Raw genomic sequence first — 71716 nt, 5'->3', positions numbered from 1 at the left:
ATCTAAAATCTAATCCTGTTTGATAGATGAAGATTGTTATTGCTTTCTGTGTACAAATAAAATAGCTTCACTATACATTATTCAATCTGTATTAGTCAGTATATCTCATAAATCACAAATTTTAACACTAGATTGATGATACCGGTTGCATTAATTCTGCTCCTATAATCCAGTTTCCAATTAGAAATGATGGACTGATTCCGAACAATTGAAGCAAGTGAGTCGGAAATGATTTATGTACAATACTATGAGCTTTATTACAATGCGTTTGTTTATTTATTTAATATTTAGATCTGGTACAGGTGTAAACAGAAATTATAAGCAATAAATACCCTTAGAACTATTCTTTAATCCCCTGCCTATTGTGATAGAAAATTCACTGAATATGAACCATTTATCATGAACATAACCAATGAAGTTGATAATATTCCCAAACTAATCTTGAGTTTCCACTGCCGAAGCATTTGTCCACAAACATATTACTATCGCGATTATTCACGCGAGTATAAAAGAGATATCAGTATATTTTCGGTGGAATATGTCGATAATAGTATATCAAACCGAATAAACATGATAAAGCCCGCATTAGATGTTCTATAGGGAATAGGATCACTTTACTCGAAGGTCGTATAAATATGGACAAACTGTTTTGTAACTTTTTTAATAAACGACCTTTATTATGGAAAGTTATACCTAATATTATTTATACGCAAATATGCATTTGAAATAAAAAATCTAAAGATAAATAGAAATTCCTAGCTTTTGTATACGTCTCAGTCTAGTATTTATGTAGTTTATTAAATGTTTATTTAATTTGTAATTTGTTTAGTTAATGTATCTAGTTTATTTCTAACAAGCTGTTGCTTGGGTCTTCGTCCGCGCGGATTTTTTTTTAAATGTAGCATATGTTACTCAGTGATAACGTTGCTATTTATTGATGAAAGTATTTTTGAAGTCAGCGCAGTAGTTTTTGAGTTATTTCAATATACACAAAAACTACAAATATTTGCTCTTTATAATATAATATAGTATAGATTAAAAAACATATTTGAATAGGTTATTTTAAATAAATAATATATGGGAACTTTAGTCTTTTCGTCTTTATTTTGGCGGTTGTAGTTTTGATGTAGTTAGTTGTCTTGTCCGGGCGCAGTTCAGTGAGCCAGAAACATCGGCTGAGAGCTTCGCAAACAGCTTCATAATGCTCCCGAGCGCATCTACTGCACCCACTAAATTTACCGCTGGCGAAATTTAATTTAGTGAATTTTATGAAGGGAATTACAAACATCAAACGATCTAAGACAGGGTTCTTTTAAAAAATTTGAAGAGAATTTGTTGATTTCTAAATATTTTTCTATTGAGAATTAAATCCTACTCCATTTTAAATCCTAATTTGTTAATAAGTAGTTTTAATTTACAAAGTAATGTAAAATCATGCTAATATTATAAATGTGAAAGTTTAGACGGATGGATGGATGTTTGTTGCCTAAACGGATGAACGGATTTCGATGGAATTTGGTATAGATGCAAAAATAATTCGGAAGAACACATAGGCTACTCGCTTTTGTTTTTTTTACATTCCACGCGGACAGAGTCGCGGGTGGCGAAAAAGAAAGTCTTTAAAAACTCAAAGTTATTAAAGATTTACTTTTTAGTGTAAAAAGTATTTTAATTTAGGTAATGTAGTTTCTTTTTAAACTCGCAAAAGTATGTAAATTTACAATTTTTTTTTTGAAACTTGTAATGAAGTTGAAACTGCATTTCATTTTCATTAAACTACTAAACCTTTATACATACATCTTTTTCATGACTATATACTTTTTATAATGAAAAAGTAAATCTATAGAAGTTAAATATAGTAGAATAAATCGTATTGGTTACAAAAGAAAAATAAATACAATAGCAACTCCGACCTGCGTTATTGTGAGCGTTGGAAGTAGAAACTACGAGCGCTGATGTGCTCGTTTTATTTCCATTTCCTTAAAATAGGGTAACATTTGTTGAAGTCTCTTTATTTCTGATACATTGTTAAACTAAAAAAATATTTAGAACAAATAGGAAATTAGTAAGATGTAGCAAACATCAATGAAGGATATTCGATAGACAACTAAAATGTACAGTCCTCTCTAGTGTTATTTAGAAAAGAAACAAGATGTAAAACACACGCAGACTCACCTCACAGCGAAAACACACATTACACCACAAAAATGGACGACATTCCGTATCAAATAGCGGAATGTCGTCCAAAAAAAAAAGGATCAGCGATACACTCCACACCTTTTTGATCTAATTAAGTTAAAAAAAATCGCAGAATGGCAGCTTACGACAGTCTACGTAGGAGCTATCAGTATGTGCGTGCAGTTCGTAACATGGCGCACTTGGCCTAAGTTTATCTGTAACCAGAATCAGTATTACAGATAGGGAATCTCGGAAAATGTTTTCTGATATGTTCTAGCTTATTTGCACGCTTACATGTTAGATGATAATGGGCTTATAACACTCGGTCTTTTGTAGAGTTAAATCTGTATTTATCATCTATTCTTTTTCTTTTTTTCTAATGGAGCGTAATCACACACTACTTTGTGGCGTTCGATGTCAGCAATCACAGCATATTTTTAAATGATTATTTCTGTAATAAAAAGCCCTACGTTACGCTTTAGGCTATATGTTTTCGCGCTGTTAAACTTAGGGGCTAAATAAATTGGATAAAAACCCCAATGTGGGAATGGGACCATAAGATACAAGCTGCCAACATCAAGGAAGCAAGGTTGTCATTTTGCATTTGAATTTTGACATTTACAAATGTAAACAATAAAATAAAGTGAATATAATTTCATGCGGATGTGCATTCATGCACGGGAATAAATAGCTATAAATAATAAGCCAGTACAAAACGCAATATTACTAAAATAGGTGAAAGACTTTAGTTTAGTTTTTGTTATGTTTTATGTCTACCCGCATCTACCGTTTTGAGACAGGTAAATTTGAGCGTGACAGCTCTGAAAATATTTCACAACTTAAGTCTACCGCTGTCTACCCGGAGTGATGTCTCAAAATGTTTCGAGGATTTATTCAAATGGAAAAAGAGATTAAGTGTTACTTAGACTGCCCAGGGCAAAAAATATTCCAAGGGACTGCAAAACCTAGAGACGTCCGGAGTTAGAAAAAACGTTAAATTTGTTATAAATGATACGATATAATCTTTCACGCTTTAGCTACTTCCTGTTATTCTTCCTTCTAAAATTACTGTTAAACATTTCTAAATAGTATCGTCCTTATAACGGTATATAAGCAAACATATATGCACATATTTCATAAACTATAGTTAATTTAGAGGAGACGTATGCATTCAATCATTACGAACACATGTCGCAGAGCACGTACTGGTTGTTATACGAATTTGAGATTGTTGAATTGTGTTTAATAAATTCAATACGTCAACTACTTCACTCTATTAGTAACGAATTATTTTTTTTTTTTTTATAATAAAGGGGGGCAAACGAGCGGCGAGAACACCGAAGTGGTCAGCGACGCCCATGGACATCCGCAACACCAGAGGAACTACAGATGCGTTGCCGGCCTTTGAGGAAATGATAGGCTCGCTTCTTGAAGGACCCTAAGTCGTATTGGTTTGGAAATACCGCCGAGGACAGACCGTTCCACAACGCGGCTGTGCGGGGCAGGAAGTTCCGCGAAAACCGCACGGTTGTGGAATGCCAGCCATCGAGATGGTGAGGATGGTATCTAGCGGTCTGTCGTGTCGTCCGATGACGAAACTCGGTGGCAGGAATCGTTCCAAACAACTCCTCGGAACACTCCCCGTGGTAAATGCGGTAAAACATGCAGAGGGAACTGACGTCCCTCCGCAAGGCCAGAGGATCTAGCCGATCGGTAAGAGCTCGGTCGTTGACGATTCGAGTCGCTGTCCGTTGTATGCGGTCAAATGGAAGAAGCTGGTATTGGGGTGCTCCCGCCCAGAGGTGCGAGCAGTACTCCATATGGGGCCGAACTTGCGCCTTATAGAGCTGAAGGCGGTGGCCCGACTGGAAATACTGCTTCGCCCTACTGAGCACACCCAGCTTTTTGGAAGCCAGCTTGGCCTTATCTTCCAGATGACCGCGAAACTGAACGTCACTCGATATGTCAACGCCGAGAATACCGATACTGGCTGAGGCAACCAGGGAAGTGTTCTGAAACCGGAGATTGACGACAAAGGGATCTTTTTTAGCGGTAATGGCGCATACTTGTGTCTTTTTAGGATTGAAATCGACAAGATTTTGTCGACCCCAATCCGAGACTTCACCCAAAAGGGTCTCCAGCTCAGACACAAGTTTGTTCCGGTTCACATCGGCAGATGCCCGAGAAACATTAGCGCGGGCCGTGTACAGTGCGTCACCGGTGCTATCGTCTGCATAACAATGAATGCTACGAATTCGCAGCATGTCATTGATATGCAGAAGAAACAGGGTGGGCGACAGTACACAGCCCTGTGGGACCCCAGCGTTAATTGGTTTAAGGTCAGAGCATGCACCGTCGACAACGACTTTGATGCTCCGACCCTCCAAAAAGCTGGAAATCCAAGCGCAGAGTTTCTCGGGCAACCCGTAGGAAGGCAACTTCGTAAGAAGTGCTTTATGCCACACCCGATCAAAGGCCTTCGCGACGTCCAAACTAACTGCCAGGGCCTCCCCCTTGCCCTCGATTGCATCCGACCATCTATGCGTGAGGTACGCAAGAAGGTCACCAGCTGAGCGACGTTGGCGGAAGCCATACTGACGGTCGCTTAGCAGCTGGTGGTCCTCAAGGTACCTCATGAGCTGGCGATTGATGATCGTTTCCATGACTTTCGAGACCAAGGGGGTAATGGCAATCGGCCTGTAGTTGGACGGATCCGAACTATCGCCTTTCTTCGGGATCGGATGTATTATGGCAGTCTTCCAGGACTTCGGGACAGTGCCGATAAAAGTTTTTAAGTTAGAGCAGGCGCACACTTTTGATAACACTATCGCACAACAGTTGTGCGATTGTTTCGCAGCCAATTCAACTATTTAGTTGCATAACTAATAATTGAATAGTGTGCGCACCTCCATATGAGCACATAGGATTCAAAGAAAGACTAAACAGTTGTGCGATAGTTTAGTTTCAGGTGTGCGCACGCTCTAAGTAAACTTATATGTTTTTCTGAAAAAAGTTTAATATACAAGTCTGCGAATTACTCTAACGTAACATTTTAACACCTCCATCTTAGACGTGATAAAAATTGGGAAAAAAACTTATGATTTTAGTAGAGAAAAAATGCACTAGCTCGATTGGACTACACATACTTTGATGGATTTAACATTAACATACCTTCAATGTATATGTTGGAAAAAACAGACATCTATATTCCCTGCCTACTCCTCTTTGGTTCCAACTTGTGTCCAATGTCTTGTAAATGTTGCCACGGACTAGGACTTATGGGCTTTTTAATCAGTTTTCTTCGATTTACAAGCGAAGTTAAATAAATACCTCTCACGTGCAAAACAAATTGTTTTCAATTTAAAACAGTGATCGGACAAAATAAATTGACTTTTTAGATGTATACTAAGAAATACAAAGTACTAATAGAACTGGAAATAATTTGGAATTCTAAACTTGTAACACATTTCCATAAATCAAATTACTTTCAGCCTGAAAAGGTATATAAAAATTCAGCATTTATCTTATTTCTTTTACTATGCTAAGATTGTAAAGAAAAAAAGATCTTTATTTTTGTATGTATTTAAATAACTCAAAAACTACTGGGCCGATTTCAAAAAATGTTCACAGTTAGAAAGCTGCGTTATTAGCGAGTAACATAGTCCAAGTTTTAATTACTTTTTAATCTTATGCGGGCGGAGTCCAGAGCAACAACTAGTTATAAATATTTGAAATGCGAAAGTTTAGATGTATGGCCGTGTTTGTATCCTAAACGGCTGAAGGGATTTCCATTAAATTTAGCATAGATATAGAGGATAGTCTGGAATAAGACATAGGCTACTCACTTTTTTTTAATACCACGCGGACGGAATCGTGGGCGAAAGCTAGGTTTCTATATAACTTTCTTGTTATTTTTCCATACGTGTCTTTTAGTCATTACTATACCTAAAATTACGTTCACTGAAACCTCAAATTAATTTATTTGGTTAATTTTCGATGAATAAATAATCCCTAAGGACACTAAAAATGTAAACTTTAACAAAGGATTCGCAATATTTCAACATATATATTTTTTTAAAGCTTACTCTAATATAGATTTTATTGTAAGTACTTTTTTACCTACGCAAAACAAGTAAAATATGGAATTATGCAAAAAAAATGGATAAAGCTTTGCTGAAATATTTTTAGGTGTACGTCCGATGTAACGAATATTTTTCCATATTACAGATTAATATATTCTGATACAAAACAGAGGGCTTTGGGTTTGTTTTATGAATAATATTATTAATTACTTTTAGATTAAAATTAGTCGATATGATATTGTAATGCTCATTACCGATCGATTGTAAAATACGTCAGTTTGAAATCTTCAAACACTTTACGAGCAATGATTTAAAAAAAAAAAAACATACTTAAAAAGTCACCCATTCAGTTTGCATATCGTGATTATGATATTCCTAGTAACGAAAACCAAGTGAAAATATAGAAAAAACTCATTTTCATAAGACCTCATCATTATTAAGACCATTTAAATAACCCAATACAAATATCAACAAAAAACCCAAAAAGCTTTTACCACAAACCCCAAAATATTTCAGTAAAATCCATATGATTCAATTACAAAATATTTATTCGACCGAATAAATAGTTTTACGCTTCAATGATATCATCTCTTCTCGTCGTAAACAGCAATTCAATATATTGTTTATCAATTTATTTTATATAGATCAATTCATATACGAATTAAAACCAATTTCGTGCTGAAATGAAAATGAAGGCAGAGAGTGGCAATTAAGCAAAATGCAATCGACTTCGATGTTTGAAGTGGAAATAAACAGCTCGCTTGAGTTTATGCTAGAATTTTACTTGCCATTAGAAAGGCTCTGTGTTTTATGTTCCAATAGACACCGACGCCATATTTTGCTTAAATAAAACTATTTTCTATGTTTTCATTTTATAAAGAAATATTTAAGGAATCACAGTACACGAGTAAAAGTAAATGCTTTTGTGTACGATTCTTTACGTATTAAAAGTCTATTTTTCATGTTTTTATTTAAGATATCTATTAATTTAATTTAATTAAAGATACGTTAATATCATAATCAGTATATGTTAAAAAATTCCAACTTGTAGTACTTTCTAGTTTTGCTTCACTTCTTTAAAAAAATCTCATAATTATATCGAATTATTCCATTCCATATTCCACAGGTACTATGGCTGATTACAAAAACAAATGATCTCTTACACGCTTCGTTGATCGCAATAAGCTTGTGTCTTTCGTCAAAGGGAATACTAAATACTTTTTTTAGAATGAAATTGAAAAGATTTGAAAAGACTGTGATTGCATTTTTTATCTGGCAACATTTACAATTAGAAAAACAGTTTTGTTTACTTTTGTTTGCAGTTACTCCCATTCCGATTCAACAGATAAATTTTGAATAATTTCACCCTGTATCTGCGAAATCAATTTCCTCGCATGTTCTGAAAATTGGAATTGGTTCATAAGGACTATATTCTCTATCAAACTTTCCGCAAATTGGATTAAAACTTGCTCCAACTTCTTCAAAATTCTTGTCATGCATTAACATAAGCGTTAAATTATTTACTTACATTCCTTAATCTAATGTTTCTTTGACATTATTTGTAGACCATTTTGAAGAAGAGAAATGTACAAGAAATTTAATATAATTACTTGTCGATTATAATTTTAGTTATTGATTTATTTTTAATCGAACATCAAACATTTTAGAGTCTTAAAACTTAGTGCCTTATAAAAGAAAAGGTGAGTGTGGATTGCTTAAAATGTTGTAAAGCTTTCGTTCAAAGTTTAAGGTCAAATGGCTTCGGCTTTACAGCATTTGCACCGACAACAGAAAACAGGATAGATTTAGCGCCATCTAGTGATCATTTTTTCATCCTTTAATTATTAAATTCATTTTATGTTGATTATAAAAATTAAACTGTATTCAAAATCAAGGTTCCCAGACTTTTGTTACGAACGGAAACTAATATTAGAACATTGATTTAATCTTGAGGTTTGCGAGTGGAGAGCCCATTGTTCTGTCACAAGCCACAGAGACATGCAAAGATCTTCTGATCTCAAAAGAGCCATCTCGAGTTCTGACGTAACCCTCTAAGGCTTTTAAATGTAGTCTACAAGTATACGAAAGATAATAAAGAAGTCGTTGACATTGTATCTACTTACTGCAGACATATTACACGCGCTGTAAATTACAAGCAAAGAATAAAAATATGTCGTAACCTTTTTTATTAGAATTCTATACAAAAATGTTTGTATATTTTTTTGCAAGAAAATAGCAAATGCGTGGACCCTTTAATTCAAATAAGTGTTAACAAAGACATTATTAGACTTACTTTATATGTATTTAATTCAAGCAGCTCTATTCTTCTCATAAAAGATCTTGTTGGTTGAAGTGCAAAAGAAACAACAACCAAAACTTCAAGCGCCAAAGTTATTTTTACAGCTTCGAAACAAAATGCATTCTTATCTTGCTTTGGGTACACAGTAAAGTAAGTTTGGTCTGGACTTGCACTGATAGTCTTTAAAAATAATTTCTGTAAATTTAACTAAATAATTAAAAACTCTTCATCCTACTTTATTTTGGTTAACTATACGAGTAGGTACCATTTTGTAACGACATACTGTAAAGTTAGTTAAACATTTAAAACACTGGTAAATAAAAAAGTATTGTTTCGACTTTTAATATCTACCTGTCCCTTTAGATTGGAATGTAACTATAATAGTTACATTTTTTTAAAGTTGTATATGTAAGGGTTCTATCTAATACAACATTATTGTTAAGGTACTAAGAAAGGTCAAGGAACAATGGCTTAAAGTATCATAGGTAGAACAAAAGGCGCTCGAGTCTAAATACTTTCAATGAGATGCGCTCATACAGCGTGCCATTGACGCTCGCAAGGTTAAGGCTGCTACTGAAACTTAAGATTACAACAAATTTAAATAGTACAATTTAATTTTAATAGATGTAGAAGATAATTATAATGTTAAATAAAATAAATTCTCACAATACAAAAGAGTTCTAAACTCTTCTCTTTCTATGTGCGTTGTTTCTTCATTCCAGAGAATCGCAACCTCTCTTCCTTATCTTTTCTCATAGTGGAGAAACACCATCTTCACTTTGGGTTTCCAGATGCCTTACCCTTGATCTTGCAAGATCTTGCAAGAAGATTTTCAGAGATCGTCTTGCGACCTAACCAAAACGCACATACTAGCTGAATAAAACAGTTAATTGAAATCTTTGAGAATTGCGTAAATGTTTTCACGTGCGATATATTTCCGTCGACACGTGCAAGACTAAAAGCTCCACAAGCCTCATAAAATGGCTTTGCAGTAAATGTAAGCTTGGTGACATTTCCAAGACTAAAATTAAATATTGAACATATCAACCAGTCTTACTATAACCGTGGGTATCCAGTGATGAAATACATGTACATATATCAAAAATAGACTTTTCTACCTATTGAGGTCGACTTAGGCTGGGTACTGACTGACGTTTGTGACATTGGTATCCAGCGACTCGTTGTTCGTATTTTACCCGTAACACTACATAATGACTATGAATGTTCGCCGTGTAACATGTTATATTACTCATCGTAACGTCAGTTTGTACCCACCTTTATATGACTACGTGTACACTTGTGTCTTTGACATATTTATCCATATAAAAAATACAGGAATGTTAAAGAAAATAGCGTAAAATTGTCAAAATAATATTGGAACAAAGCAAAAGGCTATACCAAACTTCAATGTCGGTTGTAAGAAAATTGCGTTTGTAGATTTGAGGAAAATTCAACAGCGCGATGTAATATTAGAATATTGATTAAATCTTGAAGCTTTGTAACTAAAGTGTCTTTTGTTCCATCACAAGCCTCAGAAGGTTAAAAGAAGGCCCTGAAGCCAAATTGAATTGTATTCACTCAGTTGCTTACACAACAAAAACATTTCTTTGACGAAATATGTATTGAATTTAATCATGTAATTTATGACAGACCTAAGTGAATATGTCATAAAAATAAAACATAAGGAAAAATAATAACCGAATCTAAAATTAATACCACACTTTACTAGGATATCAAGACTAGTATTTATAGCGCCAACTGAAAAAGATAGTCAAATAACTTCTTTAAATTAAAAGCTGGCGATACATTTTAATAAATAGATAAGGCCGATTATAAATATCGTTTCCAGTTTATCGTTATAATTATGAACATATTATTAAGAATAATTCTATGAAGAAATATATAGTATAGGAGACATTAGTGTTCCGTATAACGAGCATTTCCGTAAGCTTCTTGACAATCTCGAATGGAGAATCGAATTTCGCTACATTCTTAATGACGTCCTCGCAACAAAGCCTCTTAGGATTGTTCATTTTTATCGCTAAACATAATAAAGGAACCGGAAAATTTTATTTTATAATAATGTAAAAAGTACGAGAAAATGATAAAATCCAAGCGCCTTTGTCTACGATTTTGGCTGTGTGTACCACCTACTAGTAATATTTATTTCTGTTAAATATAAAATTACTTCTATTTGGATGGATTTTTAGTTTGATGTTCTTGGTCACAATATTAGGCAATCATTTTCTTGCCCTAAAGAAATATGAAAATCTTAAGCAAACAAAAAGAGTGAAAATAATTTTACCGGTAAATTTTCCTCAACATTTATATCGTGAAAAGTGTAATAAAAGTGGTGTAAGTATGTGCCGGCTTCCGCGTTCTTTGAGTCACGACGCCTGACTTTTATTAGAACTTAGAAAACAAAATTGCGAAAGCCTGTTGTGTTGAGAACATTCTGTTTTCAACTGATGATTTTTAATTTGTAGTTAATTCAGTTAGAAATTATTTCTTAAATAAGATTTTAAATACAATGTAAAGGTTTATAAAACAAATAAAAATCCGTATCCGATATAAAGCGTGAATGCGTTAAATAAAACGAAACCCTTTGATTATCTTTAAACTTTTAATTAAAAGCTGGCGGATTTGTAACAATCTCTCTTTTCATGCCGAATGATGAGGAATATTCATCGACTTTTTTGTTCGCTATTTCATATACGAAATTAAAAATGTAACGCGAATGAAACACATTACATGAGGTGGAAAATATTACAATTCTCTTATTAAAGCAAATATTTCTAAATGTCGATAACTTTTCCTAATTATATTCTCTAATTATACGAGTATTCTAATTTAGATGGATGTATGAATGTTTGTAAGAGTTTGTAGCCTAAACGACTAAACAGATTTCGATGAAGTTTGGTATACATGTAGAGGATAGTCTGGAAGAACACATAGGCTACTCACTTTTGTTTCTTTTTATTCCACGAGGATGGAGTCACGGGCGAAAGCTAGTGTATTATAAAGTTAAAAAATTCCTGTTTCTCAGAAACGCGAATCATTTGAAGCTAGTGACATTTTCTAGAGTCGTGGAAAATAAATTAGAATTGCGTCGCGTTTACCACGCAGCTGAGTTATTGTAAATGATTGTTATAATTAACGGGACATTTCCCACCTGCGCCTCTGCTGAATGTACCTCTAACTTTAATGGAAATATTCATTAACGTCGCTTGAAATATACCTCTTATTCACGCTTTTCCTCCAAGATTAGATTTTGCTTAAACGACAACATTAGTTCAAAAGTTAGAGCCATTCGCAACACACGTTTTCTTTCAAGTCCCGTTCTTGTACAATGGTATCCAAATAGATACAATTTAATGTAAAAAAAACCAGTACTTTTTCTTGATAAATGTAGTGGATATTTCTCACTTTATCTCTCATATAAGAGTAGTTAGTTTGATGATATAGTACCTTTAAACCTTCTTTGCTAGACCAAAAAGTACTTTACGTTAAATTTTTAATATGTTGATAATCTGATGGAAATCTAGTAGTCCTTATCATGGTTAATAAAAAAGTATAAAACTCCATACCATGTACTAAAAAATATATACAAATCATCAAAGAAAAACTCAGGATTGAGTACGAATCAAGTTAGTTTGATTCACTGAGCATAAAACCGAGTAGTATTTTTTATACAAATAAAACCGTAGGCACAGAATAAATGGTGAAGGGTTACGATATATTTGATTCTTTACACACAATTTCCGATTTATTATTCGATTTCTATTGAAATAAAAAAGGATATTGCTTTTGGAATTAGATATAAGTGTAAGAAATGTTTTGAAAATGTCTGAAACATTTGATCACTGATAAATGTAGTATCAGAAAAAAAATAAATAATAAAAAGTTGTTTATTTAACTCAGTCAACTTTTGTAAAATTACGCATTGAAACGAAGTCAAAAAGGTCTGTAGTTTTAAATAATCAACCTCATTGAAATAAGAAAATGCAAAAATATGACGTCTATGTGATACTGCATGAAGCGCTCTTTGTTCAACAAAAGTTCCGGGTAATAATTGCGCAGCGTGGTCCACATTCAAACAATTAACATCACCAGAATTCATTTTCGTATTAATTTCCTACTTATGAACGACTGTATAACGCTTCTTTGACAATAAATTCTATGAGGGTAGTTTTGTATACGCTAAAACGAATTATAACACCAAATAAATGTTAAAATTTTTAATGGATATATTCTATGCTTATTTATTAGATAAGTAATTGTTGTGTCCGCAGTTAATTAATATATAAAAGATATTTCCTTACATACAAAGTAAATTCTGAATAATACTCAAGGCCAAAAGTTTCATGTAAATACAGGTTTCCAAAAATTACAAAATTATGAAAATACTAGTTTTCGCCCGCGACTCCGTCCGCGTGGAATTTAAAGAAAATACAAAAGTGAGTAGCCAATGTGTTCTTCCAGACTATCCTCTACATCTATGCGAAATTTCATCAAGATCCGATCAGCCGTTTAACCTACAAACTCTAACAAACATCCATCCATCCATCTAAACTTTCTCATTTATAATATAAGTAAGATAAATTTTCTTAAAACCCATTAACTGAAACTAGAATTGAAAAACAATCGACCTTCAGATGTTCAGATCTATTTTCAATATGACCTACCTTAAATAACTTTCATAACTGTAAATTTTAACTTTGGAAAACCTGAAAGGTAAAAAGGCTCATTAAAAACAAACAATGCTCTCGACGTTTGAAGCAAATAAACAACATCGCGAACTTTAAGCGCTATATTCAATTTAACAAGCACTTGAAAAATAAACTGCAGTTTTATTTAACTGTACGAGAACATTTGCGGCAGGGTTGTGAAATAACTGCTTTAGTTGCAAATATTCTCCTATCTTTATGTCAGATACTTTTGATATATTGTAGCTGGATTTTTATTGAATTCAAAACTAAATATTAAAAATGTTGAAATTTATAATCTATCAAAGTGGAACATTATTTACAACTTCATTTCAATTCAATGTCCAAACAAGATGTATAGTCGGGATTTGCGATTGCTATCACTGGTGATCGAGAGACGTGTTGTACTCTTACTGAGTAGATTTATATTTTATGTCTAAAACAATTTGTGTATATCGTAAAGATTTAGAAATAAAATTATTTTTAACGGAGACATGTGTATTGGTAAAATACGTAGAGAAAAAGACATAGAAAATACGATGACATTGACAATGTGTTCTAATTTCAAATGTAATTTAAATTCTTCCTTTTTTCTAATGGCGTGAGACGTAAAAACAAGTAAAAACTCCTTGAACAATTTGTTAAACATTTTATTTAATATCGAAATTGTTGTAATGTTAGGTAAGGAGGCAAAATATTTATTATTTATTTATTTTCGTAATCAACGTTAAGAACATATTATACTTCAAAGGCCAACTTTAGAGGTTAGAGTTAGATTAAATAGGTAACAAAATAAAAACATTGCTTTCAAGGTATTTCAACCATTGGAAAATAATTTAACTTTAGTTTCCTAAACTAAATGTTATTGACACATTTGTATGTAATTGCAAAACAAGGTATTTAAATATTTCACCATGAAAAGAATCCATTAAAGATATTGAAATATAGAAATGGAACTATACCAGAATTAAAAAGCGAATGTAAAATATTTATAATAACAGCTTATGCAAAATAAAACAGATAAAATGTACGAACAGTTATTTTCTCTTTAGGTTTGTGAACGACGGCAAAACTGGAGGCGTCTCTTGTTTAATTTTCATTACCTTAAAATGAAATGGCGGTATTCATCTCATTTTAAATACTTATATTAATAAATCTTTGGATAATATTTCATTTACATTATGAAAAACCGTTAACTTTTAACTGTTTCAGTGAGTATTATTTTCTTTGCCTCGAACTTAAATTGATTTTTTACATTAGAAAATATTCTTAGTAAACAAATTCATGTCTTTGCGACTAACCTACGTATGATTTTTATCGCCTTGAAGTTAAAAATAAAAAAAAAATCACGAACAATGTTATTGTCACATTGCGGTCGATGTACATCAACTAAATATGAACGTGGAATTCTCTTTGTAGTTAACCGGAAACCGGCAAACGGATACGAGTGTGTACATTCACCACCAATATTGGCGAGCTCTGCATTTCATGTTTGTATTCCCTATATTCGAAATAACTGATGAGAACTGATTAATAGTGATTACTACTTTAATTTACCGGAATTTAAATTATTGTGTTTTCGGTATTGATTTGATATAAAAACAAAAAGTACAATTTATATCCCATAAACGATAAATTAGCATTTTCCTCCCTATTACCTTATTTTAAAGGGAATATAATGATGAAATTTTTGTGTCGTTACAACTTTGTCATCGGATGTAACTACTATAAATTTGTTGTAAATGTTTGCAGCAAGATAGCGCCATGAAAGTCGTAAAGCGTTTAAATAACCTTAAATGTTCTGTAATGAGAAAATAATGAAAGTTTTACAAAATATTTGACGATCCTCCTATATAAGTTCTTATCCAAACCAGACATCAATAATGTAATTAAATAAATATTCACTCTTCGTTTTGTTTATCATTTTATTATCTCCAGTGAGTTACGATTCCTTACAAAATCTGTCTTTTATCACTAATTAAGTCTTCAATTATTAGATCAGAATTCACTTTTTCAGACATCGTTTTCCTTTTGTAACTGCCGGGACCTTTTTCTAGTCGTACTCTTAGGTAGCCATCGATTTTCCCCTTGAAGATGGGGCATGATTCCCCTCTCCCGTTACCAAAAGTGCACCTGTGTGCAAAAGCCATCGTCTGACAATTTAAAAACGGATTGCTCGTTTGCTTCCGTTTTCCCAATGACTTCTAGCAAGAAATCTAGAAGTATAGGACTTAACCTTTTGTCAAACAGCGTCGTTGAATGCATATTTCAAAAGCTTAGCCTTTACCTTTTTTCGCGCTCAGAAAGCACAAACGAAGTATAAAATGTTACCACAGTTAATTCCATGTAGCGGTTCAACTTTATTCACTTATACTTGTGGAAACGGCATTTTTGTGCTGCCTTTAAAGTTAGAACACAATTCACAGAAGGAGTGAAATTATTTGAAGTGCCTTTGGCAGCGCCGCGACTGAGTTGTTACAGTTCTGCACATACTCTGAACTCCACAGTGTGAAGTGTACAATCATTTTTTAAATGTTCTATGCACATTTCTTAAGCAGTTCTGTGTCAGAATAAAAACTGTTTAGTAAGTATTCTCGTGTTAAGATTTGAATAATTTTAAATGACTTCAAAAAAATCGCAATTCAAATGGATTTTTTTTGTATGTACATCAATTATTCTATTATTATTATTGTTTTTGATTAGATTATTATTATTGATTAGTTTTACTTTTTGTGTTTTATGCGGAGTAGCTGTTATTTGGTTTCCAATCCCGTAGTTTTAGACTATTTTAGTTTCAATATATGTGACATAAATAAAACTAGTATTTGTTTTTTTTTAATCTTTTATTTTTTGTAGATGATAATTACTTCATCCAATGAGTACATTTAACATCTTCATACACACATATGTACTTAAATTTGGCCACAGTATTGAGCATGAAAATTCTAAGCAATTACTTAAATGCCACTTATAACTTAACTCTGACTTTAGCTACGTTTGTATTAACATTGTAATGATTTAAATATCTGTAAAATGTAATACACAACATTCACTGTAACAACACCATTAAACCAATAAAAAAGTAAATAAAAAAATATACACAACTGAATAAGCGCACATTTATGTAATAACTCCATTCTGAATACTTTAAATATCCTTTGGTATTGAAAATAAAAACCTGGAATTACCAAATGTCTTAATTATTTAACTCTAATTGACAAAATTTGTCTTACAAAGTATTTATCTAACAGACATATTTACTGGTTTATTTATTACAATACACCTTTAATTGCATCAACGTTCATTATTTCGTCAGAAACGTGTAAAATAGACGAACTAATTTTGTTAACTTAATTCGTTCTCTTGACATAAAATATGTAACTAATCGAAATAATAAAAAAACTCTATATTATTTACCTCATTTGTAATATTTCACGTACATTTATTTCAAAGACATTTCTAGACATTTACTAAAAAAAAAGGCAAGAATTTATTCAGATTTTGTTCTCAATCGTTATGTATTCAAATGAAAAACTTCTGGTCTGAAATAACATTTTACGGTTGAATTGACGTTTGAATTACATCATCATAAATTTAAATTAGATGAAACAATTTAAAACAGTTCCTTTGATAATATTTACATAATGTTTTACTTATAACTAAGAGTAACAAGTATACGAGTACAACAACCAATTCTTACGAATTTTGATTTAGCAATCTACAAACAACGACCAGTTGTAGCGAGCAGTCAAAAGTCAAAAGCAAATGAAAAAAATTGCGCGTTTGCAAAAAGTAATTAAAAACGCACTTCCTAGAAATTAAACAAAAACTGGAATAAAAACGTGCATTTAAAAAGACATAGTTGGAAAAATAGAAACAAAACTTTACCCTAACGATAAATAAATCTTAAAGCATATAATAACTGAGATCAAGAAATGGTAGAAAATACATGTTTTCTTTGGTTTTAATTCTATTTTACAATAATGAAATAACCTAGGTGGGTGGTTTGAGAGGCGTATTGCCTACATGTAGATTCTGCAGCTGGGGTAACAAAATGGCCGCCGTAGCTATGGTTGTCACCAACACGAACACGGCGAGTAATGCTCGGTCGGCGACTACAGCGACCTAATAAAATCACAGTGTTAATAATTAAAAAATTCAATCGATCGTCGTTATGAATCTAATATTTTATGAGGGAAATGTAGTTTACAAGAGATTGTGACTATTGCAGAAACACTTTTGTAAAGACAAAACACGTTTTATATATTAAGGATGTCTCAGCAGTGATTATAGTACATCAGAAATACCAACATAGGCGTGTTAAAAAAAACATTCGACTGGTGGGTGGTGCCTGTCAAAACTTGTAATTAAAATATCTCGGGCTGAATTATTATACATTTTTATTATCTGTCGCCGCGCGAATAGAAGCCGCAGAAAAAAATACTCGCAATACCCAGGTGCTCATTTCGGATTCTTTTCTAAGTTTATACGAAAACAATTTATTCATATACGAATATGTTTTTCCGAGATGCCATATTCTGGTACGAGATTAATCCTTGTGTCGTTTTAGAGGTCAAATCCCTCAGTTCATTGCGGTACTAATCCGGATAAACTGGAATGCCAGATGTAGTGCATAAGTGAAAAGTTTTACCATGACTCGATAGATAAGAACTTTCAACCGCCCCAGTTTATTCAGGCAAAAATTGCACTTAAAGTTACTTTTATTAATCGTAAAAAGTCCATCTAAAAACATTTTATGTTTTTCTTAAAATTGTGTAAAATATTTATTGCTACTCTATACCGATATGTAAGATATATTTTGGTAAGCCAATTTTTGTGTTATGTCTAAAAATAATTGAATAGACTTTGAATAACGCATGCAACTTTTTTTTTACAATTAAGAAAAATGAAATCTAACAGTACTAATTACGTGTACTCAAGAAATGAAGTACCTGTTTCCACTCGAGGTTGGCTCGCTCGAGGCGCTCGTTGGCGGCGACGCGCTGCTCGTGGCGCGCGGCGGCGTCGCGCAGCGTGCAGCAGCAAACGCATCGCGCGCACGCACCAGCGCCACCTGCCGCGCCCCCGCACATCTCGACCCCCAGCGGTGGGCTTGACGGGGAGTTTACTACCGGACCCGTACGACCTTTGCAATTGTAATGATTTGCTTCTTCATATAGTAACAACATGCCAGAACAAAATCATATTTTAAAAGTGTATACATAATCAGTAAATTAAAAAAAAAATGTGTATGTGGTTAAAAATCTTATTAAAAGGGACATAGGGACGGATTTTGATGGGTCGTTATTAGGTGCGTTTACGTTACTTAGATGGTTTATGTTTGGGCGTGGAAAGCGCGGCGAGGCTGATCCCGGGGGTGCGGGCGAACCGTCGCAACCGTGGCAGCCGTGGCAGCCGTGGCAGGCGTGGCAGGTCTCGCAGCGCTCGCAGTGCGCCTCCGACTTGAGCCGCGAGCCCGTGCGCGGGTTCACTTGCACGCACGCCACTGCAGGGGGACTGTCGCCCTGTTACCACAAGCAATTACTTTCAAAAGAATTATTAAAAACTGACGCAAACATCCATTTGCACAATGTTAGGTTCAGTCAACAGGTAGCCCTTCAAGCTACGAATGTGACTGGTAGGAGTAAAGAGATATCTTATCAAATTTGTTGTTTATTGTTGATCAAATTTGTTGGTTTCCATTATGCATTCTGATTAACCTTGGTATCGGTGTCAAAGTTGATGAAGAGCAGGCGCGCGAGGCGCTGCAGCACCAGCTCGCGCAGCGCCGCCGGCACCGGCTGCCCTCTCACTCCTCTACGAACAACAACACACCTTCGCGCAACTGTCTCCCCTTTCAACATTAGCCGTTACTAAATTGCTGAGAACTAAATCACTCGCAAGAATAGTAATAACTCAAAAGACCAATAAGTATCCTTCTATGTCAGTTTTTTGACATTTTGTCACCTATTTAACTTTACTACAACTCGAATTTTGTATCAGTTTATAGAGATTTTCTAAGGATATAGCAATTACAATGGTTATTTATAAAAAGGAGAGCAGGTTAAAGCAACGAATATATATTTGAAACGTATAAAAATAGACTCGCCTGTAAGATATGTTAAGAGTTACCACTGAGAGCGATGCCGAGAATGAAACCAAACACGTACTGACGCCGTAGTAAAGACCTGGAAGTATTTGACCAACATAAAGACAAAAGAAATAACGTTAACACATAAACTTTTACGAAGTCTAAGAAATTACAATTTTTGTGAATCGATAAAGTTTAAAAGGATAGATTTATGTGTATTTTCTCAGATTTTATTAAGCACAATTATAGTGGCTTTATACTTTAACATTCATGAACAACATTCCTAATTTAGAAGTGAACATTATTGTCTAATTAACGTGTTCATGTAATCAATGCAATAATTTCAGGTTTAATTGGAAACCATTGCCCAATTTTCCGAATGAAATTCGTACCGACAATTGAATACCATTTTCAACGAGGCTTCGGTATTTGGAGAATCTTTTCGACGAAATAATTATCCTCGTAATTAAGTCGAATGAATAATGCATACGTAAAATTGTCCAGTCTTTCACTCTTACATAATCTTTTGACTGTGCATAACAATAACATAATTTACGAAGTGGTTCCTACTATCGAGTGAGATACATCAAGTTTCCATTTGTCACGATCAGAGCGAAGGATTGGAACACATCACTAAAGTGTTCCAGTCAGATTGTGACGTAGCTAATGCCTAAATGCTCATCGATCACGTCGCTGAACAGATAAAAAGCTTATTGACTTAAACAAATTGCTATTTACTTTTCAACTAACTCTTTAAAAATTTTTGATAATGAAATGTGTAATAAAATGAGAATTCTTACTTATTAATGGCGTCTTTTCCGTAGGTGGTAATGTATCCCGTATAGTCATGAGGAATACAGTCATTGAAAGCAATGCGCTTATTCCTAAAGTCACTTTCTCTCCGGATTCGGATGGCACATAAAATACTAGAAGGGCTAAAACAATTTACGAGTTAATCAACTAAACAAACATCCAAAACGCACAATTAATCCAATGTCAACGAGCGCGGGGATGTAAAAAAATATATAAAAATATATTTTAATTCCGCACATTTAAAAGCAGTGAAAACTAAATTAATATCTGTCACAAAACGTTTACCACTATTTCTTGGTATTTTATATAACAATTGAAAGATGAAATTACTTACCGATTCCATTTATTAGAAGGCATGGTAATATTAGATTGAATACATAGAACATTGGTCTCCTTCGCAGTTTGATTACATACGTTATGTCCGGGTAAGGCTCGACGCAGCACGAATAGTACTGATCGTGTCTGATCGCTTCAAAGCTCACCAAATCAAATTCACCGTTCGTTTGATAGTTCGTTGTATCGCCTTCGTCAAATTGTTTTATTAAGTCCAACTAAAACAACATGTCTTAAATAAAGTTAAAATTTTATAAAACGTATCAGAACGCAACAGAAACGTTCAGATTTCTATTTAAAATCTTAATAACGTTTTTATTTACACATTAAAAACATACGGAAAACTCATTAAAATTCGTGTAAGTTGTATTTGCTTGTGTGTTTACTCTTGAAATTGCGATTGCTTTATACTTGCAACATTTTTAAATCATATTAAAAAGCTAAAAATTTATATCTAGTCGAGTTTATAAAGCTTCTTTGATTCAAAAGTTTTAATACCGTTTTAATAACTACTGCAAAGCTGTTCTGTATCTTCCTGTCATATTAAAAAAATCAAAATCTAACTTAATCCATAGCTTTTCGTTATGGTAGATATCTTACAAAATCATGTAAGACTGTTGAAAAGTTACGTACGTACGTAATTAGTTACCGTAATAAAATTGACAAGGGTTATTTTGAAAACTAATTTCCATAGTAACGAGAGAAATTCGCGGGCAACGCAAGGGAACGCTTTGAACGGATTTATTATCTGGACAGTGACAGCCGTTGCAACATGCTGGAAACAAATGACGGGGGAACACTTTTTGTTCCGTACGGTTTGCAAATATAGTCAGATATTTTAATATCCATTTTAATTTGTAATATTAAGCGGTAATCTATATTTGCCATAGGATCATCATAGCTTCTACGACGACAAATAAACCCTTACTATCGCATTTATGCTAGGTTTCTGAAGTTTTATTTATATATAATAGGAATCCAACGTAACACATGAAGCAATTATTTTTTTACATGAGTGCCCATTTATTTTATCGTTACCTAGTGATTCAGTGTTAGGTTGACCTAAATTTCAACGATGTAAAACTCAAATTACGTAGTTCGGAAACGCATTTCATGTAGCTATCTAACCAAAAAACTAACGAATGGTAAAATGTAGCTGGGAAAACGGGCATAAGTCTTCTAATAGTTACCTGAAAACCGTCATATGTCCACGAAGCCCATTTCATAGTGCACAGCTGGATATCGAATGGGAACTGCTCAACATTGATGTCACAAACCGAGACGTAAATGCCGTGACTTAGCCATGTCACCTCGCCTGTATGCTTCACTATGACATTAGTGTTGATGACCGCCGATTTATAATTGGGGTCAGCACTGTTAACAAAATATACATTTCCCAGCAGCTAAATAAATATAAAGGAAAACAATATCCTTTTCTAAATGGTTTTTGGCCAAACACACCTTTTTTTACATTTAGTAATTGTTTATTCTTGTTTAAAATATTAGAAATCTGTTCACCTAATAGGAATTATTTCTACAATGTTAACAGGTACTTTCGTAAACTGATTTTCGATTAAATTTTCCTTACTTTATACCATTATATTTAACACGGCGGAAGATAAGTGCTTCATTAATAATAATGGTATTCCGACACCGTGTATTCAATTACGTTATCTGCGATGTTTTCGAATAATTTCAATATGGTATCGAATTTAACGATTTTTTGCATGATTGATTACTTTGGAATTTTAAAAACAATAAACTTTTTCTCTAGAAATTTGTAAAGTCACACTTAATTAAGTGCTTTATTCTCTGTCCTTGTGTTAATTCGATAAATGTGAGTACTCTCCAATTTCTTCTCACAAGAGACCAAATCAAATATATATTAGGAACCAATTAATAAACAGAAAGTTGCTTCAATACTTACTTATTATATAAAATAATATCAGGCCTCCATACTCTTTCGTAAGGTATTCTAATAACACTGATACCATCGAAATCGCTGGTGTTCCATCTCAGATGATAATCCGTCCAGATCTGAGTGATCCAGCAATTAGTGGTGAGAAGTTGATCTTTTTCTTCCTGCACAAGAGTAAAGGTGAAAGAAATTTGTCATCTCCGTCAGCGTGGAAAATAACCGCCATCAATCATCGTTGGACAATGACCTTTGTTAAAATCATGAATGGCGAAGCTAAACCGAAAACAGAATTTATAAAAATATCTGTTAAAACATAACTAGTATAAAAGTCTTTGTAATGTGTTATTTCTTATATTATAATAATGCAAGCTTTCGCCCGATTCCGTCCCTGTAGTACTAAAAAGAAGTAAAGAGTCCATTTCTTCCAGATTATGCTTTATATGTATTTCCGTTCAGCCGTTTACGCTACCAACTCTAACAAACATACATCCATTCATCTAAACCTTTATATTTAAAACATTTTAATAAAAAAATTATCTGAAACTGTTTTATAACTTGATAATAAATTAGGCCCTCGTTATCCCAAAACTAATCCGACGCCGGAGATTTGGACATCCTTTATCTCGTTACAAGTTCACTCTGGACATAATAACATTTGTGTGACATAATCATGACTGTGGACTTCGATTAACGTAATTTATACGAAAACGTATCGCCATCTCTTTGCAGCTTTAACATCTTCAACAATGACTTCTAAAGTAGATTTCAATATGAGTTAAAGATAAAACAACTTATGTAAGTAACAAGTAACAAAAATCATATAACAGAAACATATATAAATCCCTAATTGGAAATAATAGTAGAATTAGAAGAATAATAAAAAGGACCGGATGATCACATCTCGCATGAACGCATCCAATCATAAATCGAGTAATCTATTGTATTTCGTGAAGGTTGCCGAGGCTGAAATCATTATGTTGAGATTTGTGGATTCGTATTGACCAATATAAAAAGGAATTATCATCGATTACTAAGAAAGTATAGTTATTAATATCGACGCAGATACATTGGATGCATACAATTGTATAAATTGTGTGTAAACGTCTCAGGTTTTTTTTTAATGTAATGGATGAAAGTATTATATAGAAATTCGTTATTACAAAATTCTTTGTGACAAGTTGTGAAAGAATCAGTTCGGAAAAGCAATATATATCAGGGAATAAACCAAATAAAGTGTTACAGAATTATGTCTATGGTTAATATGTACATTTTGCCTATTTTTTAGCTAAATAAAAATTTCATAATAAACTATCGCAAGGTCTAACGTATGAGGAAAATCGAGCTTGTTATTTTCATCCAATAAATTGGCTGCAACGAGACACCGTAATAAATCAACTATGCAATTGCGTATTCCTGAGGGTTTTCCAAATCAATTTATATCTTATTATCGAAAATGTTTACTAAAAAAGATCACTTTTATCGTCCGTAACCTTTGATTTGAAAATGACAAGCATGTTACATAACAATATGTTATATTAGCTTAAGTCCGCGACTCCGTCCGCGTGAAATTAAAAAAAAAACAAAAGTGAGTAGCCTATGTGTTCTTCCAGGCTATCCTCTACATCTATACAAATGTCATCGAGATCCGTTCAGTCATTTAGGCTACAAACTCTAACAAACATCCATACATCCATCCAAACTTTCGCATTTATAATATTACTAAGATAGGAAGATAAGATTCGCTATTTCATTGTAACTATTAATGATCAATCCTTCAAAAAACGTTGACAAATTAATACAACAGTAAATCGTCTGTTCTGTATGAGAAATTCTCTCCACCGGCTTGTGAGGTTTAGACTGACATTTGACCTAAGTTCAACCAAAGGTTGGACGGATCGTCCGCTATCCGACATGAAATACCGCGCAGGTGATGTTGATATTTGGTTAGAATATTGCCGGATACGCTTGTCACACCCCTATGTTATTGCTACAACAAACAAGTTCCTAGCTGTTTGCTGTCTCTAAATATTGACCATCAAAATCACTCACTTTGATTTGTCTGAAGCGTAAAAGTATGAGGATATCCTTGAAAATAAAAGGTACTCTTGAAAGAAATGAAAGCACAGTAGATTTACAGCTAGACTAAGACCGAAGAATGTAACTGAGGATGTTTCGTATGACAGTAAATAACTAAACTAAATAAAAGAATGTCAATATATACTGTTTTTCGGTTACTTTTAAGATTCCTATTATATTATACACGAAGTAAAACATACCACATCTATAATGTGGTGCAGCGACACACCAAATGTCACCAGCAAGGGCTGTGAAGAGTTTTCCACTGGCCGCACTGATGCGTCGTATTTCTGCATCAGATGTCGAATCAATTTGTACTCTTCGTCACACCCACATGTACCTGCAAATAGAAAGTAATTTAAATATGACAAAGTAAATAAAGATACCCAGAATAGAGAAACGGTGTAATATTGAAGAGCATTTTTGGAGACATTGTATAGAAAATGCAAATTTTTCTCATCTAACCGTCAAGATCATCATACGGAAAAAATCGACTATTAATGTCTATCTATTGGTTCGTTACCAAATAATAAAGAATTTTCTTTTTACTTAATATTTCATATTCCTACAAATATTCATAACAGTGCGAGTATAACATTATTATGCAAATAAATACTTCATAAAATCCTGGAGGAGATTGTAGGACCGGAATCTTTGTTACAATTCGAAACTTCAAGGTAACGCAAACGTACAGCTAATTAGATATTAATGTAAAAGGGTCAGACCTGGATCTCTGTTTTCGACATCAGTATTATACAATACAAGATTTTCAAAGGCGAAAGATAATTAACCACAGCAAAAGGATCCAAAGGTATGGTCAATTAATTATTTTCTCTTATTCACTATATCGTTTTATTTAATGATTATAAAGCGAAGTATTTGCTTTAGATATTCCATATTTTTTGTTCTCGGTAACACTGAACATAAGCGTTTAGTCTACGAAAGCTTTCTGTGGTATTTCATGATGGAATTCTTATACTCTCCATTGGCGGTGGCATGAAAGGCTTGTTCTAATTTCGATGACAATTTTCTCTCCGCTACACCGATCCCTTATTACGTAGAAAATGTTGAAGACAATGAGTTTACCAAAGGTTAAATAATGAGATAAAAATGTAAATTCTTAATTATGTTTAATGCGGCAAGGAATGGCATCAATATCATTTATTTCGTCTCATATGTAACCATTATCACTTACAATTATATTTGTCGGCTTGTGCTAACACGATATCAGAATTACTACTACTCGAGACCACATGTGGGCGGTCATGGGTAAAGTCGGATGCCAGGCATACATTCACATTACTTCTGTCAGGACATCATCGATCTACCAAGCCCATATCGTTCAAACAATGTTCTCGCAACGATATTTTCAGAATAATCTAAATTCACTCGAAAGTAGCTTGGCGGCGCTCGTGTTCTCTATGACTTAAATTCAAATTGATTTCTTCTTCTCATTGCGACTTATTTATGAATTCGAATAAACTCTATGTACAAAGAAAATATCATCTTCTCTATGGAAATATATCTCTTGGTACTAGCATTGTCGTTTGGGTCTCCATGTAGTTCATTGTCCATTCAACGTGCATGTACAAGATACGTGTATGATATACGTTTATACAGGATAACATTCTATGCAGGACGTTTACGTCGGAACCGATATATTCACTTCGAAATACGGTAGATTTGATCTACAACCAAAACATCTCTTGTACAACTTTGTATACAGATATCAGTATTAAGTAATCACTTCGGATTTATCTTGATAAAGCTTCATTTTGCATGGTTTTATATTGAGGTCAGACTTTAAAACTATACTCAATTTTAAATCCACATAAAACGAAATTGTAAACATTAAACTTCCGAAATGAGGAAGCAATAGTTTGAGTCAGTTAAAAGTGGTCTTAAAACTTAATAAACTTGAGAATGAAGCCAAATAGATATTCAGTCTACTGAATCACTATTATCAGACACTTGATGAAAATCAAATAAATCGTAGCTTTGTGATATCGCCAGTTTATTTTCTCTTGTTCTAATCGATTTAGAAATACCAAAATCGAGATCCGTTTACTTAGTTATGATTTTCAAATCCATTAATATTCCATACGTTAGTATTCATACTAGACTAAGGCGGCCCTGATAATACGGCTTGGCAACACGTGTTTATTTGACTACTCTAACAATTAACACCTCATAAATAAAGTATTAAAACTTTATATAGGCTAAGCTCTCACAAGCCGTATTGTGGTGGGCAACATAATGCCGAAGAGTAGAGTCTAAGTATGAATATGTATTTAAATGTTTCAATTCTGTCTATCCAAAGAATATCAAATATCTGAACAAATTTTATACGTTATAAACATAAACTGTTCCATAAATTAGTTAGAAAATTTGTTAACAAATAATTTCCTCGTATATGATTGTGCCAGAAATCATGTTGGCGAATATTTTCAGTAAGAAACTAATAGAGAAATAATACGAAGTCCCGACATCTCTGCATACTCATAATAAAGGCATTTTGTTATATGTGGTTCATGAAAATTTTTATCTACACGGCTAGAGATGTAATAAAAGAAACACCTAATTCAGGCTCTCATAGTTAAAAGTAGTGTTATTTTTTTTTGTCCAAATGTTACTTCCTGATTTTATTCAATTTAAATAAGTTGTTTAGAATTAAGAAACTTAATTAAATAATTAAACAAATCAATGTATTTCACTTACCTTTCAAATAAAATGATAAAATCATCCAAATGCAACGCCGTAACATAACTGATCTCAACATTTCAATCACTTCACGCAACTTTTATTTAAATTAAGCAACATAACTTTCGGAATTAGAGCAAATTTGAGAATATTCAATCAACATCTTAACTCTTCACAGTTACAACCACATTTGTACTTGTAATCATAATTATTTTATACATAAAATACAAAGTAATTCTCTACACAAACTTTTATTACATCTAAGAAATAAATATCAGAAAAATTTCTCGATGAGGCAGCAAGAAAAAAGATTTACACAATAAAGTTTTTATAACATCCGTAAAATGTGATTAACGACGTGAGTGATATTCGGGGAGCAGACAGCCGTGCGGCGGCCGCGGCGGCTGGCGCACTGATGACATGACGGATCTCTCAACTCCCAGAAAAGATCCCCCGTCGAAGCGCGCTCCTAGAACCTATGCCGCCCTGGTACTATTCAACGAAAACCTGAGATTTTATAAAGTAGAAAAAGCTACCTAAGAATATTTTATGGTGGAAAAAGGTATTAAAATTGTGACGATTTTAGTTTGGACTGTGGATTTTTGCGAATCTATTTGGGCATTTCCTCGTCAAAATCAGCTTTTTGAAAATCGAATTCGGATGTTTTCCAATTAACAACATCCAAATTTGATTTTTACTACGTTTGGAAATGTTTGCAACTTTGAATACTAAACTTTGCTGATGAAAACACCGTGAACGTTGCTTTCTTGTTTCTAGTGAGTGATCACGAAAACACTAGGGAGTCCTCAAAGCGTTTAAGACTTTCATTTGTACGATGATCAGCACGTTGTGGGGTTGGAAATGAGCGGCATTCCCCTGAGGGATTGCTGACTTGCCCTTTCACAAATTAGATCCCATAGATTTACAAATAAGGGTTTGATGCGCGTGGAATAAAATTCACAACATTATTTTAACTTTATAACATCATTTTTAGTCTTATCTCATTTTGTATGTTGTAATACATAGTTCAATTTCAAAGGCTCGGTTAAAAATAACACTTATTCATGTCTTCCAGATAAATTGCCTAACCACGGCTTTAGGTACGTAATTTATCTTAGAACGCGGGGATGCATTCGCTCCCTTTTTATATGTTTCACTATGTCGATTTGATAAATTACTTCGTAATCTTTCAACAGAAGTCTCCGGGTTTGGGTAAATGTCTTTTTTGATTGGTCACAATCATCTCTATCAAGTATTTTTAGGAGAATTCTTTGATCGTCCTTAATTTAAGAATTCAAGCTATTATATGACAATATATTTTTTCCAATTTCATGATCGTCAATTTTACTTGTGAAATGTATGAATACTAACAATATTAATTAAAGAAAATCGTTACGTACAATTGGGAAATTAAATGGCAGGTTAATGAAAATGTCATAAACACGTTAGTTACCCGTATACATCAATACGGTGCGCTAGACCGGGCAAAGAGAAAGGCCGCTGCAAGGCCAGATCGATTCGACCTCCAGTTAACAAAACATTGGCCAGATTAATCTTTGTTAATGAAAATTCTGTAAAATAACTGAAAACAATAACATAAGCACCTTTTACGTATTAGATTAGAAACGAATCCCTGAAAAAATAAGTTTTAAATACATCACTTAATTATTATTAATGTTAGGACTATAGATAACTTACAAGTACTTAAATTCTTAATCTAAATTAATTGCTTAACACATAAATAACTAGCTGTTGATCGGGACTTTACCCGCGTGAAAATAAAAAGCCTATGTTACTCATAGGTAAATTACTAACGGTAAAAGAATTTTTAAAATCGGCCCAGTAGTTTATGAGTTATTTCAATACATACAAAAATACAAATCTTTCCTCTTTATAATATTGGTATGGAAAAGAAAAGATTTGTGTTTCGTTAAAAATAATTCTGGCAAAGCCTATACAAGAATTACTTTGCTGTTCAAAATTTTAATATTACAGAGTTTTAATCGTCAGACACTTAACATATTTTCTAACCTGTAAAATGGTAGAAAGGAGCGTAGTTTTTACATATATAGTGCATTCTAAGTGCTCTATTTTCCGGCTGAGAGTGCGGGGAACGGTAAATCGGTAAGTGGAAAACTTTCCGCCTTCGTGATTTGAGAACTCGACTTGCCTAATTAATCAGGAAACTGCTTTACTAGTTTCAACTGTAGTGCTCATTTTTTGTGCCAACGCAGGAAATATACCTTTTTTATATTATATGGTGGTAAACGAGCTTGTGACCACATGAATACGCCGAGAAAGCGAAGCGATCGCTGTCCATATACATCAGCAATTGCAGACGGGTAGACAACCCTTAATCAACCGAGAAGGAGATGCACATAAAGACGAAAGACACATATTTCCCCTTTCTATGCGACTCCTCCACCGTCAAATCTACGTTACTTTCCCGTCCTTTCCTCAAAAGAAAATGGTGGGAAAGGAAAGGGATTAAAGTATACCTACTGAAAAAATTGACCTTCCTCTTTGCAGATATTTTGAAATAAAAGTGATGTGCGTGTATTTACTACATATTTTTATTCAATTGTGACTTAGTGGGGTGTAAAGATCAAAAGATTTGGACCAATTTTCAAAAGATATAGTTAGTTATTCCTTCTCTAGGAATCTTTGTTGGTAGACGTATTCGACTTTATTGATTTTCCACTTACGTATCCATTACACATTTATTGGTAACATTTCAGAAAGAACAACTGGATTTGCAATTATTTTTGTTGCAAATGAATCTGTATTACTGAAAAAATTATACTTTAGGCCATAATTAGGTAGGAATCGATGTTTCGAGTTAAGCTAGCAGTCAGGAGCAGTCGTTTGAGTGTGAAGTCTATCAATTATAGCACCAGCCCGGGGCTCGGCAATACCTTTACGACTGAATGGCCCCGACAGCCGTTCTTATTGGAAACGCAATATCGCTACAATTTAAATATTGTATTCATATATTATACAATTTCTACAAAATAGATTTAATATTATGCCAAGTCGTTAGTTAATCATCTCATTGTAGCTGTTTAGTGGTTAGATAGAAGATAGAGTTTAAAAAGACACTGACACTATATTTACACGAAGAAATGAAAAAGGACTCTCAGTGCGACAACAACGTTACTATTATTATGTAGATCTACTTAATTGTGAGGTTTTTTTTTTTTATAAAGATATAGTTGAGTCATTGAAATTAATTGATGAAAGATCTTTAAGAATACGCACGGAAATCTAGACAGATTTCGGTGGGAATATAAATATATATTTCGCCCGCGATTCCATCCGCGTGGATTAAAAAAAAACAAAAGTGTGTAGCCTTTGTGTTCTGTCAGACTATCCTCTACATCTATACCAAATATCATCGAAATCAGTTCAGCCGTTTAGACTACACATTATAACAACATCCATCCATCCATCTAAACTTTCACATTTATAATATTAGTATAGTAGTAGTGTGTGCGAATAATAGACATTATAGGCTACATTTATGTTTTGAAATTAACTTAAATTTTAAAATTTAAAAGCTGTATAAGAAAAAAATGACGTTGTAAAGAAACTTGGCAGAGGTATGGTGAATTCAAGTTAGTCGGGTCGTTAGAGCGGAAAACCCCAACTGCTAAACGATTTGCTGCTTCAAAAATATTCAGCCAACATATTGCTCCTAGAGCTAGAATGCACTATTAATGAACATTTGATTTACTACTCGAAGTACAATTCCATACGTTATTGCTATGTGCTCAAAGAGGTTATTATTTACTACAGTTTAGTGTCTGTAGTTTTCTATAAGTTACTTCTAATGACGTTGAAGTCTTTAGTTCAAATAAAAAGTGACTAATCTTTCGATGTTTTACAATAGTTGTATATCAATAACAAAATAATATGCTGTTACGATCAAACCAAAGAACTATGAAAAAAATTAATTCGACGCATTCATAAAACTACAAATTTTTTTGAATGCGATATTTTATAGTTGGATAAATGTTTTTTAGAGTTTGTAGCCTAAATGGCTGAACGGATTTCAATTAAATTTGGTATAGATGTAGAGGATAGTCTGGAAGAACACATAGACTACACTCTTTTCTTTTTTTCATTCTACGCGTACGGAGTCGCGGGGAAAAGCTAACTTATACTAGTATAATAATAATAAGAGAAGCAAATCGTAAATCCGATCTCGATTTCAAAGATTCTCAATTTCAAAGTTGATTAAAGTTTATAAAACTTTGACGATCGATATCCGCGAAATGAGATACTATAGCCGCAGGATTTCACAAGTTTAATCAAATCAATTCGCAGCTTGGTTAACGTTTCAACAACGATAACTAGGTAACTTAAACTTAGATTCAGATTATCCGGTACTATATCACCAGGATGAGACAAAAGCGAACGGAGCCAAGCAATTGTTTCAATTGAAATTTGCAGAATTTCAATATCGCTGGAATATTGGCTGTACCAAATGTTACAGTTATAATTAATTATTCGATTACCAATTGTTACTTAATCTTCGAAGTTATTGTTAAGTTACAGTCATTTCAAAGACCTCATTCGATTATCATGTAAACTTTAAATATTCTTACCTGTTTCATTCTCAGTTTTTTCCATTTCGAGTAAATTTTACTTACAATTTACTCGAAATGGAAGAATACAATTTTATAAATAGATAATTGAATAAAAATGAAATTAGTAAGTGACGCACAGATTTCTATTGAACACGGTGAAATATAACCTACTAGTGCTTTAATTTGTAAAATAACACTTTCTTTAAAATACCACGACTCTAATACAAAGCACTCCATTGACCAGATGAACGATGACACACGATTAAGTCCAGAGCAAATACATTTTCCATGTAAGCAGATAATTCACGCGACGTTAGATAATAAATATTGTTAAATTTAGAATGAAAGTGTTCATTTACTATACGATAAACGTGAACTTGTCTATTAAAGACCTTGTAGCCAGTTATCCAATTAAAAACTTATTATTCCATTAGTGCCCCTTTTGCTATAAATTTGTCCCTTTATTTAATTTATAATAAAGATTAACGTACCCGTTTAAACCCAAATACTAATAATATTAACTTCAATTTTCGTTTTAGTTACTGTCACAGACAGATAACAATGTATATTTTAAGTTATTTATTACATTTCTTTTAGCTGTTGCGCGTTCATCTGCGTGAAATTAAAAATATAATAAAATTATAGCCTATGCTACTCACTGATAACATAGTTTTTTAATGGTGAAAGAATTTTTTATATATAATAACATCCCAAAATACAAATCTTTTCACTTTATAAGATTAGTACAGAACATATAGCAAACATATTTGCGGCATCAGTATTCCAAAACATTGGTATGATAAAAATAGGTTATTTAAAAAGCTACATGCTTATAACGTTTTTCTTTAAATTTTAGCCCACGAGTGCCCGAGGCAAAGAAACTGCGACATCGATAGGGAGGATGTCTGAACGACGCGAGCATGAAAAAGCCATCGTACATCATTGTCTGCTATCTTTTTATCGTTTGCTGTTCCACTTGTGTTAAATGTAATTAGATCTTCGGAAAAATGAAATATTTCCAATAGTTTGAGTATAAGTTTGCTTTTGTTACATTTTCAATTTAAAAATATCTCTACAAAACTCTTCTTGTTTCTTTCTGTTTTCACAGTTATCCTTTATTATTTTTAAATCCATTCAAATTTATAGCCCGCCCATCATCACCAGCTCAGTATACGTCCCAACCGAGGGGCTCGGCGCCTACCCTAATAAGGGGTGACAAGGCTATAGGTAGTCAACCACGCTGCCCAAGTGCGGGTTGGTTGACTTAACACATATCTTTGAATTTCTTCGCCGATATGTACAGGTTGCATCACGATGTTTTCCTTCACCGTAAGAACGTCGGGTAAATTATGTACATATGAAAAATTCGAAAAATCGAAAAATTGGTACATGGCGGGATTTGAACCCAAGACCTGTAGATTTTAAAGGATTAATTTGAATAATATTGTACTTATGAGAACTATTTTTCATTAAAATCCTCTCATTTCTCGGTATACGTTACGATGTAGAGATTAATTTAATTAATCCTCTTAATTGTTTTTTAGGCTTATCGTATTCATAAAGCCGATAAGTCGAGCGATCTCTTTAACAATGTAACGTAACTCCGACGTTAGGGTAATTTATAGAATTAAAATATTAAAATTCAGTCCTTTCCATATGAGTACGCGTTCCAACATCGTTCTGATAAATAAATACATATAACCTACATTACTCACTGATAAAACTTTTGAAAGAGCTTAAAAACTGTGCCTGGTAATAAACCGGAACAAACAATAACTATTATATACTCAGTTATAATAAAAAAAAAAGAAATTAAGTTATATCATTGTATGCGTAAGCTTAGTCTATACTAATATATAGAGGAAAGATTTGTATTTTTGTATGTATTGAATTAATTTTTAATTTTACGCAGACGAAGGCGCGTCAACAGCCAGTAAATCATAAAGCTTGAAGAATATTTACGGTTTTACTGCAAAATTCCTTAGGTCATATAACGTCCGTTTTCGTTTATGTAATAAATTAGGATGCAAATTAAATTGTTGAATTTCGGAGCGAAAATTAAAATTCCACAAATTAAATTCAATAAAATAACACACACCATACGGTATTTCAATTATTACTACGCTCTATAATAAACGCAAAAGCTTTTAAGAGTACGTTACAGCTTTTAGTGAAATACAATTTGTTATAATGACGTTATAGAAAGATCAACATTGTAAAAACAATTTCTCTGATAATTAAAGCTTTTAACAATCTATTACTTTACTTTTGTTGTTACGATATTACAAATAACAATGCAATTTATAAGAAACACTTCAATTCTGCCCTCTTCTCTGCCCACAGATTAGAATTTACAATACAATACCTTACATCGAGATCCGTTCAACTGTTTAGGCCCTTTCTTCTAACAGATATCCATCCATCTAAACTTTTGCATTTATAATATAAATATAAGTAATAAGGTTAGATTACATTTTCTGCTTTTCACTTATTGCTAAGTCTCGTCTGAGTTTTCACTTTTAATCAGTAAATCGTTCTTAAATAGTAAAAGAAAACAAACCATCTTAAACACAAAATGTTTATAAGTAAAGCTATTAAAACTTACTTCCAATTTCCATGTTTTACCGAAGTCGATTTTAGTAATCTCCAAGAATTTGAACATGACACGTTTCATTTAAAATTGAATGGTGATAAAACTGGAAAGTCAATAGAAGTGATAGAGTTACGTGGAGGTTAAAAACTTGTCGCACTGACCCTACGGGAGTAGGATAACGATGATGATGATGATGATGATGATGATGATGATGGTGATGCTGTGTTGTACTTGCAAATTTATATTTTGGATATTTTAAAATCGGAAACTGATCGGAGGTTTACAGAGTTTTATTTTGCTACAATATCATAACGTATGTGAAATGTTAACTGGCCATTTTTGTCCACAAAGAGCAGTATATTTTGACATATTATGCCAAAGTAATATTGATTTATTTATTAAAAACGTAACATTGTCATGGACAAATTAAAACTGCAACTGAAATCAAAATAACAAATGTGAAATCTAATCATATGAGTATAGTTTTGTGTTTAAATTTACAGTATGAACGATTTTTCAACGTTAGAAAAAACTATAGTGCGCGAATTGTCATGTCGACTATGTCTGTGCAACGATATCATAAAGTTAAAACCCTTAAGCGCTGAAACGAAGCGCAAGATTAAGAATCTTTTCAATATAGTGGTACGTTAGTAAAACTCAACAACTTCCTTTGCTTAACTTTTATAAAGTAACTACTTTGAGAATGCGGCACTGTACCGTCTGATGAAAGGAAAACTCGAAAACTATTTTTATATGGTTTCCACAATAAACACATAATCACTGCATTGTCGTTTCTAATAAATTTATAACTATACAAAACTTTACAGATTCGTACTGACGATAATCTTCCTAAAGCAATATGCCACGATTGTCTGCAACAAGTGGCTTCGTTGCACTTATATTCGGTGAAAGTAGAAAAAACACAAAAGTTCTTAGAGTTTCACAAAATCAAACGCGAAGAGCAAGAACACTTACATCCAGCACCCGAAAAGAAGATGCATCCAATAATCAAAGCATTATCATCACAAAATATTCAAAATGACAATAAAGAGGTTTTAGTAGAACCTAAATCTAAATCAACACCATCAGAAAGACAACGAAGCGAAAGTCCAACAAAACATAAAAAGAAATCACCCGTAGAGATGAAATTCATGGAAGCGATGCCGTTGGAAGAATTTGCAAAAGCGGAGCGAGTGGATACGTCGCTACTTGTACATTCCCCAAAGCCTGTTAAAAGTATCAGATCACGGCAATCGCCAACTAGAGTAGTCCCGAAAAAAGTCAGCGAAGAAATAAATAGCATTAACACATGTGATACATTAGATCCAATAGTTTTAATAGATGGCAGACCAGCGAAGCAAGGTGCAGAATTAGACAAACAAATCACACTATTTTACAAAATGGAATGTTGCATTTGCCATGGGAAGGGCTTCGATTACAGATCTCTGATGAAACATTACAAAGAGAGGCACGGTGTCCCCGGATACGTTACGTGTTGCGATAAAAAGTTCCATTATTTCTATCCTAAGAAAATAATTGAACATATGGCATATCATCTTCAACCAAACATATTTATGTAAGCTTATTTCATATTTTTATACGAATTTTAAAGATTTATATGTCATATAAATCTATAGTATCGTTTAATTGTGACGTTTAGTTTAATTTTATGATTAAAAATAGGTTAATTATAAAATTAAACGTATTATTTATTACTTTTCATCTAAATGACTAAATTGGTATGTGGCTTTACGACTAAATTGTTTATATTTATGTTATATCTACTTTGAGTTGGTTAAAAAGCCCGTATAAATAATTTGGGGTTTATAACTTTTGGGTAAGATCATTTCGGGTATGTAAAAACAAAAATTTTTGCTTTTGCCTGTGAAACCGCAAATCAAATCTAATATTAAGAATTTACAAAATCTAATAAAATAAAGATTTACCTTTTAACTCAAATTCTGCTACTATTTAGTAATAGAAATTAAACATTTTTAATACTAACAAAAAACACGAGTTGTAAGACCGAGTGTTCATAAATTTCTATTAATTATTATGTACTCGATGATTGTCCATCTGATATGTGCCACTAATCTTTAAGTCCTGCCCTTAACTTAGCGAAACTGACTACTTAATCTGTTCCTCATAGTTTTTTAAATACGTTACAAGTTCCCGTAAAAATAATCGTATATTAGACGCACGACACAAAATTTGTAACGTTCTCAAAAATGTTTTGTTAATAATGATTTAAAAGTGTGTTAGCTTTAAACCCAAAGGAGCCAGAATCATTAGAAAAAAGTAGAAGTACGTAATAAATTAGCACTTTTAATTCATGTTAAATCAATATTATCTATGTATGTCTATAGTTAAAACTCGTGTTTAGTTGTCTGAAGACTAGGGATGTCAACTTATAATTTTAGGAATTCTAAGATATTCATTGGCCATTTTCAGGTGCAAAAGTTGTCATCGAAACTTCCAGACATCTAACGAGCTGATCGAACACGAGACTAATGGTGGGCGGACGGAAGGAAGGCTGAACTGCCCGCATTGTGAAGAGCGGTTCCCCACGTACCGTGAGCTGGGCCAGCACATTATCACTCATCGTACAGATAAGTCACAGTGTGACTATTGTGCTAAAGTGTATGTATTACGTCTTACTATGTTTTCCCACAGTATAGGGTTGCCAGATTTTTGAATTTGCATGATCTTTATTGCTTTCAAGAGTCGATGTCTTCGGATCACAGTGGTAATAAACAAACTATGTTAATTAAAGTTGACAGCCCTAAGTATAGGGGAGCGCTCAACGCACTATATACGTAAAGCAATGTCTAAATACTTATAAAAATTGTGGTTTTTTTGTAGTCTAAAACATCATCATAGAAAGAAGACCATAAATCATATGGAAGACTTGATACTCTGTTCACATTGTCTTCGAAGCTTGAGAAGCATTGAAAAACAAGAAAAAGAATCGGTAGGTATTTAAACACTAGATGTTGCTCGCAACTTCGCGCCCGTGATATGAAAAAATAGCCTATATTACTCATAGATAAATTACCTTTGTAATGGTAAAAGAATTTTTAAAATCGGCTCAGTAGTTTTTGAGCTATTACAATCCATACAAAAATACAAATAATATAAGCATAGAAAAGGTGACTTATATTGCTTTTACAATGATTTATATGCAATACAAATAAATATTTGTCAAGATCGAGAATATGCTAAAAGCTGTAATTTTGCAATCTTTATCTATTGTTTATTTTGATATAATTTTGTTTAATACACAATAACCTTTTCAGAAAGATAAGGTAAAGGTGAAAAGCAGCGATACAACAAAGGCGGAAAAATATCGTAAATTTTACAAAGCTTTGGAAATTTCGTGCGACGACGACTACTCAACAGAATAACGACAAGGGGAAATACACAATTGTAATATCTTGTCTGTGTACCATGACAATGTTAAAATAAATTATTAAATTATACATTTGTACACTATTTAAATTAAACACTACCCTTAAAAAATCTATCCATAACTTAGGTGGCTTTAACCCCTGATTCGATAGTGTCTAATGCAGTGTTTGTCAACCACTGTGCCGCCAAATTTTGCATATTTTTATGTCATAAGCCATTTATCATATGTAGTGTGTTGAAGTAAATATTTTTTATCTATTTATTTGTGTGCCGCCAAAATTTTGAAATCGTTAAATATGTCCCGCAACAAAAAAGAGTTTGAGAATCACTGGTCTTTTGTGACGAACTGAAAAATCTGAACTAGTTTAGAGAAAAATACGTAAGATTATAATTATAGTGTGTTTCTAACATAATTTTTTTATTACCAAAAACTCCGCCAAATTAAGGGTTTTCATAGAACTAATTTTATTTGCAGTACTTTAAAATGAAGCAGGGATAGTAATGAAAAAAACTGTTTTAATTTTATTCTTATAATTATTTGGAAAGAAAATTCAAATCCCATCCAATTACAACACATAAAATGATACAAAAAAAATTAGGGCCTGTCCCACCACTGGCTGATAGCACTTCAGATAGCATAAAAGTGATTCACTGTCAGATAAGGTAACAAAATCCGATATTTCCATCACATATTTTATATGTTTTTACAATTTGGTGGGACAAGCCCTAAATCTTGTATGAATACTTAGTTACGCTGTACACTCTTATTCGATCCTGCGTTTCTTAACAAGCGATCCAAGTAAGTCTGAGATAGCAGGCAGGTTGTTAGTCTGGTCGTTGGCACCAGTGTTGAGGTTAGAAAGGGGGATGTTGAGCTGGTTGCTGGGGGGCTTCTGCTGGCCCTTCATATTCCTGTGCTGTGGGAAGCTCGGCATCAACTTCGGATCACACGCTGGAAGAATAATCACATTTTATTTTAGCCAAGAATATATTTGGAGTTAATTTTGCACTTGAATACTTTTTATTTTAAAAATTCTTTATTAACCACTAACATTTATTCGGTGGTCTTTTTATGAATGTTCAATGATCTGTGATTTTTTTAAGGGGAAATGATATACAAAAGTTCGCTAAGTATACTGCATTTAGTACCGTCATCTACAAACATATCTCAATTTACAAAGTATAAATAAGAAAGAATTTTGCTACATTTTCACAAATTTAATTTTTAACCATTTTAAACCATTTTGGTACACTTGTCCGTGAGATACCACCGTCTAAAAAAAAAAAAAGTGTTAGTACTTACGCAACGGCTGTTCCTTAAAGTAAGAACTCTGCAGACACTCCTCAGCTGTGGCCCTCTTGTTGGGGTCGTACATGAAGAGGAAGTTGAGTAGGCGCAGGCCCGCGGCCGACAGCCAGGGGAACCGCTGCTTTAGGTTGTTGTATGGCTGCTGCTTTAGAGTGAAGTTCTGTAGCGCTGGTAGTGTACTGAACTCTGGCCAGATAGCATCCGATGGAGTTCCTATAAAAAATACATTTAGAAGATAATATTAAATGTTATCTATACTTATTATTATTACATAGAGGAAATTGGTATTTTTGTATGTATTGAAATAATTAAAAAACTACTGGGTCGATTAAAAAATTCTTGCATCATTTAAAAGCTATGTTATTACTGAGTAATATAGTACAAGGCAAGATCTACGGAAAGCGAAGAAGAACGTCCTGGCTCAAAAACCTACGCCAGTGGTATGGAAAGAGCACGCGTTCACTTTTCAGAGCCGCGTTGTCAAGAACGAAAGTCGCCCTAATGATCGACGAACTTCGGAAGATGGCACTATAAGAAGGAGAAGAATATAGGATTTTTTTTAGTAATTATATAAATATGGACATATGTAATGTATTTAAAAGATGAGAGAAATTACGCTTTATGTTGTTACACCACTTTTATTCTAGTGCACTACAAGTCTTTGAATTTAAAGGACAGTGTTAAATAGTGAGAAACCATTACTAAAAGCAAGGAATTATAACCTAAGAAAATTTCAAATTTAATAATATGTCAATTGAAAATTTATTAACCAAGAAACATACCCAGTAAGTCCACTATTAACTCTAACTGTTCTATCTCCGTCCTTCCTGGTAGAAGTGGTTTGTTTGCCAAGAGTTCTCCGAGGATGCATCCCGCAGCCCACATGTCGAGAGCTGGTGTCTGCTTAGGTGACTGCAGTAGGAGTTCAGGTGCTCTGTACCACAATGTCACAACCCTAGGCGTAGCACTACGCGCTGGAGCACCCAACCAACGTGCCAAACCAAAATCGGCTAAAAACATATTTTTGGTTTTATTGACCCTTAGATAGAATTCCTAATTAAATTTAACACTTACATACATATTTTTAAACTTGAAATTATAAATTTATAAAATAGAGATAAATCAAAAAGAAAAATATTATAAAACAACAGTAAAAATAAGATTACCTATTTTAACACACCCCTTGTCTGTCAGTAGTAAATTTGACACTTTCAAATCTCTGTGCACAATGAAATTGGAGTGCAAATACTTCAGTCCTTTGAGCACTTGCAGCATCAGGCATTTGACTTGAGATTCAGTGAATGGAGATGTCATATTGTCTAATAAAGATGCCAAATCCTGCTCACAATATTCCATTGAGAGAAATATGCTGCCGAAATAAGAAATTATACATGCACCAATCAATTAAAATAAGGCATTACACTGTTTACCTCTTTAAACAAAAAAATAGTGCCATAGCTCTGGTATCTAAAACATAATACAAACCTTTCCAAAGAGCGGCCTACTAGAACCTCCTTTAATTGCACAATGTTCTCATGCCTGCAAGCCATTAATACCTGTATTTCTCTCAAGCCGCTCAAAGGCAATCCATCTTTTTCTACATCCATCCTCACCTTCTTTAAGGCCACAATATTGCCATTCAGTTTATCTTTAGCCCTATCTGTAATGCCAATTAAGAATATTTTATAAAATATTATATGTATAGTTATGATTCTCATATAATAATTGATTAATGAATGATAATTATAAAATACTGTATATAAAAAATGTGCTACTCTATGGAAAATAAATTTCAATTTTAATACTGATGTAATAAATTAAATAGCATTTACTATACTTACAGACAATACCATAAGTGCCTTCTCCTATCCGGTTTAACTTTTCAAACTCTCCAACAAATCTGCATCTTCCCAACTAAATTTTAAAATGTTTATATTCCACATCTCACATAACAAGACTAATAACATCAATAATGTAAATTTAACTCTTACAACTTAGGTTAGATTACAAATACATACTATATCTTTTTCCGGAATTTCCATGGTTTTGCCAGTTCTAAACGATATAAGAACACCTTTGCGGGCTGCTGGGCCAGTCGGATCCACAACATCTTGAGTAGATGGTTTTTCAGAATCTAAAAGTTAATTTTAAAACAAACAACATACAAACAATTTTCACATTCAATACTTTAAATTTATACTTACTTTGTGACATATTTAAACTTAAATTGTTTTACAAAGAAACGACTATTTTCTTTGTAGAACTGTAAAGTAACTTGTAAGCAATATCGTTTTCAATTTTTATGAATCAATGAAAAACAATAACCCGGCTGATAACTCAACCCGGTTACCATAGACGTAGTTAAAAAACTTTTGGCTTTTGTAAAATCTATGACTTGGACCATAGACGCCAAGTGGACATTGCGAATTCTTTTATATTCTGTTGGATTATTGTCAAAATTACAAAGTCAAGTCCAAGATGACATTGACATTTCTTTAAAAGCAGGCGTTCGGTGTTTTAAATATTTTTTTTATTTAGTTAAACAACGTTAGTGTGATAATTAAACTTTTAAAAATATGAAATAAACTAACTTGCAGACTCTGAAATCAAAACCTAGTTACCAGTTTATAAAATATGGAATATGCTAACAAAGCAATTACTGCCGTTGGCCGTTTATGGAGAACTAATATGTAAGCAATTATAAGAGTTTTGAGTCATTCAAAATAATATAAGCTCTGCCAAATTTGTTATCCATTGATACTAAGAATGTACTATTAAAAGATATTTACATAGATAAGTTATTACATAATTTATAATGAGACTACCAAAATTTTTTAATCCACGGGTCCAAAAACGGATATTGTAAGTTTTTTCAACTATAAGCTATTACCACATGTCTCTCTTGTGAATTTAATCATTTTTTTTATATGATTATTTATGTTTTCACTTGTAGAATGAGGTTTGGAGTTTATGAAAAAGTTGTGCCTGTAGAAACATCACCAAGTAGAATAGTACCTGCCAGTATTATAAGACCTGATTATGTATTAAAAACTACAGAATATGTACCAAAATTAGCTGAAATAAAAGATGATACCCAAATAAGTGGTATGAGGAATAGTTGCAAATTAGCAGCCTCAATTTTAAATCAACTACATGCATACATCAAAGTGAGTATTGTAATTTATTTAAAATTAATGAATAGTATTTGAATATTAAAAGTTTTCAAATGTATCAATATCAGCCTAAGCTCATCCACTGCTGATTGAAGGCCTCTCCCCAATAGCAATCCATAATGCTTGGTACTCTGTGAAGTTTCTGTACAAGTATAAATTTATTTACAATAAACCAATATCTATGCCAGTGGTCGGCAAAATGACACAATTTGGCCTAATATAATATATTCCTTTTTTAGCATAATAAAAATTTAATAAACCATTTTTTTTAAATTTCAATGTTCATATTTGGTCCTTTGGTGACTGATTCTCAATTAAAATATTAGTGCAATTTTCAGATTTTTGTTTTTAATTGTAGCCAGGTGTGACAACAGATGATATTGATGAGTTAGTTCATAGTTTAACTATTAAAGCTGGTGCTTATCCATCACCGTTACATTATAAAGGCTTCCCGAAGAGTGTCTGCACATCTGTTAACAATGTGGCTGTCCATGGCATCCCTGATTTGAGACCATTACAAGATGGTGACATCATTAATGTAGATATAACAGTAAGGTTAAAAACTTTTGTATATTTCAAGTTTATTTGGTTAAAAGAGCTATCACAAAATGATTATCTTTTTTAGGTATTTTTCAAGCAATATCATGGAGATTGTTCAAAAACATTTCTTATTGGAAATGTTGATGATAAAGGACAACACCTTGTTCATATCACAGAGGAATGTCTAGATATTGTAAGTGTTTAAACATTACGATTTTTACAAACAATTTTTGATACTGACACCATACTTTCTTCACGAAAGAGGCTTATTAACTTATGTTGGGACTTTATTTCTTAGAAAATCAGTCCATGTATCCTGAATTGATTAATATGAATTTAAAGCATTCTAATAAATAAATAAATAAAATAAAATAGCCTTTAATTCAGATCATTTTACAAAGTTTTTGTACATTTTTCTTATTACTAATACACTACTATACATTTATTATTACTCTAGGATTTGATTCTTTTTTTATTTGTTGTAGATCTGTTTGCCAATCGACATAGGCCTCCTCCAACCTTTTCCACTCGCTTCTTTCTCTTGCCACTCTACTCCATGTTACTCCTGCAACTTGTCTAATGTCGTCGTCCCATCTTTTTGTTTGCCGGCCTTTTCTCCTTTTACCCATTCTAGGATACCATTGTGTCACAGTCTTGCTCCATTTATTGTGTCCTCGTATCATATGTCCCGCCCATCGCCATTTCAGTCTTCTGATTTTGGTTGTTACATCTGTAACATTTGTCCTTGTTCTTATTGCTCGGTTACTTAGCCTGTCCGATTTCCGACTACTGAGCATACTCCTCTCCATTGCATATTGACAACTTGCGAGTTTGTTCGTCAAGTTTCTGGTCAGAGCCCATGTTTGACAACCATACGTAAGGACTGGTAATACGCAGGTGTTAAATAGTTTACCTTTTAAGTTGTTATGCAATGTTTTGTCCTTCATGACTTCTTTGAAGCCCCAGTATCTTTTCCAGCCTTTAGCTACTCTTCTCTCGACTTCCTTGTGTGCGGAGTCATTTTGTGTGATTACTTGACCGAGGTAAATATATTCTTAAAGCATTCTATTTTGTCCTAAATGTATTTATTTTTCAGGGAATTAAATGTTGTGGTCCTGATGTACCTTTTTGTAATATTGGTGCTGTTATAAACAGGCATGCGAAAAGAAATGGTCTTACTGTGTTACCTGCATTTCTAGGCCATGGAATTGGACAATATTTTCATGGTCCTCCTGAGATATACCATACTTGTAAGTTAAAAATACAAGAACTTGTTTCAGCACAATTTGAAAAATAAGAATGATTTTTATAGGTTTAAAAACAGTAGAATATAATTTACACCATTGTATTAATTTGCTAATTCAAATTTTATTTATAATTTTCTTGCATTAAGCTCAGTTTTGTGAAATGGGAAAGTTTTCAGTAATTGCAAAATTATTATAAAATACAGTTGTCCTAAAAATATTTTTTTTTTAGTGAACAGATATCCCGGTCTGATGAAGCCAGGTATGACATTCACAATAGAGCCAGTTCTATCACATGGAAGTGAGCACACCGTCATACTTGAAGATGGGTGGACAGTGGTGACTGAGGACGGTGCACGGACTGCACAAGTTGAACATACTGTTTTAATCACTGATGATGGTGCTGAGATTTTAACTAAGTAAATGTTAGTTTTATTGCAATAAAGTTATATATTAAAAACGTTCTTTTATTTTGTTCTTTTTACAAATGTGAGAATTGCCAAACACAAGTTTTAATAATTCACCTCAATTTTATCCAGTCAAAAGATGAAATTATCAAATACCACATACAAAACAACAGAAACAATATGAATATTAAATTGAATATTGGATTACTCAAGTGTGTACTCGCCTTAATGTGTGTTATTTTCAAAAATAGAGGGATACCAAAACGTTATATCATGTAAATAAAATAAAACTACAAATTAGCACATCGTTTTATTTGTAGCTTGATAAGATCTTAAATTAAAACATGTAACTTTACATTAAAAGCACAAGCATAATAATTATCACTTAGCATTCAGTCGATAGATATTTTAAAGGCGTAGAAGGAAGGTATCAATTGAATTAGAATAGTGAATAGTATAGAGAAAGGCGTAACCAGTGGGACATCCGCACGGCCCCGGACTCTCGCTGCAAACTGGACCCCACCACGTCCATGAGTTATAAACTTTGGTCCCATATAGCATCCAGCTACGCCTCGGAATGATAGTGCTGGTAAACTTTCTTAATTACAGTAAAGAGATAAATATGACTAGATCTTAGGTTACTAATAGACATTTCAAAGCAACCGTTGGAAGAAGGCTTACAACTATAAAATACAGGTGTAATAAATTTCAATTAAAACACTAAAATATTTCGACTAGGAGGTAAGAATTTAACTTTGAACACAGATCAAAAACCCTGCAGAAAATATGTAAAAATTATATTTTAATTAAAATAGAATGTGGTTAAATATTTTAACAAAACCTATTGTTTTTGTGCTTTTATCAGTATTATATAATTAACAATATATTTCTTTACGTATTTAACACGGTATTTTAAAATTTAAAATGCATCATAACCGTAACTTGCAAGAATATAATTATGCTATATATTAAATCTTATAAAGTAGTAGCTTAATTTAAAAATATTTGGGTTATATGTTAGTATATAGTAATTCAAATAATTAAAAACGTATAATAAAGAAGACGTCACACGACAGATGTTATATTTTTTTTAAATGTCCAAGGCAAAATATTGATATGATAAATCAATTATTTTTGTAATTAAATATTCCAATATGAATTTTTAATCTTTACAAATATACGCGAAACCAATATTAATATTTAAATACATAATTATTAACGCTACGAGTTTAACATTGTTCACAATTAACTCTAGTGGTGCTAGGGAAGGTTAAAAAGAGTGTATAAAAAGTTGATACAAAATTATGAAATAGATTTAACAACATACAAAAGCTACCTCGCGATATACATTACAATAATTATACTTAAACGTTATTTATTAACCAGGTATAATATAATTATATAATCAAGTATAAAGTATAATTTCCAATAAATTAAGGTAAAGTTCAAAAACCTACTAAAATTTTATACTCACTCTTATAAGTTAAAGAATAATTTGTACGTCAGATGGTTAATGAGTTAAAAATAAAATGTAATGCGACAAATAATCGCTTAAAAAGTTAAAATAAGCGTAGTTTTTTAACATATTGAAGAAGATGAACAATTTTGTACTTTTTATAAAAAGCAGGTACTCAACTCCAATTAAAAATCTATAGATCCTTAAGAGCGAGGATTTCTCTTTCCAGCGAACTTTGTCAGTTCTACAAGAAACATTTTTGTATGGTACTTTTAAAATGGCACTTACTGAGTCGAAACTCTACGCTCTGTCATTCCCAATAAATTCTAAAATAACTAACCAGGGAATCAAACTGGACTTATTCACGATTTCTTATTTCAGAGACTTTTTTCATAATTGAGGCCACACTTTTTACTTTTAATGCAGTACTACATGCGTTTAATCTTTGACAGTCACACAACATAACCTCACACATTCATACAAAACATCCACCTTCTATGTTAATTGTCTTTTATTCTTTATTACTGTAGTGGCATACATAACCCCAATTTTTTTCCCGCAATAATTTTGTCATATTTAAATTAAGAACTTCAAAATTCTTTCCATTAGGGCGTGTTCACATCCAATTTATGTCCACTGTGTAGGTGCGTGCTATTATGCATAAGGGTGAACTTAAAACGCGACAAAACCATTATAAAGTCGAACCTTCGTCTCTCACGCGACCTGCGACTACAATTAACGAGGTTGTTCAAGTTTAAGTTTTCATTGAAATTATTCACCTATTATTCAAATGAGAAATTAAGCTGACAGTTTTTACAATGGCGTTAATTGATCGCGTTCATACACGCATTAGAAAGTCCGTAAAAAATAAAATATAAAAAGGACAAATACATTTGAGTAAAGATGAGTTGAGATGCAGTAGACATTATTAGGTGTACTAGGATTAAAAATGTAAAAAAAAATCCAGTTAATATTAATGTAAAGACAACAAAAAATTACTCTATAGTCAAATCATTCTGCTTAAAATAGCACAACACACTCAAACCATTCTTGAGGTTATAAGATACCAAAGAAAGCTCTGAGATTAGAAATTTGTTTACTTAATATATAAAAAGGACTTTAATTTTAAATAAAATTAATCTTATACCTATGTCGACAATTCTGAATTTATAAAAATGAAGAATTTTTATCATTCATAAACCATTACAACGAAGCAACAATAACATGTTCAAAATTTTAATTTCATAAATTCCTCTAAGCGATTATCATAAAGCTGTAACAGTATGGAATATTAAAAATGTATTTTATATCAAATATTTGCATAATATTTCTATGCAGGTAAAAGAATAACATCAGGCTATATGCCTTAAGTATATTCCTACATAGAAACATGTATCATAAAGCATATAATTCTGTAATATTAAATATCTATGTATGTATTGTGCAAAACCATTTCATGGTGTGTGAATGTAATATATTAAATGTGTGTGTATTTAAATGTATTTTGAATGTAATATTTAAAATAAATGCCCATAACAAATAATATCACAATGTGATTTCAAACACACATATCTGTGAAATCCAATATTTAATAATAGCAAAAGAAATTGATTAGTTATTTTTTAAAGATTACATAAAAAGAGCTCTTGAATGTTTAGCATAATTCAGCTTTAACAAAGATATTATTTTCATTAATATTAAAAATTGGATTTTACAAACATTGTATAATAAAAATAATTTAATAATAGTTCACCAACATATAATGGAAACCAAATTAATAAAAACTTAACAAAGATTATTAAAACATAATCAACAAAAACCCAGCAATCGCTGAAACAAATTGGCTATCTAAAGTTTTAGACTTTAAACTTATTTTTCAACTTTGTAAAAACGGTGTACAAAATCTGTCAAATTAAATACTTGGCCAGGACCTATTCCCAGGTCCATGTTGATGTATTCATCCAAGTTGTGGGTTGAAACTGGAACCAGAGACAAAATTGTATTTGTTGTTTATGGACAATAATTTTATTATGTGATACTGATAATGTCCCAAGCCAAACACTTTGGCCGATCATGCTTTTCTATCGATCCAATGACATAACCACATGATTAAAAACAGTATTACTATTTGTATTTGTGCAAAATATTAACATTAGTAAACAATAATTATAACATTATTGGTACATACCACTTGTACATATGGCAGGATATGGTGGTGGAGGCTTAATCCAAGAGCCATCAGGCCGCTTCATGTGCCGACGATCAGAAGCAAAGTGCTGTAAAAATTGCTTCGCAGGAACCACACGGAAGAATCTGTGTCAAGAAAATAGAGACATAGTTTTTTTACATCACACATGTAATGAATAAACAGAAGCAATAACATACAATAGCCCAATGGATTATAAAATAAAGAGGTATTACAATATGCCAAAGATCATGTCTTAGTATTACCACAAAATAAATCCATAGACAATATTATTGTCAGCCAGTAACAGGTGTTTACATAAACAACTTTCATCCTGAGCATAACTTTATCAGTATGTTTCACTACTCATAATAACTTTATGTAACACTACCATTTGTAAATAAAAAGAAAAGAAAACAGAATTAAAGTTATTACCTGTGAAAGTCCGACTTCAGAACTTGGTCGGTGCGGAAAGTCTCTGTGACATATTTATGAAAGAATGTAGGGAATGGTAGCTCTGAATCCAGATCATAAACAAGGCAAGTCTTAGAGTCCCATGAGTACAAAAATATAACATGGTAATCCTGGAAAATAGAAAATCATTTACATAGAACAATTTAAGGATGTATTATATCAACAGGCAAGATACAAATTTACAAATTCTTTTTTAAAGTTTTTGATAAAAGCTTAAAAAAATACTACAATGGATCTCTGCACAACATAATACATTCACATTACTTTATTCTCTGATCCACATTCACATCTAGTGACCTGGAAATAATTAGAGAGCAACTCATTCCAAAGACAAAAATAGGTTCTAACTGGATAGATTGTACACTTATACAAATTATGAAAAGAAATGACAAAACTATGAAAATACATTTCTACTACAGTTTTTATATTTCATGCAATTTAAGTCTTCATTTTTAAGTAATTACAATACATAATATGTTGGAGATTTATATAAATGATTTGATCATCATGAACACATCAAGAATATTGGTCTTCAAGGGTCAAAATAAATTAATCATGCAGATAGCTATTGTGCAATATGTTCTTATATCACTTAGGAACAAACATGTTAACTCTAAAACAACAATATAAAATCGCAAAATTTTTAATTTATGGGTTAAATTAACATTAGTACTATTTTTTAGTGTGGAAATAATAATAAAGTACAATTTTTGTCTATACGTACCCATATTACAAGGCGATCCTCTTCACGCCCTGCCCTTTGTTTCCACAGCGGCACCGTACGACAAGGGTTTGAAATAAAAACCACAAAGCACCTGTCTAATTCCCCCGGTATCCTAATTGATACATCTTGACACAGTTTCCACACATTTTCTTCGCTATTTAAGAGGCAAAACAAACAAAAGAATTTATATACTCATTCGTCTTAAAAAATGTTACGTAGCAATATAGTAAAGTAATGAATTACATACCAATAACAAGACACATATGAACATTCTGCTTGCTTTGGAAACAGTGGTTTGAGTGTTTTGTCATTCTTTTTATTACTTTCGTTATTACTTAAATGCTTTTGGGAGCTGACCGACATATTGACAGTTTGTTAGAAAATGAAAACTTGATGAAAAGCGCTATAGCGCGCTCAACTGGCGCTCTCTATCAAGTTAAATCAAAGTTAAATCTTCAGTCTATTTCAGTCTTTCTTTCAGTTCATTTCAGTCTTTCAGTCAACTGAATTGTAGAGTATAAAATGTGTTGTGTCGGTTCTGTATTTTTAATACACAGTTTGTGGTTTATTTTCTAAATTAATTCTCGAGTTTCCCTCTGCTCGGCTCTGCTGCAGTAATAATTTTGAGTCTTTAGAGATTATAACTATTAGTAAAAATTTACTGTTTGTTTACCGAAGCAACATGACAGCATGGACGGATTTTACCCTGCGTATTTTTTTCTATTTCGTTTATAAAAGTTAATACTCTTTAGTTTTCGTTTAAAGATGGTTCATTTTATTTTTTCAAATATTTTCCAGTTTACTAGGATTTGAAAGTTTCTTTTAAGAATATACAGTAGTATAGTTTAGTATAATCTGTGTGTCTATGGGCCTTCACACTCTACTCTATGGTATTACCTTGTTTATGGCAAAAGTGGTGCAACCAGCTGGTCGTGGCTTTGTTTAAGCCAGTTCTTCTGTTTTAGTTGCTTCCAAAGTTCCTTTCCAAATTGGCAACAAGGAGGGCGGTGCGTTGTCCTAGGTTTCGGCCGGACTAGCGTATCGTCCGGACTTTTGTATAAACATTATCCTAAATTGCGATTCAGTTTTTACTTTTTGTGACAGTGAACCTAAACCATAATGACCCGTGAGTAAAGTTATTAATAAATACCTTCACTGAAACGTTTGCTTAGTTGACGATCATAGTGTACCAAATACAATATTAGTTTGCTTTTTATTTTTCTGGTGTTTAAGTACAATACAATGAAATGTGTTCATAGAATGTTCGAGAGATGTGCAAATGAGTATCTATGACAAGATTGACATTTGAGAGTGACGCCTACATTATGTAAACATTTAATTGTTTTTGAATGTGTTAATATCAAATCCGTGTTCATTTTGTTATTTAAGAAATCTGAAATTTATTCCAATCTTTGTAAAGAAACAAGATTCGGTAATGTACTTTATAATATGATGCGTTGCAAAATATCATGTTAAAGTAATAAATTTCAAGGTTATAATAGTTCATTCTAACCTAAACTGTAAATTCAAAATGTAAATAATTGCAGGCGGGAACCAGAGAGATTTGGCTCGTGCCAAGAATCAAAAGAAGCAGCAAGAAGCGCAAAAGAAAAAAACAGCAAGTGAGAAAACAGGAATGTCTCTCTCAGAAAGGAAACATAGGTTATTATAATTTCACTTGAACTGATATTGATAATCTAAGTTTAGGTGCCAACCATGTGTATTTCTAAAAATGAACTTTATGCAAACTTTTTGTATTGCTGTAACATCTGCAGGTATTTGCATATTTGAACAAAAAAATGTAATGAGAATGATTGTGTTTTGGGTTACTTTAATGCATCACTTGTTAATATATAAATAAACATATATTTACAGAGATGCTGAATTGATGCGAGAGAAACAAAGAAAAAAAGAAGAACAAGAGGACCAAGGCGCTAGAAAGCAATCAGTACATTAAAGTTTGTCCAATTCACAAATTTTGACTGCTGAATTAAATGAACAATTCTTTGGATACTTGGGTTTGTTAACCAGAAGTAAAATTGTTCAAGTGATACAGAAGCAATCAATTAAGATAAGTTTCCATTAAAAAAAACTTGGGTTCTGCTGTAACAACTATAATAAATAATCCAATCAATTTATCTGTTTTCTTTGTTAGAATATGCGAAAGTATGTCTAAGATGTATTAACAGTCACATAAAGAAGAAATATGATCTGATTTACGAGGGGGTGATAAGAAATGTAATTAAAGGTAACATTAACATAGCATTTACGAGTCTTCATTTGACTGAATAGATTTGTATGTATACTATTCCAACTATCCATTTTTATATAATAAAGACTTGAAAATAATTAAACCACTTTTATTCATAATAAAACAGCCTTGGTATTCAACATTGCAATAACATCAAGGCTATTGTTGCTCAATATTGTCTACATTTCTAGTTTTTTGACATTGAAGTGTTAAATGTACAATTTAACACCAATGACAAATGTAGATATATAACCAGTTTTTCCTGGATATTGTATTTTATGGTACTTTGACTGAAATTGAATGTTCCAGGCCACTAACATGGATTGCTAAAATTTCTTTTAACTAGTACTTAAACATATACAAAGGAAGACAAGTTACACCCTGACATGCATACAGTTGTTTATACCATTGTCCCTTTTTTGCCAGAGCTGTAACGCCAAAATTGGATCAAATGCAAATATTTTCACATCTGACTATGCCCAGTGCCACTCTTTAAGTACTATTTGAACTACAATCACTACATACTTAGTTGTTTATAAATAATTCTTTACTTATTAGTCAATGCAGTGTTGGCCATATTGATAAATAAAAGAAATATTTAATTACAAACATTTTACTAATTAAAAAAGTAATGTTAGTTTACGTCTTTTTGAGGTACAATTAAGTATAATGAAAATACAATAAGCAGCATTTACAAAATACAATGGAATGCTACAATAGTAACAAATGACAAATATTTTAATTGACATCAGAACTATTTTTAAGTTTCGACATGCGACAAAGTTGTATGTAATAAAAGATCGTTTTTGTTACATGAGTTGTATGTTATGCACTTTTATAACAAAAAAATTGTGTTAGGAATATTTTTAAGTTATTGTTTCAGTTTAGAAATGTTTTTAAATAAATTTGGGAGGAAATAGTGCACATAATTATACACTATTTCACTTTAGGATAATAGACCTGTAAAAATCTCAGATGGTGAGTTAAATTTTAGCTGATATAGAATAGAAACATTGCAAATATGATAGTATAGACAGTTTTAATTTTTTAGCGACTCAAGGTCATAGTTTTAAACTAACAATACTTGTTCTGAATTTAATTATAAACAGTGTGGTGCAACCCTTTACAATTACACCCCTGGAGTAGGCATCGGTTAGGTCTGAATAAAATAAAATATGATTAAGTAGGAGTCATATAGGTCTGAACATTTTTTGAATAAATTCAAGAACTTTGGCACATCAAAATCATAGATAATACTACTTTAATACTTAAATGAACTTGAATAAAAGCATACATGACTTAGAGTACTATAGGAAATATTTATTGCATATTCATTGCACTTACAAACACACAGAATAAAATAACACATATTAATGTATTCTAATAGTACAATTTGTTCAAGAAAATCGATGGCACTTGTAATCCATTCCAAACTGTATCCTGAAAGTAACACATTTAAAAATATTTGTATAGCATTATAGTAGTTTCCAATTATTTTTTACGGTTTTTAGTCTAGGGGACCGTCCAGTCTAGTCTAGTCCGTGGCACACAGAACATTACTTTATTATACCATTCAGGCCCATCACATATACATTGAGTAAATTATCCCTCTTATAGCTTCTTAAAATAGAATATTATACTTATGTATTGAAACATATACATTGTGAAAAAAATAAAAACATTACCAAGGAGATTCCTTGAAAATAATTATCGCTAACAAATAAAATTGAAACAATCAGAACTTAACAATACAAAAATTAATTTGTCTCTAGCCTTGCTAGTAGGTAACTAAATAAAAAAGCATTTTCAATGCAATACAGATGGTATTATCTAATACTCGTACATTGAAATGTAAACGAAACCCGCATATTCTATGATGAAGTATGAAAAATAACATAAGAAAAATCACTAAACTGTCGTGGTTTTTCAAATATAATGTTCGTAAGTTACATGTTTCTTACCAGTTAGCAGTGGTATAGCGACCACTGCTTACTGGTAAGGAACAAACACAGGAAAAGTAGATCGATATGGCTTCGTGTAACATTTTTTTGTTTTTTTTTTCACCCTACCGCATCACTTCAGTCAGCCCGAGAATATGACGCAAGCAACTGTGCTGAAATATCGTGAGCTAAAACAATCCGATCGTGGAAAAAAACCCATATCTTACGCTTACGAACATTATATGAGAAAAATCATCTAAATTGTGCAGCAGAACATTTTTATGAACATATTAATTTGAATTATGATGAATACCAAACTATACTAATATTAGGAAGAATATGTATTTATGTGTGTAACAAATAAACTCAAAAACCACTGAATCAAATTCAATTCTTTTCCCATTAGGAAGCAACATTATCACTAAGTAAAAAGACTACTTTAACTATTAGAAAATTAAAAAAAAATCCACCTATAGATTACTAGTAAATTTATAAAACAACAGACAAAAAAGTAGACAATTCAACCTTTGCCTTGTTCTTCTTAATGCAATTTAAAATCAACTAATACAAGCCAATAATCAAAATGTGCGAGACTGTATTTTTAAATAGGCATAGTAATGTTATGTTCAGATCTTAATTTGCCTGCAAACAATTAAATTAAGCATTTCCATTAAGAAGACATTTCTTCTCAAATTCTTCCCTTTGTCTATACAGTTCTGTAACTAAGTCTTTTATAAATGGATGGTTGAATTTTCCTTCAGTAGCCTTGAAAAATTCTTCCAACTTATTTGGTGCTTTTTCTCGTTTCTCATATTCAAATGCTTGTAGAATCATATCGTAGCGGTCTAAGTCTTTGGCGAATTTGGCTTCAGGAGAACTTTGGTTTTCATATTCCTGAAAAGTTAATTGTATAATATTAATTATATTTTTAATAATTCATATTCAACATTCAGAATGTCCGAGAAATATTTAGGATAGGTTTGACTGACAAGGTTTTAAAGATAAATTGATGTTATCGCTCTACAATGGTATAAAAAATGTCAGAGTTTTAGGAAATCAGTGTAAAAAGTATAATTTAGATAAGAACAATGACTTTTTATTAACTAGTCATTTAAGTACATCATTACATATCATCATATTATTATTCTTCTATTACAATTTTTTTTAGATAACAAATCGGTATTTACATCAACAAAAATCTTTGAAGTATGATACAACTGAACCTGTACGATGATAAAAGTAACATTTTGTATAAGTTTAAATAGTGTCTGTTTATAATATCAAAAAAAAAATTCAGATTTCGGGAAGATGAGGTATGTGAGTTGCCGATAACAAAAATCGCATTTAATTTTTTTCTCTGTCTGTCTGAAAGCCGCGTTTGTTCCGGGTAATCTCCGAAACAGCTGGACCGATTTCAACCAGACTTTCACTGCAGGGTAACAGACATATTATAGGCTCCTTTTTTTAATGTTTATATTGCTTGGTCGAAGTCGCACACAACAGCTAGTATGTCATAAGAGATGTTACTCTTTTGATCAGAGGGGTTGAATTTATACTTATTAATTAGACAAATGTTTGAATCTAAAGTAACATGTTTCATTACTCATAAGTGAGTAAAAGTGAACTCATAGGTCTAGTATTTAACACTAAACATATTCAATATACATAGAAATACCTTATATAGGTCATACATCCTGTCACCAGCAATGCCAGTGAGCTCAGCAATCTTTTTCATGGCTTCATCTTCTCTTCTATGTTTCTCCTCGGGAGATACTCCACAGTGTGGTGTCAGATCACCAACAATGCATTCAGCTAGGTCATGAACTAATGCTGGAAACATGAGAGTACAATATTTTTTAATGTAATCAAACATTAATTTACAAAATTCTATATGTATTCTACTTATAAGTCTGACAGATTAAATCAAGTACCTATGCATGTAATCAAACTTACTAATATTATACATGGGAAAGTTTAGATGGATGGATGTTTGATAGAGTTTATAGCTTAAACTGCTGAATGGATCTAGATGAAAGTAGCATTTTGGCAAATTGGTAAAGATGTACCGGATAATCTTAAAGAACACATAGTTTACTTGCTTTTGTTTAGTTTTTTCTCATTCCAGTTTGACAATATAGCGGCCAAAGCTAGTATTAAATAAAACCACAATCTGTTCCATATAAAGCACTCAATATACATTTTTTTATTTAAAATGTATATATGTAAGTTAAATAATTAAAACACACATATGATAGGCCACATTATTTGGTCAGCAAAAATGGTCTTATCATATTCTTTATCTACAGATAAACATAATAAAAGAACAGTATGGCTTTTATATGAGCAATCGATGTCAGGAACAGATGGACAAAGCAGTTAATATTATCATATTAACATAAAAACCAGAAGCTAAACTATTTTTTTATTACACAAAAGCTTACCTATTTGTAGGCATCTAAAGCGGTCTAATTTTGTTGGATTGTTTTCTTCTGTGAGCAAAAAGGTCATTAAGCCCATACGATACATGTGACCAGCGATCGATTCGCAATCGTCAATATTGCAGAGCACCCAGCCTGTTCGTTTTACGTGCTAAAAAAATATAGTAACAATTTCATAAATTAGATTTAACAAATAATGAAAGTTCAGTTATGAAAATAATTTTACAATTGTTGTAAAACTACAGACCTTCAAACGACCAACTAGTTCAAGAAATTCAAGGATTTTCTGATTTTCAATTATTAAGGCCATGGTTTCTCACTTCGCAGTTGATTTTATGCAAAATCGTGTTTGGACTAAAAGCTTTTATTTGTCCTTTTATTACTATTGGTTTATGAAAACGAAATGAATTATTAACATGACACCAATATGTTTTATATGCTAAGTGTCACTGACACTGTCAAGTCAAAGTTTGACAGTAAAACAGTAATCATTCACCTATATAAATGGATATGCTATAATCTGGTAATTTGTGTCCATTTTATTTTTACCATTTTGGCTCTGATGGTGGTGGTGGGATTTCGAAGTAATAATATAAATCGACTAAATTGCCGGGAACTTCTACGAGCACGTTTAATTCGGAATAAAGTGAAGCAGGCTGTCATTTCCAATCAATACCCTATCCTGTTAATCCTTTCTATTAATACAGAACAGTGTTGGTAATGTAATGGTAATTTTCTGTTGTTTTCTCTTTACTGGTGCAGTATTGCGAAATAGTTTTCTCGATGGCCCAAAATCTAGACTGAAATAACCAAAAAAAGAAGTTTGAACCTAAAATTTAAAACATTAGCCCAACTCAGCAACTCGATTTTTATTTTTTTGCATAAAATTAAACAGTAAATAAAGTCTTGATTCAACAAGGCAATTACAATAGTTTTCGAAATACCAACGTTAGGCGAGGGCGGCAAAATGCTCATAGCGCACGCACTCTAAGCTTAAAAAGAACTGTTATAAAAATTGCCTTGTTCGAATAATAATTCCGTATTAAGTTAAAATTAAAAATCTCACAAGTAATTTTGCGCATCTTGATTTTGATCAGTTATCATGAACTAGTTTGGTAGTCTTATATTTCTTAGAATAGAGACATCACATAATTATGAGAGAATTAATCGTAAATAATTATTCACAAAGACTCTCTAAAATAGCTTTGTCTAAATAAATTAAAAGCAATAGGAAACTGTCTGATTAATATGATCGATGGATGTAGCGTAAGCACATACAATGAATTACAATGCTCCCCAATATACCGCTACACAAATTTAAATTCTATCGCTGGCTGTCGTCAGTGAAAATGTTCAAGTCCTCAGTGACGGTACACCAACTCGAAGTTGTATCAAAATGAGAATTTTAAACTTTTCCAAGTGCCTACAAGTTTGTTTATACTCAGTGAATTTTAGTTTTCGTGTTTGAAGACAAACTTTGTGATGATTTTGCTTTTGCTTCTTGTTTCTTCAGGTTTGTGTAACTCAAGATATTAGGGGTGTTTTGTAATATTTTAGTAATATTATAAATCTTAAAAAAATATCAGATAATATGTATCCCTTGTTAAAATTAAGATTCAAACAAACATGAAATCTGTATTCGCAAATGAAATGTAATTTGTAATTATTGCGATTTATAAATCACACAGCAAGCAGGGAGGAGACCCAAGCTAAGTTTGGGCTGGATTTTAAGGAATACCTTTTGTGTTTTTTTATCTCTTGTCAAAGCTACTAATTTATACAAAAAATAATTGTTGTTAAAAATTAAAAAGTGTTTGAAATTTACCTGATCACTGACATCGAAGCAAAAATATATTTTTATATATAAAAACCCGCTTCAGTTTCTAATTTCTTTTTTTTGTTGATATGGTCGTCCTGTTTTTAAGGACCCTTTTCTATGAACTGCCGTATACAGAATAGAGATGTTCGCTAGTAACTTTCTTTGAATGTTAATTTAAAGATATGAATCTCGGCGGTCCTTTAAAGGCATAAGACTCGTTCAAGTGTGAATTATAATGTTATACACATCATATGAAACTTTTCGCTCAGCTCTCAGTTCTCATTTGCGTATAGAAAGAGCAACATTAACATATCTATGGAATGCATCTTTTCAATAAAATTGACATAATATCGAAATTTAGGTGTTCATTCACTTTATCAGTTATGTACATCTTTAATGCTGGCAGCAAATTGTAAAAGGAAAAAGAGTATAATAATTTTTTTTGTCCACTTTCTGTTTTATAAACACAGATGGCGTTGAGTTCATATTCATGTACAATATTGAAGTACACGTTAAGTAAAATTAAATGAAATTAGACACACGCTCACTTCGATATTACAAACAAAATTCAAATATTCTCATCAAAACAGGGAAAATCAGAACTTTACTTTTCTAGACGTCACTAGTCGTGTACGCCGTCAATGGTTTCGTTGCTAAGGTCATGATCATTGTCGGTAAAAGAACTTCAGACAAATGTTATCGGGTCTCAAGTAAGAAGTATGCTCTTTTCTTTTAATTAATCTACTTTCACTATTGGATTCATTTGGTTACTTGTCCTGTGCTTTAGTGTAGATTTCTCATATTACATTCACACTAAGATAACCTTAATTTTGTAACTATGCTGAGTATGATAGCTACTTTGCTAAAATTTGCGACTTCCAATGAATTATATGATTGACTCCTAGTTTGTGTTCGAAGCCGGGCTCATTATACAATAAACATTGTAGTTCCGCTTTGAGTATATTGTATTCGAGTATATCACGTGCGTTCAAGCACGTTAACCTTTTTTCGATCTCATTGCTAATGCATCTCATTGATAGAATACGACACTTGTATCTTCATCATGGTCACGGTTAAATAAGTAATACGGTTAAATAAATAATTAAGACGTAAAATTTTCTATTATGGAATATCTGTTAAATCATACTAATACTAATATTATAAATGTGAAGGTTTAGGTGGATGGATGAATGTTTGTTAGAGTTTGTAGTCTAATCTGCTAAACGGATTTCAATGCAATTTGGCATACATGTTGAGGATATTCTGAAAGAACACACAGGCAACTTGGTTTTGTTTTTTTTTAATACCACGCAGACCCAGTCGTGGGTGAAAGCTAGTTATACAATATTTGTATTTCTGTTTATTTGACCAACTATGTTGTTATGTCATCTCGTTTCGTAATTAGCGCGTGTTTAATTACAAATGAGAAATACGATCTTTGCTATACCGTCAATACATGTCTATACTATTATAATAAAGCGTAAACACACACTTTGTTGCCTAATGTCAGCAATTACAGCATATTTTAGAATAATTCTTTTTTTAATAAAAAGCCCTACATTGACGTCAGGCTTTATGCTATATATTTTCACGCCATTAAACTTAGGGGGTAAACATTTTGGATGAAAATCTTAATGTGGGAAAGAGACCATAAGTTGCTGCCAACATCAAGGAAGCAAGATTGCCAAGGTTTGTCATGTCATGTCATTTTGACATTTGCTATTGATAATTTGACAAATGTAAACAATAAAACAAAATTTTCATAATTTCATGCGGATGAAGCCGCACGGGAACAGCTAGTTTATATATAAAAAAAATGTATATTGTTAATGAACATGATTAACTCGATACCTACTTATGTAAAAACAACGACTCATTATTCTGAGATGTGAATATTTAACACAACAGTTATTTTAAAACAATGTAAGTGTTAAATACATAAAAGATTTCACAACAGGTTTTTTCTAAGTTAACATCTATTTGTTTTAACAAGTATACGAAAATGCATTAACATAAACCATTACTTTGTAACAAGTTAATGTTAAGGGAAATTTTAAGTAAATGTTGGTCAAAGTAAGTGCTAATACACAAGTAAATAATATGAATAGAGTCTAGAGGTGGATCTTTTTTGCAAACGTAGAAATGTATTCTTGTTAAGGTGGGTTTACATTGGCGAAACATTTATACATTATTATAATCCCTTTTTGTTTACTTAAAAAAACAGGATCAATTTGTTGCGTTCAGATATTTTGGCAGTGTCAGTTAATTGTAAAGCTGTTTTAGATGTGGACGTGAGTTAATACCAAATGTTTTCTCACGGAGTTATCTTAAGGTTATCCATAGAAGTGCACCTCATGCTTTTTATCGCACGTAGGTCATTTATTTTTATGTTTCCGGCACGCACACATTGCGCAACAATCTGATTTTTTTGTACACATTTCCTTGTCGTGGAACAGATTTTTCATGATAACAAATAAAGAATTTATTACACAATAGTGTCCGAAAATAATATGACACTTTAATGAATTAATTAATTGAACTCAAAAAAATATGTACATTTATGTACCTAAGAAATACTTAGGTTTTTTTATTACATAGTATTCGGTTGCAACTTTTTTTGGGAATTTATTTATGAGCTTTGTTATCTAAAATTTGTAGAGTAAATATCGAGACATTTTCGCACATATTTATTGCTAATAATAACCGCTAAAATGTTATCAATTTAAAATTTATTCCGTAACTAAAATAAAACACAGTCTCAAATTTCAATGCTATAGGTTTTATTTCCTTTTCCCACTATGAATATGGTAAAACTAAATAATAAGGTGGGAAAAATGATAGGGTCGCTTGGTTGCGTTATCCACGATGACGTCTCGGAAGTTATGGACATCCATTTTTTACGACCTTAGTCATTATTATTGCAAGAGCGATGTCGCCGCGCATGCTTAGAATTTCCCTTACTTCGTGGAGGGCGAAACTCTACCGAGTCATCTATTACGCTTAGCAACAAGCCCACCGATGTGTCAACCGTCGTTATAGTTTATAGTTTTGTATCGTACCTTAATATTGCACTGGTAAAGGCAAAACAATTAAATTCTTTTATAACACACGTTTTGTACCGTGTTCATTTCTACGGCTTTTAAATATTTTGATTAATAACAGTAGGTAAAACAATGGCATGTTTTCTTTCACTCTACAGGTAAACAAGTACAGTCAGCTTTACATGTCCATAATTAAATAGCTGTACTATGGTTTTTATTAGTAGCATTAGCATCCATTGTACATAATGTCAGATTTAAATCCACGCCGTCTTATTAGTAAACAATATTGGTACACTGAATTTATAACGACTTTAAGTTATTGACGCCTTATAGATTGATGTTGATTATAAAACATTTTTGGAAGGAATTTCTTAGTGTCATGTTCTCTTGAATGTCAGAAATCATTATGAGGACCTTCCCTATTTTTAACTATGATTTTCTTTAGTTTCAGGCATTGAATGGGATGCGCCAACACCGTACGACCCGGTATGGCTAGCTAGCGTGCAAACCTTTCCGCCTGCTGGCAATATCAACGAAACCAGGCTCTGGTTCTGGGGTTGGGTATACGAACAGGATGTACAATTCAAATTATTTACAAGGTAATATTAATAAATTATATAGAAATTATTTGGGACAAACGTCTGTAAAAAAATTAAACACGTAAGCTATGTTTTTCTTTTGTCAATACATTCCATTTTTCTCATATTTGTTTTGTAAAATGTAAACAGAAAAGAGTTTCTCTGTTTATAGCTTCTTTAGTGAATTATAAAATTTGACCTTTATCGTTTAAGTACAGTTGTAATCTTATTCTTTTCTACAATTTCCAGGCGTAATCCTTACGATGGACAAGATTTGAAAATAAACGACACCGCGTCATTACGTAATTCTAATTTTAATTTCAAAAACAAGGTAAAGGTACTCACTCATGGATGGCTCAACCATGGCTCAAGTCCTATGCCGGAATCAATTAAAGAAGGTGAATATACCTACAATTCTATTATAATTTGTATTTAACGGCAGAGAATTGATGGATGGAATAAATGTGATGTCTTGCTTTATTCAATGTTATGGAAGCGACAAAGATGAAAAGGTTTATTAGGATTATTCAACAAAATCGAAATTTAAAAGATATTCTTAAGATTTTGGATTAAGAATTTTCATGTAGTGCATATGAAGTATTTAATTCTCTTTTGGTAATTTTAATTTCCGTGCTTCTTTGCAGCTTATTTGAACATCAGTGATTTGAACATAATAGTAGTTGATTGGGGGAACGCAGCAAATGTCAACTACATACTGGCCAGTTACAACGTCGCTATGGTAGGAAGACTGTTGACTGAATTCCTCAACTTTCTTATATCGGAGGGAGTGTCTATGGACGATGTTCACTTAATCGGGCACAGTCTTGGCGCACACGTGGTCGGTATAGCTGGAGCGTATGTGAAGCAAGGACCTATTGATACAATCACAGGTAACTTGTGTAATTAAATGTTTTATCACATTTTTATCAATAACGTAATCATCTAACGTAATCAGATTGGAGGTAATATTGTGGAACGTCTTTGTGTTGCATCACCTAAACCACTTTACAATTTAATTTGTGAACAATCAATTGAACATTTTAAACATCGTCATCTATCCTAATATTATAAATTGGAAAGATTTGTATTTTTGTATGTATTGAAATAACTCAAAAACTACTGGACTGATTAAAAATCTTTCACCGTTAGAAAGGTAATTTATCTGTGAGTATCTTAGATTGCATTTTTATTACTTTTTTCATTTTATACGGACGAAGTCAAGCAACTGCTAGGGGTATATGAATACGTAGAAACATGAAATTCTTTTTTTCTACAAAATAACGTCGACGCATGTTTCAGTCAAACGCCGACAGACCTATTACGTGATACATGATTGACATGAACGATCGAATGGTCTTGTCACACGGTAACGTCAGCTTTGATTGTTACGTATTATGTGGTGCTTTAGCCTTTGTTATTCGCAAATTGGAATTTTGATTATTATCAAAATACTATGTATAATTTCGACTGTTTGCTAAAAAAAACATTAATTGACTATTAACCATTTGATAACCCTAGGTTTGGATCCCGCACTCCCTTTGTTCACATTGGGTAACAAGGACGCGCGTCTTGACAAGCATGACGCGCGTCATGTGGAGGTGATACACACGTGCGGAGGATACCTTGGCTTTGCCTCGCCGCTCGGACATATTGACTTCTATCCTAATGGCGGCACTCGACAGCCAGGATGCACATTCGATTATAGAGGTAAAAATAAACAAGCACTTTACCATCAACCGCAACGAATCAAACACTTGATTTTACTTATACAAAATTATTTAAAAACCTCACTATAATATAAATGCGAAAGATGGCTGGATGTTTGTTAGTGTTTGTAGCCTAAATTGCTGGAAGGATCTCTATGGATCGCATACATGTAGAGAATAGTCTGTAAGGACTCATAGGCTCTTTACTTTTGTTTTAATTTCCGGCGGTCGGAGTCGCGGGTGAAAGCTAGTATATTATAATTCAATTTATAGGTCTCTGTGCACATAACCGGGCACACATGTTCTTCTCTGAATCCATCATATCGTCGGTGCCGTTCACGGCGGTGCGCTGCAAGGACTACGACGAGCTGTACTACAGCGGCTCGTGTAAGGGGACCGGCGAGACGCTCATCATGGGCGGCTTTGACATACATTACGGGTGACTTACATTTAGTATAAACTTACTAATATAAATGCGAAAGTTTAGGTGGATAGATGTTTGTAATCTAAACGTTTGAACGGATCTGGATTTAATGGCATAGATGTAGAGCATAGTTGAAGAACACATAGGCTACTTACTATTGCTTTTTATATTTCACGAGTACGGAGTCACAGGCGAAAGTTAGCCATTAAAAAATTTTACTTTTCAGTCATCAGTTTTGGTTGCATTGTTTATTGGAAACAAAATTTCACTAGTATTGCAAATGCGGGTATTTTTACGTATTTTTGTTATTACGAACATCAGGTTTATCGCTTCTGGATAACATTTGAAAATAATAAGAAAAACTTACGTTTCCTTTCAACATTAATATAATAATAGATTTCCTTTTACTTTACTATAAACAGGAAAAAACATCTAATTAAACTCAAGGCTTTTTGGTAATCAAATAAGACTCAAATATAGGTATGAAAATAAATTCCTTATTCTATAGATTTTCGAGTTTATTATTTTATTTTTGTTACAGGAAAGACGGGATATATTACCTCAAGACGAATGCAGAACATCCTTTCGCTATAGTTGACGAAAATAGCTAATGAATAAGAGAAACGTTTTGTTAGAATGTAAAAAATGTGCTTATGTATTTAGCAAATAATGTTTATAAGTATTTATTGTAGTGTTAACGATTATTTTAATTCGTAGAGCGAATGTTTGCTCAACAATATTTTTAATAAGACTTTAAAGACTTAAGAAAACTTGATATAATTTATTTTAATATAAGTTTTACTATTGTTGTTAATTATATAATTAATACAAATGTTTGTGGGCAGGCGCTATTTCGGCGAATACATTTGCTCGTTTGTCTCTTTATGTTGTAAAAAAATACATGTTATCTCTTTTATTTCAAAGAAGCTGAGAGGGAAATGGGTCATTTTTTTATAATTTTTTTATGGTTACAACTTTGTTAATAATTGTCTATAAGATTGATAATAGAAAATTAATTTTAAATTCAGGCAAATAACGTTTCATTTATAAATAGCAAAATGTTTAAAATATAAAAGTTTAAGAGAAATCGGAACAAAAAATTCGGATAGCACGATATTTTTTTTGTATTTCTTCATCGAGCATTCAAATTTAATATTCGAATTCTCTGCAGAGAGTAAAATATTCAAATAGAAACCGAGGATTTTTTATTAGGCATTTATAAAAAGCGAGTTGTAAAGTTAATTTAACTTTAAAAGTTAGAAGCGATACATAAAAATGGTTACTAAGTAAATAATAAATAAAAAACGTAAAAGGTCGTGTTACAAGGTACTAATTGATTGAATCTCTTTTGAATTAAAATATGTAAATACATAATTATACTTGTACTGGAATACATAAAGCGAAATAGAATAAAAGCTGACCTAATTAATATTTAAACTAAGACTTCGCGGCGTTGACAATCTGTTTCTGTACAGTATGGAATATAAATACACTGTTTTCTATTTATTTTATACAAATTGAATAATTGTTAAAACAAATTATTAAATAAATATTTCCAATTTTCAAAGTCTAAATTAAAATACTTAGGGTTGATATTGTAGCGAGTTAGTAATAAAATGCGTACAAGCCTAATGTTATTAGCCCTGATGAACATCTGGAACAATCAGCGTATGTCTGTTAATTGCTGAACGTTTCAGTTCGAAGGCCTGGTAAACTAAATATTAGCACAAGGTACAAACTATGCTTGGATTTGAATATTCCAATTATATTCTGCGTTTATAAACTGCTGTTTCATGAATGTTGTGTAACACATTTTCGTCTAAAACACGGTTTTAGTTGTATATCACACAAACAATACTAAAAAAAGCTAAAATCGACCATAGATATGCTATATAACCTCAAATTAGTATATTAACATGGATAATCGTATTCACCATATGTCATCAATCTATAAAAATCCACCACTTCTTTTACACACCAATATCTTGATAGTCAAATATGAATTAAATCTCCGATAAAAAAATAACTTATTAAGTATTAATTACGTTAAATGTCTTGAACTAATTAAAACCTAAGTTTATGGCACTTAATACCGATGTTACTTGAATTCTTAGCACGTTAACTGGTCTAGCGCCTGTTTCCACTCTATCCCAGTTAGCTTCCTGCAGCCTGGCATTGCTAATTGGATTTCCTTGTTGCAGGAAGTCGCATAAAGTTAGACTTTTACTACTCAACCCTCTAACTTCTATGAGGAGAGTGGAACCGCGTTAAATGGTTTTATTTTGCTCCCATTTAGAGCTAAGTTTCAGTTATCGAGTCGGTAATTAGCGTAAAGTATTTAATTCACTTTACTCGACTAGATATTTTTCTGTTTTACAAATAAATTTCCTTTCAACACTCTTGATGCTTAAAAATCTTCGTTTGTAATTCGTTTACATTTATTTTAAAAATGGTTCTGTAAAATGTACTAGTAAGTGTGTATAGTAGAGCAACTTAAAAACAGTAATTTATTGGTCTGTTACCACTGGCTGATAGATACTCAACTAGCTTAAAAATGACGTCACTGTCATAAGGTAACAAAATCCGATATTTCCATCATATATTTTATACGCTGGATTGTTATCAGAAAATTTACAATTTGGTGGGACAGGTCCTTAGTGAGTACTAGCTGAAATCTTTCTTTATGATTTGTTTTACCTAATTTATTTAGTACTCCATAGCCTTATCTACACATGTTCGTTCAAAAAGCGAATGGCACTTTGCCTTAATTACTCTCTTAAGTAAATTTCAACACTAATAGTTTCACACGGCGGAGTAAATACGATCCGACGTGGAATTAAATTTGTGATTCTATTTACATTTGTTTTAACTTGTCGCCTGCAAAGTAAATTAAAATCTTTCAGTTTTAATAATAAATTACATAGCGCCACTAAAGACTTCTGTAACTCAGTATTTATTTTGTCGCGATTTTTATTTGTAGTTTTTTCAAAGAAATGATAATTTGTAAATGTTTCGATAGTGGAAACTCATGGCAATTGTAGAAGGAATTTGCTCTATAATTTAATTGATCTTGGAAACGCGCTCATATCTCTAGTATTATTCCATAAGAAATTTCTCTTCCCAGCTACTTTGTATAGCTTCAAAGTGAACTTCGTCGTATTTTACTGTAATTTCGAAGTGTTCTATGTTCAAAGGATTTCTTGACATCTTTCGACGAAGTTGCTACAACTTCTCTTTGACTCAAAGCCTTCATTCAAACATTGGTAATAAAACAGTGAAGTTGATAAAAAGCTGAAAAGACAATAAATGTTTTCGTTGTGGTTACAAGTGTAACTTCTGTAACAAGGCAGTTGAAACTACAAAATTGATTCAAATTAATTCAAGGCAAATTGTTATTGCCATTTAGTGTTGCCATGTAGAGACTGCTGCAAATATTTCACGTCGCCATTGGCCGTACACAAACCTTTTGCAGTCACAGCTAAAATTGTTCGCCGGACAATCGCTTGAAATATTCGGTATTGATCGACCTTATTATACTTTATACTAATATTATACAGTAAATGAAAAAGTTTAGAGGGACGCATGTTTTTTAGAGTTTTTAGCCTAAACAGCTCAACGGATTTTGATGAAATTTGTTATAAAAGTAGAGAATAGTCTTGAAGGTCACATAGGCTACTCACTTTTGTTTTTTTTACCCTAGAAAGCTAGTAAGTAATAAACATTCTCAATATTAGACCACGTACGATACTTTACGTTTTCAAATCTAAGTTCTTGTGAACTTTACCTATTACAAACTGTTGGAGAATACATGTATCTTTGAACAGAAGTTGATGTTTTTTGCTCATACTGTATTTATATTATAAAACATTAAGAAAGTAAAATCTCTTATGTATAGACGTGCTGCAAAGGAAGACAAGGAGATTAGAAGTTCCGAACGTACGTGAGAATAAGAAAAACTGTGTTTTAGGACTTATGACGAGTCTGCACAAGTCCTTTACTCTACTTTTCTGTTTGAGTTTTTGAAAAAAAAATTTAAGGCTCTCTTTTTTTAATTTAATCACCTTTCTGTTGAAATTTTCCTGCTAACTATTTAACCGACTATTGTACTCGTACAAATATTAAAACTTTTAGTTAAGTATTGTAGTTAAAACAGTAGAGTTGATTGATTATTGTTTAAGGTTGAGCGTTAAATGATATAGTAATTAGTATAAATTATTACTTCTTTTTATCTACAAAGAATAATAACAGTGGAATGAAAACATAAAAAAAGGTAAAACGTAAAACTTGCAGCGCGGACGGTGCCATTCGTCTTTCGTACACCAGAGACGTATAGTTTTTCGTATCTTTCTGAAACAAAAGAAACCTGTCGACACAGAAACAAGACAAAAAGTTTCCTAAGCCTTCCTCTCTCAGCGTATATTGACCACGAATTTGACAACCTCTTTTGGAGCCTTTGTTTTTGACGTTATGCCAAGACAGCTGTGTTTTTCCGGATCTAAAATCATACTAATATTATAAATGCGAAAGTTTAGATGGATGGATGGATGGATGATTGTTATAGTTTGTAGCCAAAACGGTTGAACGGATTTCGATGAAATATGGTATAGATGTAGAGGATAGTCTGGAAGAACACATAGGCTACTTTCTTTTGTTTTTTTATGTGGCCGGAGTCGCGGGCGACAGATAGTATTACATAATACGTAGAAAAGGCTACTTTATTTGTTAAGTTCAATATTTGTTATAATCTGTGGAGGAAGTAAGTAGATAATCTTTAAGTAAGTAGATACTTTTAACTAATATTATAAATGCGATAGTTTGTTTTTAGATGGACGTATGTTTGAAGGTATCTCCTAAAGGGATAAATGCATATCTTTGAAATTTGGCATAGATGTAGAGCACAGTTTGGAAGAACATGTAAGCTTCTTAACTTATGCGAATTATTTAGTGAATAATTTTGGTAACGTTGGCTAATTGTGGACAAGTCAACATTAAAATCTTTATCTAATTACGAGTAAGCTTTTGTTTTTTCATATTTTTAGATGATGGTATCGAAAGAATTTGTGCATGGAGCGAATATCTTTTTATTTGAAAAGGACTTTGTCAATACAATTCAGTAGAATGTTGCATATCGTATTCAGCACCAGATGTTCGTCCAACAACATTTCTATAAAATATTCTCACATCCTTGGCACTCGAAATTTGTTTATGAAATTCAAGAAAATGTTTTATTCAAATTCGACGTATTCTTCAAGAGTCTGTTTTGAAAATTCCTCTACACAAAATTCTGAGTAGACTTCTCGAGAATTTCTCAAATAATAACAGTCTTTTTTCTATTGAAAGAATTTAGAATAATACTATTTGAACTCCGATGTCGAAGAAAAGTTATTTCTATAATTATTTATGCGAAGTGTTGTTTTTAAGGTTCTGTTTTCTGTATTTTGTACAATATAATAGAAATGTCAAATGAAAGAAAACTGTATTCGAGATTATTCTCTTGCAAACAAACATTTTAAAATAGTGGTAACAATGCAAATAAGCTAAAATGTCACTTTAAATTCCGCTTTCAATAATGTGTATTATTTATTGATATTAAAAGGTTGAAGGAGCTTATTCCGTAAAAATGCGTGTGTTAAATTGATTAACACAATGTACATTACGTATTAAATTAATACACAAAATACATATTTGAGGAGTTGAAGTGTTCTGGCCACAAATAGGCTTGTTGTGGTTTTGCGGCGGGATTAAAACGAATTGTAAATTACGAAGGTGTATTGTTTATACCCTTTGTAGAAGGCTTTTGAATTTTGTTTAAAACCAACAATTATAACATTCATAGTCAACAATTTTTGTACATCCAAACTTCTATAGTAATATCATAAAGAGGAGAGATTTGTATTTTTATGTATTGAAATAAATCAAAAACTATTAGAGCGATTTCAAAAATCCTTTTACCATTAAAAAGATATGTTATTAGTGAGTAACATAGGCTATTTTACAGCTGAGTGTCTAAAATCTTACACTGTAGAACAAATTACCTTGTTATTGAATTTATTAGGTGGGTAACATTAGGTAGTTATTTCATTATACAAAATTAAACATGAATATTTTAACGGTTAAACTTCTAAACATTTAGATGTGTTGTTTTTTATAGTTGTAAACTGATTATAATGATTTATGCCCTAAAACTATTATAACATTGTCAATATACATGCAACGGTAATTTCGGTGCACTACAATACTACACGATGTACCAAATCAATTCAACCAGCCTTTGTCAATTTTGAACGAAACTATGTTATCAATTTTCACAGAACGGTTTTCGCTCTAGCTGTAAAAATGAATAAAAACCTCATAAAATCATAAATCCGGAAACACAGCGACATAACCGACGATATATCGTAAGAGTAGTAATAAATATCTTGCTTTGTTTCTTATGTAATAATTGCCATGTGAACAACATTCATCTTTTTGGTCCCTTTGTACCTCTTCTATCTATTTTTATTTTATTGAGATTTTACACAAAACACAATATACAAATATAGCCCTACAAAAACCGTATCATTGGTTTGCCCGCGCGTGTGCTTCTGTTAATCATTTTGGTTGGATGTAAATAGTAGCGATTATTTAACGTTAGAGGAAGTACAAAAATAGCAACTTAATTCCCAAATGTCGAACTTGATGTTAACGCAATAATTGGTTATCAACAATAACTTTGACTGCGAGATAAATCGACTAATTTATGTGCAATAAATAGAGCAATATCTTATTTTGCGTAAACGTTACACGCAACATTTAACTTATTTTGAATAACGGCTTAATGTCGTGGCAAAAAGCTATTTGAATATTTTCTCGCAACGAAGGGATCCAAATTAAGTTTTTCGGTAAGCCGTTCTCAACATGTAAGAAATTTCTGGAATTACATGTATACTGTGGTTTATTACATTGAAACTTAATAAATGTTTCTGTCAGAAAATACTGATATTTTTTTTATTATTATTATGTAGTTCAATTTATAGACAAGATTTTTTTATTTTAGTAACATTATGTGCAATTTATCTGAACCTTACTTAGGGTAGGCTGCGAGCTCCTCGGTGGGGACGTGTAGAGTGAGCTGGTGATGATGATGTACAATTTTAAGAAACATCTTAAAACGTAAAAAACCTTTATTCATATATACGTAAGTTATGGAACGTAAACAATAAATTAAAAGACGCCTTAAAAATTAAAAAAGATTTAATTGAATAAGAATTCCGAGCACGAGAACGCTCAACGTAATCAAGAAACTGCGTAATTGTAATAAATCTTATTAAGAACGTGTCCAGTATGAAAGTCGAAAATAAAGAGAAACCCACCGTCTCTAGCCGACGGGAACATAATAGAATTCTTTGATAGAAAACGTTATTAAAAAGTTACAATTAATGATTAGAATATAATTTAGAATAAACTACGTAAGCAAGGTTCCTTCCCTTACATAATTGTCTAGTTCAACTCCAGAGTTAAAATTCAAATTATGTAGCGGATTTAAAAGCATTTTTATCTATCAGTCTTGTAGTATCAGAATATCCTCTGATGAAACATGTGTAGAAAACATTATTATTATTTTCCAATAGCATGAGGAATGAACCGCCAACATAAATAAAATTACAATGTGTAATAAGAAACGATCATTATTTTTTATAATTATTGTGAGTATTTTTCTTTTGACTCAATGTTTTCTTTTCCAAATAAATATAATTGAGGAAAATTGTGCTGGACCGTTTAATTACCACTGGATTTCTATCAAAGTAATAATTTCTTGGCCGCTGTTCAGGACCCCGCTGTAATTAATGACCGAGTGCGAAATTTATTTTCACCTGTGTAATCCCATAAATTCACCTTTAACTACTTAACAACATTGAAACTATGCGTCGAAGGTATGAGGAAAATGTTTACACCATGATAATGGATAAATTATTAATATACTTGTTATAACTACTAGCAAATGTTAAGATGACACGACATGATAAACCTTGACAATCTTGCTTCCTTGATGTTGGCAGCAACTTATGGTCTCTTTCTCACATTAGAGTTTTAATCCAAAATATTTACCCCCCAAGTTTCATGGCGTGAAAATATATAGCCTAAAGCGTGACGTAAGTGTAGGGCTTTTAAGTAAAAAAAGAATTATTCAGAAATATGCTGTAATTGCTGACATCTTAGGCAACAAAGAAGTGTGAGTTTA

General features: G+C 32.2%; 8 protein-coding genes across 9 annotated transcripts; 4 read left to right on the top strand and 4 right to left on the bottom strand.

Annotated features, from left to right (window-relative positions):
• Nucleotides 1–17136: 17136 nt before the first annotated feature.
• LOC106100837 (neuronal acetylcholine receptor subunit alpha-10-like) lies at nt 17137–27593 on the bottom strand. The gene is made up of 11 exons (XM_013279895.1): nt 27215–27593; nt 24697–24836; nt 22430–22584; nt 21693–21876; nt 20504–20720; nt 20157–20291; nt 19375–19453; nt 18986–19082; nt 18592–18790; nt 18218–18411; nt 17137–17390 (listed from the first exon to the last, which is right to left on the bottom strand). Exons 1-11 carry the CDS (start codon nt 27273–27275, stop codon nt 17259–17261), a joined length of 1593 nt encoding a protein of 530 aa, XP_013135349.1. The 5' UTR covers nt 27276–27593; the 3' UTR covers nt 17137–17258.
• A 7174-nt stretch (nt 27594–34767) lies between these two features.
• Nucleotides 34768–37857, top strand: LOC106100517 (PR domain zinc finger protein 10-like). The gene is made up of 5 exons (XM_013279385.1): nt 34768–35020; nt 35206–35954; nt 36830–37018; nt 37241–37349; nt 37675–37857. The coding sequence occupies exons 1-5, from the start codon at nt 34883–34885 to the stop codon at nt 37780–37782; spliced, it is 1293 nt and encodes a 430-aa protein (XP_013134839.1). The 5' UTR covers nt 34768–34882; the 3' UTR covers nt 37783–37857.
• A 428-nt stretch (nt 37858–38285) lies between these two features.
• LOC106100451 (cyclin-dependent kinase 10) lies at nt 38286–41457 on the bottom strand. Its single transcript, XM_013279309.1, has 8 exons — nt 41300–41457; nt 41114–41229; nt 40937–41009; nt 40581–40755; nt 40262–40464; nt 39878–40105; nt 39090–39308; nt 38286–38738 (listed from the first exon to the last, which is right to left on the bottom strand). Exons 1-8 carry the CDS (start codon nt 41307–41309, stop codon nt 38551–38553), a joined length of 1212 nt encoding a protein of 403 aa, XP_013134763.1. The 5' UTR covers nt 41310–41457; the 3' UTR covers nt 38286–38550.
• A 129-nt stretch (nt 41458–41586) lies between these two features.
• On the top strand, nt 41587–44517 carry LOC106100464 (methionine aminopeptidase 1D, mitochondrial). Of its 2 annotated transcripts, none has more exons than XM_013279328.1 (6): nt 41587–41957; nt 42049–42262; nt 42627–42818; nt 42894–43001; nt 43905–44058; nt 44285–44517. In XM_013279328.1, exons 1-6 carry the CDS (start codon nt 41911–41913, stop codon nt 44473–44475), a joined length of 906 nt encoding a protein of 301 aa, XP_013134782.1. In that variant the 5' UTR covers nt 41587–41910; the 3' UTR covers nt 44476–44517. The 2 variants fall into 2 exon arrangements, with proteins under 2 accessions (XP_013134782.1, XP_013134781.1); XM_013279327.1 differs by having other exon boundaries at nt 41587–41785; nt 44285–44516.
• Nucleotides 44518–45613: 1096 nt separating this feature from the next.
• On the bottom strand, nt 45614–49923 carry LOC106100655 (protein N-terminal glutamine amidohydrolase). Its single transcript, XM_013279606.1, has 5 exons — nt 49546–49923; nt 49299–49452; nt 48536–48684; nt 48104–48228; nt 45614–47894 (listed from the first exon to the last, which is right to left on the bottom strand). The coding sequence occupies exons 1-5, from the start codon at nt 49659–49661 to the stop codon at nt 47785–47787; spliced, it is 654 nt and encodes a 217-aa protein (XP_013135060.1). The 5' UTR covers nt 49662–49923; the 3' UTR covers nt 45614–47784.
• Nucleotides 49924–50192: 269 nt separating this feature from the next.
• LOC106100657 (putative SERF-like protein) lies at nt 50193–51266 on the top strand. The gene is made up of 3 exons (XM_013279608.1): nt 50193–50424; nt 50846–50960; nt 51174–51266. Exons 1-3 carry the CDS (start codon nt 50418–50420, stop codon nt 51253–51255), a joined length of 204 nt encoding a protein of 67 aa, XP_013135062.1. The 5' UTR covers nt 50193–50417; the 3' UTR covers nt 51256–51266.
• Nucleotides 51267–54030: 2764 nt separating this feature from the next.
• Nucleotides 54031–56375, bottom strand: LOC106100656 (HD domain-containing protein 2). The gene is made up of 4 exons (XM_013279607.1): nt 56175–56375; nt 55931–56078; nt 55165–55319; nt 54031–54383 (listed from the first exon to the last, which is right to left on the bottom strand). Exons 1-4 carry the CDS (start codon nt 56235–56237, stop codon nt 54147–54149), a joined length of 603 nt encoding a protein of 200 aa, XP_013135061.1. The 5' UTR covers nt 56238–56375; the 3' UTR covers nt 54031–54146.
• A 922-nt stretch (nt 56376–57297) lies between these two features.
• On the top strand, nt 57298–64145 carry LOC106100511 (pancreatic lipase-related protein 2-like). The gene is made up of 7 exons (XM_013279377.1): nt 57298–57440; nt 61233–61386; nt 61615–61763; nt 62010–62255; nt 62884–63072; nt 63345–63510; nt 64037–64145. Exons 1-7 carry the CDS (start codon nt 57410–57412, stop codon nt 64104–64106), a joined length of 1005 nt encoding a protein of 334 aa, XP_013134831.1. The 5' UTR covers nt 57298–57409; the 3' UTR covers nt 64107–64145.
• The last annotated feature ends 7571 nt before the right edge of the window (nt 64146–71716 follow it).

This window comes from Papilio polytes, unplaced genomic scaffold (genome assembly GCF_000836215.1).
Source record: "Papilio polytes unplaced genomic scaffold, Ppol_1.0 DF824047.1, whole genome shotgun sequence".
Lineage (NCBI taxonomy): Eukaryota > Metazoa > Arthropoda > Insecta > Lepidoptera > Papilionidae > Papilio > Papilio polytes.
Note: the sequence above shows the minus strand (reverse complement) of the source record. Positions and strands in the feature narration are given on the sequence as shown.

Coding starts and splice junctions, on each gene's coding strand:
- LOC106100837 (XM_013279895.1), bottom strand. CDS start 27,275: ATGTTGAGATCAGTTATGTTACGGCGTTGCATTTGGATGATTTTATCA. Junction 24,837..27,214: donor TTTATCATTTTATTTGAAAG/GTAAGTGAAATA, acceptor TTCTATTTGCAG/GTACATGTGGGTGTGACGAA. Junction 18,412..18,591: donor CCCAAACATAAACCATCTAA/GTAACGTAAACG, acceptor ACAATTGCAAAG/GTCGTACGGGTCCGGTAGTA.
- LOC106100517 (XM_013279385.1), top strand. CDS start 34,883: ATGAACGATTTTTCAACGTTAGAAAAAACTATAGTGCGCGAATTGTCA. Junction 35,021..35,205: donor AGAATCTTTTCAATATAGTG/GTACGTTAGTAA, acceptor AAAACTTTACAG/ATTCGTACTGACGATAATCT. Junction 37,019..37,240: donor TGTGACTATTGTGCTAAAGT/GTATGTATTACG, acceptor GTTTTTTTGTAG/TCTAAAACATCATCATAGAA.
- LOC106100451 (XM_013279309.1), bottom strand. Junction 40,106..40,261: donor CAAGGGGTGTGTTAAAATAG/GTAATCTTATTT, acceptor ATATGTTTTTAG/CCGATTTTGGTTTGGCACGT. Junction 38,739..39,089: donor CTTTAAGGAACAGCCGTTGC/GTAAGTACTAAC, acceptor TTATTCTTCCAG/CGTGTGATCCGAAGTTGATG.
- LOC106100464 (XM_013279327.1), top strand. CDS start 41,730: ATGGAATATGCTAACAAAGCAATTACTGCCGTTGGCCGTTTATGGAGA. Junction 42,819..42,893: donor TCATTAATGTAGATATAACA/GTAAGGTTAAAA, acceptor TATCTTTTTTAG/GTATTTTTCAAGCAATATCA. Junction 44,059..44,284: donor TCCTGAGATATACCATACTT/GTAAGTTAAAAA, acceptor TTTTTTTTTTAG/TGAACAGATATCCCGGTCTG.
- LOC106100655 (XM_013279606.1), bottom strand. CDS start 49,661: ATGTCGGTCAGCTCCCAAAAGCATTTAAGTAATAACGAAAGTAATAAA. Junction 48,685..49,298: donor AGGATCGCCTTGTAATATGG/GTACGTATAGAC, acceptor TCTATTTTCCAG/GATTACCATGTTATATTTTT. Junction 47,895..48,103: donor TCCTGCCATATGTACAAGTG/GTATGTACCAAT, acceptor CTCTGGTTCCAG/TTTCAACCCACAACTTGGAT.
- LOC106100657 (XM_013279608.1), top strand. Junction 50,961..51,173: donor CTCTCAGAAAGGAAACATAG/GTTATTATAATT, acceptor ATATATTTACAG/AGATGCTGAATTGATGCGAG.
- LOC106100656 (XM_013279607.1), bottom strand. CDS start 56,237: ATGGCCTTAATAATTGAAAATCAGAAAATCCTTGAATTTCTTGAACTA. Junction 56,079..56,174: donor AACTAGTTGGTCGTTTGAAG/GTCTGTAGTTTT, acceptor ATATTTTTTTAG/CACGTAAAACGAACAGGCTG. Junction 55,320..55,930: donor CTTTAGATGCCTACAAATAG/GTAAGCTTTTGT, acceptor TCATGTTTCCAG/CATTAGTTCATGACCTAGCT.
- LOC106100511 (XM_013279377.1), top strand. CDS start 57,410: ATGATTTTGCTTTTGCTTCTTGTTTCTTCAG. Junction 57,441..61,232: donor TTTGCTTCTTGTTTCTTCAG/GTTTGTGTAACT, acceptor GATTTTCTTTAG/TTTCAGGCATTGAATGGGAT. Junction 63,073..63,344: donor ATGCACATTCGATTATAGAG/GTAAAAATAAAC, acceptor TTCAATTTATAG/GTCTCTGTGCACATAACCGG.